The sequence below is a fragment of the Chelon labrosus genome (genome assembly GCF_963514085.1).
Source record: "Chelon labrosus genome assembly, chromosome: 12".
Taxonomy (NCBI): Eukaryota; Metazoa; Chordata; class Actinopteri; order Mugiliformes; family Mugilidae; genus Chelon; species Chelon labrosus.
In genome coordinates, this window is record NC_140345.1 from 11,341,331 (window position 1) to 11,408,717 (window position 67,387).

At 42.7% G+C, this 67,387-nt stretch overlaps 4 protein-coding genes across 4 annotated transcripts; 3 read left to right on the forward strand and 1 right to left on the reverse strand.

Moving 5' to 3' along the window:
* Positions 1 to 18,052: 18,052 nt before the first annotated feature.
* On the reverse strand, positions 18,053 to 21,267 carry sec61b (SEC61 translocon subunit beta). Its single transcript, XM_084557367.1, has 4 exons — positions 21,134 to 21,267; positions 20,511 to 20,608; positions 19,323 to 19,427; positions 18,053 to 18,579 (listed from the first exon to the last, which is right to left on the reverse strand). The coding sequence occupies exons 1-4, from the start codon at positions 21,134 to 21,136 to the stop codon at positions 18,492 to 18,494; spliced, it is 294 nt and encodes a 97-aa protein (XP_084413493.1). The 5' UTR covers positions 21,137 to 21,267; the 3' UTR covers positions 18,053 to 18,491.
* A 128-nt stretch (positions 21,268 to 21,395) lies between these two features.
* Positions 21,396 to 26,723, forward strand: alg2 (ALG2 alpha-1,3/1,6-mannosyltransferase). The gene is made up of 5 exons (XM_084557366.1): positions 21,396 to 21,723; positions 22,365 to 22,536; positions 22,646 to 22,783; positions 23,364 to 23,531; positions 24,839 to 26,723. Exons 2-5 carry the CDS (start codon positions 22,366 to 22,368, stop codon positions 25,577 to 25,579), a joined length of 1,218 nt encoding a protein of 405 aa, XP_084413492.1. The 5' UTR covers positions 21,396 to 21,723; position 22,365; the 3' UTR covers positions 25,580 to 26,723.
* A 17,982-nt stretch (positions 26,724 to 44,705) lies between these two features.
* On the forward strand, positions 44,706 to 47,427 carry frrs1l (ferric-chelate reductase 1-like). Its single transcript, XM_084556855.1, has 5 exons — positions 44,706 to 44,913; positions 45,272 to 45,356; positions 45,622 to 45,760; positions 46,854 to 47,100; positions 47,180 to 47,427. The coding sequence occupies exons 1-5, from the start codon at positions 44,709 to 44,711 to the stop codon at positions 47,350 to 47,352; spliced, it is 849 nt and encodes a 282-aa protein (XP_084412981.1). The 5' UTR covers positions 44,706 to 44,708; the 3' UTR covers positions 47,353 to 47,427.
* Positions 47,428 to 48,720: 1,293 nt separating this feature from the next.
* tmem245 (transmembrane protein 245) lies at positions 48,721 to 63,797 on the forward strand. Its single transcript, XM_084556854.1, has 17 exons — positions 48,721 to 49,547; positions 52,623 to 52,740; positions 53,269 to 53,364; positions 53,876 to 53,983; positions 55,624 to 55,812; positions 55,909 to 56,078; positions 59,641 to 59,745; positions 59,829 to 59,911; positions 59,998 to 60,088; positions 60,204 to 60,302; positions 60,413 to 60,544; positions 61,234 to 61,356; positions 61,446 to 61,591; positions 61,676 to 61,776; positions 61,884 to 62,058; positions 62,147 to 62,341; positions 62,426 to 63,797. Exons 1-17 carry the CDS (start codon positions 48,948 to 48,950, stop codon positions 62,472 to 62,474), a joined length of 2,580 nt encoding a protein of 859 aa, XP_084412980.1. The 5' UTR covers positions 48,721 to 48,947; the 3' UTR covers positions 62,475 to 63,797.
* Positions 63,798 to 67,387: the final 3,590 nt, after the last annotated feature.

Consider the following 67,387-nt stretch of genomic DNA (forward strand, 5'->3'; position numbering starts at 1 on the left):
ACCAAAAATATCTATTCATCAACTTAATGCTTAGATTAACAAATGTCGCCATAAACTGTTTCCATGAAATAGTATTACAAGTCAGAAGAAATAAAAGATAAAATAAAATAAAGACATATTTACACATTTAAATTGCAAAATTAATACATTACAACATCCCAGTGTTATCATTAATATGGAACTCTGGGGCCTTGTTAATCCTCTGTGAGAGCTCTCATTGGGCATCATCTGTGCTTTTCGGCAACGTGCACCCTTGAAACCTTTAGGGTGGCAGTGATTCAGTTGAGGCTGGGGTGGTTTTGGAGTAGAAGTAAATGGAGAAGGGAAGGGATCTTGGAGTTAGCGCTAATTAAGTGTCTTGGGTTATCAGTACAGTGTTTTTTAATTGGTAAAACACGGCAGAGTGAAGGGTTTGAATCTTAGTGAAGGAGCCATAAGTACTTATATGTGCTTGGTTTAAAACTTGATCAGTACCATGCAGTGTGAATGTATTTTCTAAACATTGTTTACAAGTGAAGGCGGGGGAAACTGCATTCTGTATAGTTGTCCTTCTCGGGCCTTCATCGGCATCTCCTTGTTAGTGCACCCTGGTTAGCCCTAGGATCCCCCTGTTATGGATTAAGAAATGGGGCTATATTTATAGGCGTTTTTTAATTGTAAAAGGTTCCACTCACATTTAAATAGACATATTACGCAGTGCGCCATTTCCTACAAAAGATTGGGCTCAACCCTAAACAATTGTGGAAGGCCACTGGGGAGATAGCAGCCAAGACCAGCTCCAGGTGGTTTTGGCTGACAAGGAACCACAGCTGGAACCCCTCTGCAGGTGAAGGCTAACTCAGCCTTCGCTGCCCCACTCAGGAGAGTTGTACAGGTTAAGGGGCGAAGCACATTGACCCTGAGATACCTGCTAAGGATGCGGAAGGGGTTCCCGCATGCATGCTGACTGCTCTTCTGGAGTTCCATCATGGGAGAGATCTTCATTTGCTAAGTTGCTCCTGCAGACTCTGCTGTAGCAAAGCATCTGTGATGTTTATTTCATCTCACCGTTGTACAGAGCTGGCTTCTCCTGAATAATGCAAATGGCTCTTTCTAGAGTTAATTCATTTTAGATCATCATGTTGTGAAAATATTTGTGTCTTTGACTGTTCAGATTTCGTTACTTCCATTATTCTTGTCCTGCAATGGTTCACTAAGATGAACAGAGAGATCTATCTCTCCTACTTGTGTCTTCAACATGCTGAATTGGCAGCAAAGCCACAGAAAGGGGTCTGACTAGACTCAACAGTGGAGGACACACCACACCCGCTCTACCACAAACCAGAGGGTTAGCCGTTCAATCTCTGGTACATGAACCACATGCCGAAGTCTCCTTGAGCAAGACACCGAACCGTAAATTACTCCCAGTGCTTGCCACTGGTGTGTGAATGTGTGTGTGATTCTGTGGATGAGTGGGTAGATGTGTCATTGTAACTATAAAGCGCTTTGTATACCAATTGGTAGAAAAGTGCTATGTAAAGACCATTTACCAAAAACTAGGGACACAGACGCTCACTGACAGCCTGACTCAGGAAGTTACGGGAAGTTACAGGATGTTGCTTTGGGACGTTTTGTGGAGTGCTGGTCGGGAGGATCATTCAGTAACAAGAGCAGAAATCCTCCTCAACTTGTGAGGAGTTTGACGGGTTTAATCTGGGTCCTGTAATTTGTCCGAAGTCATGTTTCTGTGCCAAGCAGTAGAAATGACAGGTGGTGTGTTTGATCAAGTTTGAAGCACATACATGTCTGTTTGTGTGTGCTTGCACACACATGGGTGTTATACAAGGCCATAATTACACTGTCAGGAGGAGGCTGAGTGGAATAATACATGAATACAGTATGGGAGTACACATACGTGCACACAAACACACACATATACACACACTTTACTTAAACGGCATCATGAGTTGGCATTGGGCTCCTTTTCCACCTCAGGTCAGGCTTAGTTCATGCACAAAGAGTGTGTGTGTGTGCGTGTGTGTGTGTGTGTGTGTGCGTAGTAATCCTGCTCCAGTTTTATTTTTAAAGCGAGCTTAGACAAAGGCCTCCAGTCAGACTGCTCTGAGAACAGGACCTTGGGAACATGACCAGTGGCTGTTGCGTCACATAGTGTGTGTGTGTGCGTGTGTTGGTCTGTGTTTGTGAGTGCAAGACAGAAAGTGAGAGAGAGTGTGTCTGACTTTTCTCTTGTAAAGAAGTCACTTGTTCAAGCTGAAAAGTAACAAAGAGGAAAAAGCTCTTGAAAATCCTTGCCAGATGTGCGAGAGCGCAACCACACACTGTTCCCTTAAAAAACGAGCTTAACGGACGTTTGAATGTCAAGGGACGTCACTGTGTGATGTCATAGGAAGAGTTTTATATGCGATAGGAGCAATTCACCTACACACAAACACACACACCAAAGTGTAAAAAGCACAGTGGGCACAGTGAGTAGAGTTTGCCTACACACAAAAAAAAAAACAACCCTCACCACACCCAGCAAAACACTTTCTCAATAGCTTTGAAGAGAGAGGAAAAGAGCGGGAATGAGGAGAGAAGAAAAGAAATAAAGAGGACAGGAGAGATGGGATGAGAAGTTTGAAGGGGAGAGAGGGGAAGATGAGAGGTGAGGGAGGAGCAGACGGCTGACACAATTACGTGAGAAGAGAGGATAAAAGAGAAGAGAGGGCAGTGGGAAAAGAAGGATGCAGAGAAGACATGAGACAAGAGGAGAGAAGATGAGAGAGGTGGGGACAAAAAAAAAAGTGAATGGGTAATCCATGAGGTGATAGAAGAGAGGATGAGAGGAGGGGGGAGGGGGGAAGAGGAGAGGATCACCTCCCCTTAAACACTTCTCTGTTTTCTTGTACTTTGGAAGCTTCCCAAACCTGCAGACACCAGAGGACCTGGGGAAGCCTGGCCTTAGCTACATTACATCACACACACACGCACGCACACACACCCACACACACACAGTTCGAGCGTAATCTGTCCCATAACCACAGCGTTGCCAGCCCCCGTCTTTCCTTTCGTCCTTCCTCCCTTTCTTCCCGTGTTTTCAAGTCTTTCTTTTTTTCCAGCGCTCATGACGCACTCCAGCATAATGAAACTGTTAAGAGGAGTCCGGCTGAGACCAAGAGGGGGTGGGTGGGGTGTAAAGTGACACCACGCCAGGGCACTATATTTACAACGCTCCTCTTTAACACACGGCCTATTTATAGCTGCCAGATCTTTTCTCAGCGTCTGCCGTACACTGTTGCACCGTCACAAGCACAGGCATCAGATGGCACCGGTGGATTGACACCGCACTGTGCTGCCAAAAGGGAACACGCCTTATCCTCTAGCATGTTCCCTTGCAAACCCAGCTTCACCCCGCTCAAACCGCCCACCCCTCAGCGCTCCACGCTTAGGACATTCCCTCCTCTTCGCTCAGTCAGCCTTTTCTTCCCTTGTCTCTCAGAGGCGAGATGAAGGGAGAGAAAAGGGACTTAACCCTGTTTATGTCATGGCTTGAATTATTGCTATTAGAAAAAAGGACAGGAAAACAAACATGCACACCTGGAAAGTGGCAGAGGAAGTATTGAGATAATTTACTGAAGAAACTAAATGTAGTGAATGTTTAAAGTGTCCTGTAAAGCACCATTGGTCACCATTTCATTACTGGGCATCATTGCTGTTTCAGCCGATACAGAGAAAGAAAAAACCTCAAAACTGGCCAGTCCTCTGACCAATTAGAGCCGTTTTGTTTTAGACAAATTCAACTCCATTCTGCTCAGATGACACGTATGACTACGTAGCTATTACTCTTCTGTCCATTCAAACTATTTGAGACATTTGCCAGAGCATAACTACCAACTTTCTGCCACAAAAAAAAGTGTGGTCGGGGAAGTTCGTCCAGGCTTATAAATCTACATAATCTAATGCAATCCAAAGCATATCCGCATATTTTTCATTTAATAAGCTTAAAAGGGTGATTTTATGTTGAAGGATTGTTAGAGGGGGACATTTTGCTAAACTGTAGATAGATAAATAGATAGGTGATAGATACATTTCTATTTAAATTAAAGAGGATTAGAAGCATGAAAACAGAGTTTGCACACACACCCACACCCACACCCACACACACACACCTGCACCTGCCTCTCATGTTTCGGATACATGAGAACAATCCATTCATGGTATTATGAGTACCCCCTCTGGACTGTTTCACTGTGTTCTGGGCACAGACATCCCCAGAACACAATCAGGAAAAATAAACCCACTTACGCATTTGATCACATTTATTCCTAAAATAAGGTGCCGCAGCCACATTCCCTGAATTTTTCTGAACACACGCATAAGCTGCACACTGGTGCCCTGAGACACATTTTAACATCGAAATGTGACGTCCCCAGCTCAGTGTTTTGATTAGCCTGTGCCTGTGGAGTTTCCTTGACATCATTACAAAATCCCACCATGCCTTCCATGTGACGATATTTAAAAATAATAATAAATAAATAAATAAAAATCTCCTCAAATGAAATTTTTGTTTGCCTCAATAAGCTGTTTTTAAATTCAGGCTTTTGTAATCTCCCTGCCTGCGGCCCACAGTAAAAGCACTGTTTTCCTGTGTGTGTGTGGGCGCATTTGTCAGAGGAAACAAACAAGGTTTATATAAAAAATTGACACAAAACAGAGTAAATTAGATTTGACAAGAGTGATTAGTGTAAAAAAAAAAAAAACACAACAAAACTGTAACAACTTGAAAACTTCGCAAAGTGAACAGAGTCTGATCTAGTCATTCATCCATCTATTATCTATTATCTATTACCGCTTGTCCTCTAGAGGGTCGCGGGGGGCAGGGTAAATCCTTGAGATTTTGGCAGTCTTTCACAGAAACACAGAAAGACTCACACAGTGATTCACACTCACAACTGCACATCTATGACCAATTCATAATCACCAATTAACCTGACATCTTTAGACTGTGCTAGGAAGCTGGAGCACCCAGTTTTATTTTCACATCATAGCAATATGTGTAGTTTAGATTTAAATTTATAGACAACAAATATTAAATATTAAAAGTTAAACGGCTAGAGGGTTTGATAGTATGTGTAATCCAGAAACAACTTGTTGTGTTACAGTCTAAAGTGCACCGGTTGAGGCTGAACTGAGCACACGTCAAACCCCCAGACTCATTTCTCGTTCACTGATCATCGAAAAATGAATTACTAATTCCTTATGCAAGTAAGATAAGTTGTAATTCTGCGCAGCTGGACAGTATCACACAGATCTGTCCAACATATGTTTCCATTAGTTACGTTTTATTATTGTTTCTCTTCCTATAGAGAGTTTTCATGGCAGACATCTTAACTTATAAAAAACACAGATGTTTGCTTTCAATTTCACAACTTCACTTCTCACTGAGACACTTAAAGGAATTAAGACATTATTATAACACCTGCGCTTTCCCTACTTTTAAATGTCTGTTGTGAAAAATGTCTACTTCCTCCTTTTGTTTATGTATTGTTTTATTTTTTTGTTTCCACTATATGCTTTCTCTTATTTGAATGGAATGCGTCCATCTCATCTCCGAAAAAGCACACACATACTGTATATGATTTTCCATACAATATTCCCAAAGAAAGTTGTGTTCAAATCAAATCTCATCAAATAAAATAAACACATATTAATACGAAACACGGGTACAGAACCAAGCCCCAGGACCCAAGACCACGTGGTATTTTTCCATCTGAGGAGCACTACAAATAATGAACCTGTTGCACGTAGACTTTTCCTATTAGAAATGACGTAGAAGTATCAGATACTGTATTTGCGTAAAAGGTTGCTGATGGTCGTGGGTTAAATAGGGGACAATCAGGAAATTCTTGACGTGTGGCCTCCAAACAGGTTAATCTGGTTACGGTTTGATCAACAATGGCTTTCTGAGTTTTCCATTTCTCTCTAATAAACATTTTAGCCATGAACTGGCATAGAGTGTGACACAGAGTTAAATTTTCTGTGTGTGTGACCTTTTTCTTTGCCTGTAGAGCATGACCACCAAGCTGTGATGAGCAGTCAAACCATAATACAGGTATCTACAGGTATGGCTCTATTTGTGGGAGCACTGTAGTGACGCCGCTCTGAACCCTGACCTGGCGCTGTTTGTTGGGCCTGACACCGTTCGCCAGACGGCTGTGGACACAGCCGAGGTGCCCATACGCATCTGAGTGTGCAGGGGCTGTCGTATGTCGCTGCACTGGTGTGAGTTAGGTTGCGTGTTTACTCAACAGGGTGTTAACGTCAGTCAAGGAAATCAATGTTTATCCTCACACGTGTCAAGAGAGGCGCATGTGAGTGTGTGTACACCACTTTGCTTTGCCATCATCTCTTCATTGTCCTCAAACACTCACAGACACACACATACAGAGACTAATGTGTCCTGACTCAGCCTTTACTGAGCCGGTGCCGGTGAATGTACCCACCAGCTGGCCAGTGCAACCGTAGCCCTCTAACTCTATGGTAGTTTTCCATGTGTGTCTTGGAGGGCAGAAGGGGTGTACAGTTGCTCAGTTGCTTGGGCTTTCCATTGTAATATCTATGGTGGGCGGTGTGAGAGCGTCACCACTGCTTCCTGTGCGCAATGCTACACACACACACACACGCACAGTCATACAGACACAAGATGATTTTAGTGACTACGCACAACAATGTGGCGCACAGAAAGAGAGAACAGCATCACAATGCGTCCACTAATAACATGCTGCAGGCGGGGTCGTCCCCTATCTGTATCTCTCTCTGAGTCCTTTGGGGGGAGGTTTGTGGCCGCTTTCTCAGCTCTCCCCCGGGAGTCTTTTCCAGCTGCTGCAGCGCCGCACGGTCCCAAACCTCAACCCGACTTCATTGGCCACGGCTGCAGCCTGTGTGCTGACATCAACGTCCGAGCATCAGCGCACAGGAAGCTTGGACCAGCACATGCACACTCCTGCAGAGACGTCACGGCCAAGACCAGTGACACACAGACACGCTGATGGCTCTCTGTGACAGTTGTAGTTCCCAGGGCCTCTCAGTTGTAGTTCACATGGGAAGGGCATTATGGGTACGAGTTGCTATGAAACACTGACATGTTTGTTGGGACACACAGGATGAACGCAGATCTTATGAAAGGGTCTTACGCTGCATTTGTCTCTTGTAACGTGTGCACTTCAGTGTTAATGATGACAGAGTGATGTGGCTGTTATATAATGCAAACATGGTCTCAGTGGAAGGGCAGCCACATTCAGAAGACATGGCCTTTGGGCCTTTAAGAACTCTGATGCCTGTTTCACATGTTGAAGTATATGAAAGGACTAATATTTATACTTTTCTGAGTATCAGCTGAGTATTGAAAACTTTCACTTACTGATAAGCATCAAATCATTTGTAATTTCCCCCTGTTATTTTAATATGTTGCATGTGTTGTTGAATTAAAGAGTAGTGAACATTTTAATCCTACTCAAACTAAAATGTTTTTGAAATCCGTGCCAAAACAATTCACAATTTCAGTGTGTGTGTGTGTGTGTGTGTGTGTGTGGTCTATGGGGTCCTTTATGTGCAGAGATCCAGGTTAAAACCTGCATATTTGATGGCCCTAGGAGGCACTGAGCAGCATGCACGGATAGTCCCTGTCAGTCTTGTTCCTGGTACACCATGCAGTCATGTTTTCCACGTGGAAGAAAACAAATGTGTATATTTGCGTGTTTGTGTGGGTGCAACTTCTGCATGCTGAGAGTGGGAGGTTTTTTGGAAAGAGCAATCAGGACTCACTGTACTATTCCTCATTGTTTTTGTTGTGCTTTTTTACATCTGAGTTTCACTGAGCAGCCGATGACATATTAGTTGGGTGCTGTAAAATGTTTAAGAATAGCAATTTTAGTGTGTTTACTTCTGGCCATTGTTCTGTATAATTTGATAAATTGTACAGACTCTACAGAAGTGTTGGTGGATACTTTACTTAGATTAAAAATACTAACACAAAACTGTAAAGTACTTAAAAGTATTAAAAATAAAATGATGCAATACTGAAAAATATCCCCTGTAGCTGTTATACTACTGTCTGGTATATTGTATTAGATTATTATTACTCATGCATTAATATAAAAGGTAGTACTAGTAACAAAGTAACTAAAACATAGATAAGTGTCAGTATAGTACTTGAGTACTGTTAGTTGGTTACATTCCACCATTACTAGACAGTGTCTTTAAAATGAATGACATAAAATATTCTGTATTTCATACAGAGAATCAGTTTGTACTTGATTGTACTTTGCCACAACTCACCTGTCTAAGCTATTACTATTCACAAGTTCTAGAAATCTAGATTTACTGCTCACCACTACTTGTAGTGTAGAGAATAATGAATGACTGACCAAGAGAATTCTGGGACACATAGCAAGTTCACACCTCTCTGGTCTTTGTTGGATGTCTGACACTAACCCACCCCTGCAACCCTACGTTCTTGCACCTTTTCCCTCTTTCTTCCACTATTTTGCCTCCGGCCTTAAAGCCCTGCCAGTCGAGGTGTCAGAGGAGCTGCTGTCTGTCTCTCACTGGCTGTCATCCCTTGCGGTGAAAACCCTCTGTTTTCATGTTCCCAACCCTCACAACTCAAGCTCAGCAGAAGCAGGAGAAGAGAACGGTGAAGGGAAAATAATCTTCTGAGAATTATCCAAGAGGCACAATGCAGGCATGTAGGGATGGAGGGGAAGAGCCGGAGGGGGATAAGTTGTCCTGTATCAGGCCTGGTTGAATCTCAGCATTGATCTCATGAATAATAGAGCTCCAGTGGCCATGTGATGATATTAAACGTGACATTCAATGACAACCTGGATCCTCCTCCAAGCCGTGCACAACAAGCACGCACGGTCTTGTGCACCATACACAAGTATGTCTGTATTTAACCTTGTAAATCTATGACTAATCCAGTCTGAACTAACTGTTAAAGCGTTTAAATGAAGGTATGCAAAAGGTCATGGATGATTTCCCAACGTGAAGTTATTTTTATTTGGCTACAAATCACTGACTCACAACAGAGTCATCAATATGAAACACCCTCATCAAAGAATAACAAGCTGCCTGCTTGACAAGACAAGCTCCTGTGTTTTCTTGTATTCCTCAGCTTCTTAATAATATATAAAGAAACAGCTAACGTCCAGTGCTTATAGCTTACACACACACATATGCTTCAACTGTCATGTTTAGTTGTCTGTCCCTGCGCATCAGTCATTCAGTGTCACAAATCTTGGTGAGAAGAATCTGCAAGTCTGCAGTTTTTCTCCCCCAGCAGATCCTGCCTGTGGGTTTATTTTACCTGTTCTTTCTTTCATCCATTTATTTATGTGAGCAACTGGTGAGCATCAAAGGCGAGCAGGAGCCCAAAGCAAAGGAGGTGGAAGGGAGAGGACAGAGAAATTAGACTACTAGATAGGTTTACTGAAGTACTGTACAAGTTTTGAGATGCTGTACTTGCTGAGTTTTATTAGTTTGCTCCCCCCAAAGGGACATCACCCCTCTAATCTTCTCACACTGACTGTATTTCTGTGCCATTCACGTAATAAATTCTAGTATCCAGTTTATTAATTCATGCATGCTGTTTCCTCTGGTGCCTGTTATCGTTACATCACAAACCGCCAATGAATGAATTAAAAACCGGGATTTGAGGAGAATTAGCATCTGTCGCACAAGGGAAGTCATGTCAACACAATCAACAACACATTTTGTTGCGGCTCACAGCCAATGCTTCTTTTATTTTTTAATGTTTGGTTATGTAGAAATGTTTCTGTTTCAGTGTAACCTGACCAGATCCATTGCACATGTTGGGACACTATGACATCCCACAGTCTGATTACCACAGAAGACCTTGAAGAGGTCAACATTTTTATCGTTGTTTTCCATCTAAAATGCCAGGCATTTTGAATTCAGTTCCAAGAGATATGCAATTACGTTTCTTCACTGCACCAGAAGTCAGTGGTTGTCAGAAACTGGAATAAGATGCATACATGGCACAGTGTCCTGCAGTTAGGTAGACAGCTTCACAAAGACAGAATAAATGCGTATCCAGGTTTCTGAAACAGGGATGTGTTGTGCAAACACAAAAACAGGATACTTCAACAACCTGATAACAGCTGAGGTGCTTCAGTCCATGTAATCACACAGAACAAATAAATACTTTAATTGCTGGTAATACATTCTGCTTGGGTTTCAGTGTTGTACTGAGATTCCCTGAAGTTAAAGATGTGAATCTACCAAAGAAGAAAGCGAAATACAGAAAAAGCTCATATCAACATTTTTTCCCCCAACACACCACCCCCTTAGAAACACACAACACCCCCTGAAGCTACTGGAGAATTATGACTGGACGACCGGGCTGTCATTATGTTATTACCCTCCTCTAACACCTGGGGCTTTGACATGCCTGTGCTCAAATGTCTGTATGCTCCCCAAATACATACTTTACAGTTGTCCATTATCAGGGAACTCCCTGCTCAGATCCACAGCAGGCAGGCAGATCAGAGAAATACAGATCTGATAATGATGACATCTGAGGAGTGTAGTACAGCATGTGTATTCAAAACATGGACAAACGTGCAATTTTCTTGGACCTCTTAAGCAGAGAGAGAGACGCTTATGTAATCCACAGAGTACAAGTCAGGGCAGTATGTTAAGACTGAGGCTGCTGCCTGCCGGGTCACAGCAAGGCATGGGCTGAGAGGTCAGAGGAGTGCTGACATTAGGAATTATGAAGAAAAGCTACTTTGAAAAGGGGTCACGCAAACATCCCGGTGGGTCGGCTCATACCTGCCACTATCACGCAGACACACCTTGCACATGCAATAACCTGCTCTAGCATATATGTTAAGAAGGAATGAATACGAGTACAGAGCTTATATGCAAATCAGGCAGGCTGTCTGACAGAACACATATACTGTAAGCAGCATGTTTGAACAGCACGATCACTGAGTATTCTTAGTATAGCAAATAATTTGAAGCTTATAGAGTCACTAGGCTCAGATGATGTTAAAGTAAGATTACATTTAAAGTTGTACTGATCAGTGTTAATTGACCAATTACAGTTGATCAAATTATTACTCTTGATAAGCCCACATAGAATGGGACGCTAATCATTCTCAGCAAGCAGCAACAGAAAGCTCTTATAATCCCATTAAAGGCCTCCTGCACAGCTCTAAATTAAGATAGATTACATTAGTGAATAGCTAGTGCATGTTGTGGTGCATTTAGCCGTGGTGAAGATCAAACAGCTAAAAGAATTTGTTTAGCAGATCAATGCAAGCAGAGGCACAACAAATCAGCAAGCAAGGCAGGCAACTACTGGGGAATCCAGGACAATAGCTGGCCCCCGATGGTCGACAAACTTTAAACTACAGCAGTGCCAAGTTTTCAGTGACTGCAGGAGACTAGTCTTTGAAAAGTAGTTTAGTATGTCAGCAGCACCTAATTCAAAATGAAAGAAGTTTTCGCTCTGGGAGTAAAAAAAGAAAGAAAAAAAAGTGAAAAAAGAAACCAAGACAGTGGTAGATGAAGCAGATAATATCACTTAGTCTAGACGGAAGTATGGGGGTAAGTCATTTGAATAAAATAACGAAAATAACCACCAGCATCACCTTATTTAGTCTCTGACGTTTAACGTAAAGTGTATTAGCTAGCAAAGCAGCGTGTCCAGCTCTGTTGTCTGTGACCAGGTCTCCCCAAAAGACTGTTGGATTATCTCTGAGCGCGAATACGCTTCATTGTCTGCAGGATGCGTAAACTGCCAACTTTTTGCTAAAAACAACTTTACATGTCACTAATATATATGTCGCTGTTATGTTTATATCGTGTTTCTGCTGCCCCCAAGTGGCCAAAGCAATTATAATTTCAACTTTAAATCAAAACCAAACTGTTTTCTTTTTCTAACAAAGCAGGAAAACATTTAGCTGAACGGCGAGCACTTTGCAGTAGCTGAGATAGATGATGTTAAATCATCCATAATGTAATGCGGCAGTCAGTGGCAAGTTATGTTATTCATTACTTTATATGAAAGTGTCATGTTCCTTGTCTGTCCAGCAGACATGTGACTGAAGGCTGCTGTCACTGTATGTGACTGCCTTCATCATTCGTGAGCACCTCAGCGCTGCTGTGCTGCTGCATCATGTGGAAAGCTCACGAAAACATGAAACTGTTGACTCATTAATGAAGCATTGTAAACAAATCACAATACACCACATGTATATCATGTATCCATACCTACACACCCATGAATATGTGATCATTTGGACTCTTTTTTGCTGCTACTGTGGGCTTAGATGTACAAAAATATTTGATTCACTAAACGCAAGAAAGCCGAGCATTGTTTTAGGCTCTAACGCTAAAGGAATGCAACAAATATTGCAACTATTCGCTGTGAATAAACCCTCAGCATGCTCTGAATGTCTGCATATTTTAATGAGGAACATTATTATATAAGAGCCAGGTGTTCCCCAGATTCACCATACACTGGTGCCCCCTGCCCTCCTTAACCTCTCCCCTCTGCTTCTCCCCCGGAGCGCTGCACAAGGAGTGGAAAATACAGTCACCTAAAAATACACTGCACATAAACAACACATGCACAAACACATGGGTACACACACCCTTGCCCACACAGGCCAAGTGTCTTTAATATTAGAAAGCACAAGGCTGACACCTGAGACACTCAGCGCAGCGGTTTAACCCCCCTCCCTCACGCACACACTCCTCCCTAAATTAGTCCAGCCTTGGCCAGTGTGTCCCTGAGGGTCCAGTCTGATCCGCTCTGCTGCAGGCTGGCACTGAGTGAGGGAGGAGGCTCCTGGGGGAGCCAGGGGGCACATGTTTATGACATCACACCCCAGTTGGCTCTGCATGCCTGCGGCAGTCACACGGGGCATCACCAGGCCTGACGTGGCCTCACTGCTGACGGGAGGGGATGTGTGTGTGAAAAGGTTGCAGAGACCAGCGTGGCCACTGTGACGGGATTCTCCTTATCGTAACACCTAATGGCACGTAGACAAACGCAAAAAAGAACTTCGGCAGTATGGTTTTCCATATACTGCGCTTTTTGTGATCTATTTTAATTGCTGATCTGTCGCCCCGTGTATGCAAAAGGAGGTTTGGTTTCCTCTCCTGCTCCTTTAACGTTTTATTCATCTCTCATCTCTGTGTTAGTTGAGCCTCCACATTGTTCCATCCTGTTAAATTCTTTACATATATCTTAACAGACCTGTTAAATTTCTTTTGGTTTTCTCCCACTTGTCTTCACTTGTTTCCATCTTCCTGTAGTTATTCGTGTCTCTCTCCAGCGCCCTCTTCTTCTTGTCTCTTTGGTTTACCTCTTGTTTCTGCTCTTACTCTATTTCTTTCAACTCCCCGTATATTTGTTTTCTTTCCTTTGTGCTTTTAACTTCGACGGTTAGAGATATTGTCTCAATTTCCCTTTCTATCTGACTTGTCTTTCTATTTTTAGTCGTTTTATCTGTTCTTTCCTTTACACCGCTTATGTTTGCTCTGATTTATGTATTCTTTCCTTGGTAAATCTGTGCTGTTTTAACTGAATTTATCCCAAACTGGAGCACACTGGAACACATTCATTTACAACTGTCCATTTTTTGTGCCACCTTGTCTCCTCTGTCCTCCATCCTCCTGGCTGTGACCCGGAAATTAATCTCAGTGGGTCATCCTGAAGGATGTGTCTAAACCTAACATGCATCTTGAGGTGAGGGAATCGATGAGAGGGGATTCTTGACGCAGGAACTTTGAAATTCGGTCTCTGCATTTAACCCATCCAAAGAGCACACCTGAAGCAGTGGGCAGCCGCCTGAGTGCGACATGTAGGGGGATTTAAACCAGTGACCCTATGGTCCCAAGTCCACTTCTAGTCCACAAGCTTCCCCCAAGATGATGCAGCTGTTCCACAGGCCTTATTTAATAGATGTGGCTTTAAAATGTTAAGTGCCTGTTGGTCTGTCTCTTCTCACCTTGTGTCCCTTCCTCACTTCCTCTCATCTCAGGTAGAAGGAACTCAGACATGAGGAGATGAATCAACGATGTACAAACTGAGAAAGACCAATGAGTCACGACTCCGAAAACATGTGAAATATGTGGACATGGGGTGAGCCTGATGTGCTAGAAGCTATTCCAAGATGACATGATTATTTTGCCAAACTGTTGAAACCATTTTTACATTAAAAACTAGATAGGGAAGTCATGCTTGTCAGATAATTTGTTTATTCAATTTTTATTTTTAATGTGGAACTTTTTTTCTCTTTGGGGAAAAAATAAGTCAGGAGACGGTGCTGCTTATTAAAGACTGCTTAATATGTAACAGTGAGTCATCTGTCTGGATCGGTTCAAGTAGTGGAATTTGCTGAAAATATCGAGGACAATGGCACGGAAAAAAATAACTTTTAAGAGCTATCGTTTTCCTTATTACAAATGTTCAATGATGTACAATGTCGGGATATAGTAATTAACAGTTAATGAAATTAAAAAGAAATATAGCGTATGCCTTCACACCTCATGCGTGGAGCACGAGGTGAGCTGGTGTCACATAGAGGATCAGAGGGAGAGGTGAAGAGCTGATAGATGCACACTCAGTCCGTCTCTCTTATTTCTGTTTGAAAGGGGATCCAAGTAAAGAAAAATCGGGACGCGTCCAGCTGGCACACACACACAGATTCACAAATTCTCCCTGCTGACCCACATACACTACACATGACAGTGACTGTGTGGCCTGGATGGCAGAATATGGAGTCAGATTATTTTACAGTGAACAAGTTCTCACCTCTCAGCAGATCATGCTGTGCCACAGATCTCTGGCTATTAACAGAGTGCTGCACCAATTGGCCGCTAGACAACTAACTAATTACCGGATGGTCACAAATCATTTTTGAGGTATTATAATTTGGAAACATTTTGAGGTAGATATTTCCTGGAGTGAGATCAGAAAAAGAAAGAAAGAAAAAAAAAAAGAATCAGTAACAGCCATAATAAAAGAACAAAAGTGAAAAGTAAGCAAATCTATTAGTTGTTAAGAAAAGCTGTTATGTTAAAATCAGTTCTTACAAGCACATTTTTCGATAGCAGGAAACCATAATGTCATGAAATATGACAAATCTCCTTTACAGAACAACATCTAACAACTAAATTAGGAAAGTAGTTGTGTATCTACTTTATATCTGTTTGACCGTTTCTGACATTGTCTTGTTTTATTGCTAATTTCACTCTAGTAAAGGAGCTTGAATACCTATTTCACCACTTCCACTACTTGTATACTGAACCATACATAACACAGTTGGGAATGTCCCAACATCACCTCCAAAAGGCCTCAATTTTTGGCACATCGCTCAGGACTCACTTGGTCAGTGAGCGTGGATCGATTCCAGCCGCCTGTCCACCCATTCCACGCTTTACCGACCATGTGATCTGTTCAAAAAATACGCTCACATACTTGACATGCAACACTGGGCACATGCACACATCTAAAGAAGGAATACTCCGCGCATGCTTTGGAAGGAAAGGCGAGTTTCAAATCACCAGCCCTCTGCTGCACCTGATATCCTGAACGCCGTGTTTATCTGCAGGGAGGGACAGATGCACACAAACTTGTGCGTGATGGACGAGCGACACGCAGAGCGAGGGAGAGGGAGAGAGAGGGGGACAGTCTCGTTTTAACAGTTTCAAGCTAAACCGCAGAGCAGCCTGTGTCATGAAGAGCAGAAAACACATGCGACCTATTTACAAGTCTCCTGAAGCTTGTGTGTGTGTTCACCTCTCTCTGTACTGGGGACCATCCCTTGTAAACGCGTGTGGTTTCTTCACAGGATATGGGTTTCTGGTGAAAAAGACACCGAGAGGAAGTGCTCTAAAGAAAGCTCCTTTCTTTCTCTGTCCTCCTATCGTTCACTCTTCTCTTTCTTTCCACAAAACGTCATGTCACATGTTCAGAGGATGATTTATGTAGAGATATAGGCTTAACTTAGAATGAATGTTGCTGCATGATCGACTCTGACACAGCTTTGATTTAGTGGAAATGTATCCTTCGATTATATCTCATCTGCAAAGTAAAGAAGTAACTCACTTGTACATTTTGTTAAACCTGGAATAGACCCTCTGACGCTGTGTTGTGCACGATGCCACTATCTTTGTATAAAGTTTGAGTGAGTGCTGAAGAACAGAGTTAATTTTGCTAAAGTAAAATGATATAAGAACGTTTCACAGTCAGATTCAGACATATAATTCAACTTTCTTGTCTACAGTCACAGTGTACCTACCAGGATTTCAACACACCGCTTTCAATACTTGAAAATACTTCATTGTCCTATGACCATCTATCCAAACACCAACAATGTGCATTCTAGTGCTCTCCGTGTTTTAAGACCATTATTGATCTGTCTGTTCAAAACAAACTGAGCACTTGAGTTGCAACAATGACAAAGAAAATACCTCCTTCACCACCTTTTTTTTTTTACCCTTGAATGAAACACTGAGCTGACTTGTATAGACGGTGTCAAGAGGAGTTTAGAACTACAGGTTGCGGCAGCGTGGACAGCCACAGCGCTCCACATGCTGCCTGGGCCTGTTTGGCTCCTGAACACTGAGGGACAGGTTTACCACAGCTCCTTCATATTTAATCGTAGTGCTGAATTATTCTGGCTCGCTGCCGTGTTGTGCCGCCGCGACTTGGGCCTTGGAGTTTGCGAGCGTGTCTCTCTCTGCGTGTGTGTGTGTTTTGTGTAAGGACAGGGACGAGATGTGGCAGCAGTGCCCGAGTTTCCCACGAAACACTGGAAGCCTTTCGGAAAGCCAGAGCCATAGCAACAAGATGAATTAATGAACAGGACATGAATGCTACGTTTAACGCAAGGTACAAGACCGCAAACACACACACACACACACACACACACACACACAAGCCACGCCAGCTGGTGGTTCCATATTCAACACAGATAACCTGGTGATGCAGATTGGGTTAGAACTACTCCTCCAGCTCCAAAACATCCAGCCAGCAGCTCTCAGTCACGGCCATAACACTCTAACAGCAATCAAATTTAACAAAACAAACTTTTTAATGTTGCACACAATAAATCAAGCCACTCATCTCAGAGTGACTCTCAGAAGTCTGGTTTCAGATCTCTCAACTATCAAACACACTGAAGGATTATGCCAGAGCAGCTCACTGTGGTTATAAGTTAGAGTTTTTAAATGATTAGGCAGGGTTAATAAAATTACTCGGAACACGTGTTCGTGCCCCTCTCTGAGTGAGGACAGCTTAGCGTGTTACCGGAGCAAATGACATTCAGACAATAGTCTGCAGCGCCCCCCTCAGGAGAAGAAGGAACAACACCTGGGCAAATTTCAAGTGATCATTGCGGAAAAATATATGATCATTCATCTATCTGAGCAGAATTAGCTGTAGATTAACATTAACCAAAGGTTGCCCACATTCAAGGATTTTTTTTTCTATGAGCTCTGTTCTTGAGGCCCTCTGCATTGAAAAGGGTCAGGAGGAAAAATGGAAAGATAACTTCATGTTGTTTCTCAGACATTATGGAGAACTGGTACTTTAACCTGCAATTACAGAAAGAGGAAGAAGAAAGCAAGTTTCAGTACGGGCGGTAAGAACGAACCCTTGGGCCGTCTATGTTAAAGAGCGTTGCCTCTAAACCTCTACAGAGGTATGCGCTCTGAAAACTTTCATCATGTTAAACTTCGATCTGAGACAGGTGGCAGTATGTCAGGACACGTCTGTGCTTTTCTACTGATGAAGATACAACCCACATGTAGAGTCATAGATATAATCAGTGTAATAAGGGAGGAGTGTAAATGTTATTTTAAGCAGTTATAGCCAAGATCTCAAGTGAAATAAAATGCAGGTAGGTTAAAAGGTTAAGAATTAAGTTAATTATCACATGTATTGTAACTCATTTGTTTTATTATTCCTGACTTTGTCTGTGTAAAAACATTTATAAATGTCTTTTGGAAAAAATGCACAGTTCAATTTCAAAAGTCACACGTCATTTTTATTTTATTTTTTTACTTTTTATTGTACAATATTACAATCATATTTTGTACAAATGCTGTTAACAAAAAAATTTAATTCAGGCTACAAGGAGAAATGTTTGATGGGGGCCTGAAAACAACAACGTCCTGAAGGCAGCAGAAGAGAGAGACGCACTGCCACTTGGAGGGAGGGCGACAAAACAGAAAGCACATCTTAGGTGGGTCTGCATGGCTTCTTCCTCCCGTTCAGCCCATCACATGTAAAACACGGAGTGATGGGAAGAAAGCAACAAGGCGGTTACCAAAGTCGCGTACTGACATGGCCACTAAAATCCAATTGGTGTGTTGTTGTGATAGAGGGGAAACTGCTTGTTGTTCATGTGCTGTTTGGTCCAGGTCCAAAGAGTTAAGAAGCCGAGGTGCAGGGTCACAGGTCATCAGGTTTAAGAGCGGGTGTACTTCCCCCAGATGTGAAGCATGAAGACGGATGCGATGAACAGCAGACTCATCACCAGCACTGGCACCGGCCCACTGTCATAACAACGACACAGTGATTAACGCACAAAACACAACACAAAAATCCCATCATTTGCCGTAACCCCCCCAAAAAAAGAGGTAGAGCCTGATTTTATTGATGAGCTTTAGAAACAAGGAGGGGCTCTCATCTCTGAAGGAGGCTCTGAGTGGGGGGGCTCGGGTGGAGGAGCGCATCGCTAAGTAGAAGCATTGCCATGCCAACCATCTCCTCCGCTACCCCCCCCCTCCCCCTGTCAGAAAGCTGTAATTGAGTTGACCTTTCAGAGTGGATCCTTTAATGAAGCTTTGAGGCTGGTGTCTAACGCAGGAAACAAACACGCACTCGATATACAGCACTGTACGGCGAGTCTGCCCTCCTTCGACTGCTGGAGAGACGCACTCAATAACCACCACAGCACCATTGATCAACTATCTATGGCCAGGAGACAGGGTGCCTTCTCTCATATTAGAGGCGAGGATGTAGCAGAATATAAGTTGGAATCAAAGAGTCTTCTAAGCCTGGACTTTCCTTGAACATATAATTGTGTGGGGATATATAGACACACACACGCATAAATCAAACGGTTATACCGTAGATAAATTATTACTTTGACCACATAGTCACGTCTGCCTAATTTCCTACCAATAGACGTACCAAGTGTTGGACATCCTGAGGATTAGTACGAATTAAAAAGTCAAAGGATTATTTGTTTAGGTAGAAATGCTTTACTGTAGCTGCTTTTCTAAAGTGTACTTACACTTTGAGGCCTGGTGAGTCTTCGGTGTAGAAGCGCCACATACCACCAGTACCCGCTGAGCTTGCTGTCCGGCCGCTGCTGCGTGTACCGCTGCTGGTGGCTTTTCTGTGGAGCACACACGTGAAACATACAGTTAGACTTATTAGTCATCAAAATTCATAATAATAATAATAAGTTATAAAATGAGAAGAAACCCACAACAAAGTTGCTAACCAATTGTGTAAAATTGTCATCTTAATTATAATAAAAGCAAACGTTATCAAACTTTACAAGTTCAAGCCTTCAAACAGACTCAAAACTGACCTGTGACCATTAAATTTGAGACCATCACAGTCTGTGCTATAACACATTATATTCTGAATGTAATTCTAACTACAGTAGCTGGTACGGACAGAGCAGATTGATTCATGGCTGCGTCTCTCATGCAACGAGATTAAACAGAGGTTAATGAGGTAATGAAGAGTGTGGTAGTAATGGGTAATAATGAGAGAGAGAGAGAGCAAACAGTGAGCCTATGATTACACACTGATTAAGTCCACAGCACAACATCTATCAGCTATGATCAAAGGATGGCCCACGACACAAAAAAAAAAAAAACAGGGGAGGGCTGTCTGAAAATCACTCTTTACAGTACGCTGACATGAGCAGGCAGGGTCAACGCTGAGGGCAGGAGGGTATTATGGGAAATAATAGCTGGGATAAAGGTCTTTACAGTAACAAACTAATGGATGACAAAGGAAAAATAAATACAGCATGTCTTAGTAAGCTGCTGGGCCATCACATTTATCATTCTTAGAAAAGATAGAACTTCATTTGATGTTTTGGTGATGGTGGACAGGAGCTGTGTTTAACAAATAAGTCCAAAATCTCCCATTGGTGCCGACCGGGATCAACATGTACTGACTGTGAATGCCACATTGTATGACTTTGATGATGCTTTGTGGTTTTTTTATTTGTTATCCATATATGGGTCAAAGGTGTGTATGTGACGGTGAATGCTCGTTTGACTTTTTGTGTTAGCCTGGCCAGAGTGTACCCTGCCTCTTGTCCATGACCCTCTAGAGGATTGGTTACAGATAATGAATGAATGTGTGCCGTGGAAAGTTTACCCACTTTATTTGTCTGCTTGAATGAGTGCAGTTTATAGGAATAAAAGTTTAGTGGTCAGGTTAGGAACGTGTGTTGTACCTCTGTCTGACTGTGTTACTTGGTGCACGGGAAGCCACCGTCCTACTGGGGGAACGGCTAGACGCCCCAACATTGGTTGCACTTGCTGCTGGTCCAGGCTGAAAGTAAAAAAACAACAGATTTGAAACAACATTCAACTCAATTACACCATGTAGTCTAATCTCTGTCACACACAGCTAAAACTAATTTATAACATTATAACAACGCTCAGATAGGAAGATTTAACAGTAATTTTCTCAGTATATATACATATACTGAGAAAATTACTGTTAAATATACATATATAAACACATACTACAAATCAGTATATTGTGTGAGTCTGATGCTGATGGCAAAGGCCTTTCCTAACTGCTTATAGTGTTGCTTTTAACGTCTAGCAATTACTCTCCACCAAATGTGTTCACATACATATGCATATGCAAATAATTATGTACTGGACAATCTTAAAATATGTATTTCGGGACTGTAATAGTTGAAGTAAAATAGCCACGTCCACAGATGATGGGCTAATGTTAGCAACCTAGCTAACAGAGAGCAAAACGTTAGCTCTGGTCTAAATGAATGACGTGAAGCCGGATAGCGTAACCAGTGGTAACAGTTTCACACGGAGCTGAGAATCTTACCATTTTGTTGTAATTGTCCCGATGCGAGATGAAACCTTGAGCCCCTCTTCAAGCTGATGTCCACGTCTAAAGAACAGCAGACAGCCGATGTGTGAATTGGTCAAAACTTGAGAAGAGAGCCCCTAAAGATGACGCCTGTCTAAAAAGGACACGACTGCGAAACGAAAGACCAGCGAAGGCGACCGACTAGAAGCCCGACCGGCTGCTCGCATTCAAATGGCAAAAACGTGCATGAAAACTCATTTTAGGAGCTCATATTTTAGTCATATTAATAAGTTCCGTTTCTAAAAATAACACGTATTTTTTATATGGTTAATTTATGCATAGACGTGTACATTAATCCATAGGCACATAATTGAACCGCCTCGACTCTGAAGGAGACGTGTCTCACAGGAAGCGCGTCTGTCACATCAGAGGAAACTGGCGCCATTGTGGTTCATACACGAAGCACGATTAGCTTTGATCGCAGCGGTTGACTCGATCCAAAATGGCATCCAAACGACAGAGTTTCATGACAGTTATTCTCCGCTACATATAGCTAGACGAGCACAGGTTTCCGAACTTGGAAAGAGTGGTGAAGAGATCTAAAGGTAAACATTGCTATATTATTGTTAAATTGTAGATATGTTTGTGGTGGCAAGTTGCAGACACAACGTTGCCCAAATTTATCTATCAAAAACGGTTCATAATTTTATTATCCTTATAGGCTAGCATTAATAATCATATTGAGCTTAAGCTTTAGATATATCATCTAATGCAAACAGCTATCTGAATCAAACAAGCAGTTTGCTAGGTAGAGGTTATCCTTGTATTAAATGGCCTAGTACTTGAAGATGTTGTTTCAGCCAGTGTGGTTTGAAGTAGGTATGTTCAGTCACAGAAGCAAAAGTTTTGAATTAAATTATATTACAGACCCACAAGGGTAAATTCTTAAAGTTTGTCAACAATGCAGCTCTGAAACGTTTCTGTCATGGCTTCAGATTCATTAATGTCCAGTTGCTTCCTCTGGAGAGAGTATTTGTTGTTTTCCTCATCATCAAGTTTTAGATTCTTTGAATACCACAGAAAATGTGTTTTCTCTTAGATGTATCTGACAGTTTAAGGCAGTCCTTCCTATCAGCTTAAGATGCTGCACATCCAGCACAAGCCATGTCCCTTATGTTGGCTGTCTGTGCTCAATAATCGGACCAAAAATGTATTGAACTGCAACTGCATCTGTTCTTGTGTGCAGGATGGCGCGGGTGGTGTTTCTCCATCCAGACCTTGGTATTGGGGGAGCGGAGCGACTGGTGGTCGATGCCGCTGTTGCTCTAAAGTCTCAAGGATGTAGCGTTCAGATCTGGACGGCCCATCACGACCCAACGCACTGCTTCTCTGAGACCCTGGACCCAGACCTGCATGTGGTGCGTTAACAGACCACCTTATTACTTAAAACTAAAACAATACATTCTGTAAGAAACTTTTACACACACACACATATGAGAAGATTGTCACCATTAATCCTTCTATCAGGTTTGTGTGGGTGACTGGCTGCCCACCAGTGTGTTTGGCTACCTGCATGCACTGTGTGCCTACCTGAGGATGATCTATGTGGCCCTCTACCTGGTCTTCTTCAGTGGGGTGGAGTATGACGTCATCTTCTGTGATCAGGTGAATTGTGTCTGACAGTACCTTCCCTGTTTGAATACTTCTGAGCCACCTCTGTCTCATAACTGCCTTTGCTCAATAACTAACAGTCAGTCAGAAAATAGCTTTGTTTGTTAACAGGGCTCCATCTTGTACCTCTCCCTGTCTGTTTAATAAGAAGTGGGAATTCCTTCACACAAATGCACACAAGTACCGTCTTTCTCTGTCTTTCTCTGTTGTGCATAATTACACAGAAAACACATTATACAAATCACCTTACAATTATTGAATTAAACACAAATGTGTTACTGTTATTTAGCCTAGCCCTCTAAAATTGGTTTGTTGGATTTTTTACATTTGTCAGCACAATTCAATAGTACTACAAACTACAGACTCAGAAATGAAAACACAGTTGAATCAACACCTATCTCAGTTATTTTACACAAATGCTGAATACTATAACCTTCACGAAGCTAAGATTTAATGCCGGACTGTTGTATGAGCATACATTAGTCTCAATTAGTGTTCCTAATTAACTGGCAAGTGAGTTAGTTAGCTAGAGGAGAGGTTGTCCTGTAACTGTTTGTGTGTCATTTGACCTCAGGTGTCGGCGTGTATCCCTGTGCTGCGACTGTCCCGTCACAGGAAGAAGGTTCTGTTCTACTGTCACTTCCCAGATCAGCTGCTGACCCAGAGGAGGTCGACCCTGAAGAGGCTGTACCGGGCTCCCATCGACTGGCTAGAGGAACGCACCACTGGCATGGCTGATATGGTACGTAAAGGCTCAGTGTCATGTGATATGATCTTATCCAGGTTGTGTTGTTTTATTTTATTTAGATAAAAAAAGTTAAAGAATATTAAGCAGGCCAGGCAGTGAAGCAATGAAAATATGAATAATGCAGTGTTTTTGCACCCTTATTACAAGTGCCTTTAAAATGCTTAGGTGAAGCATATAGTAAATTCTCTCTGGTCTTTTGTAAAGATTTGACCAGAGGATCTTGCCTGAGGATTTCAGGCTGACTCTGTGGGAGAGCCAAGGGCCAAACCTGAGCAGTTTTGTAGGAAATCAGTAAAATATGATAATGGATTAAAATAATATGATTTTGTTATTTTGTGTTAAATTTTGGATAGCTTCTTGGCAAGAAGCAAGTGTTACAAGATACATTTTTTTTTGTCAATTAATGGGGTGAAAGCCAGAGACACAAACATTCATGATGAGGCAGAAGCAAGAGAAAGAACCTAAATACGCAGAAGAACTGCGGCAGGTTCTCCAAGATGCTATGAATAACCTACCTGTTGAGTAGCTTTAAAGACTGTGGACAACTGGTGCTGTTTTAAAAGCTGGTTGATAGATATAGAAATAGATACTTTATTAGTCCCTAACAGAAACTGAAGTGCTACAACTATAACTTCACCTAAATTGCAGTAAACAAAGGTTAGATTATAAATGAAAATGAAAAATAATCTCACACGCAAAAGGAAGTAATGTGTGTTTATTACAATGCATAGTAAACATCAGCAACTGTTTTTAGCAAATGAAGCTCACCATATAAAATGTTCAAGTTCAGATGCAGAACTACTTGCATACTAATGTATTTTTAAATTAATGGGAAATATAAGACACGTACGTGCAGGCTCCTTCAATCAACAGGGTAGACATGTCGTTGCAGTTCATACGAACTGGTTATTAACAGCGTTGAAATACCTGTCAAATTAAAATAAAGCACTAATAGATTTTAAAGTATTTGATCTCTGTAGTTTATAGAGGTTAAGTGTCTGTTCCCTGGGTTGATAACTAGTAAAACTATAGTGTAATAACGTAAATTGATGTACAAGCTGTATTATTTTGACTTGCTTGAATAAACCATACTGGTTATTTAAAATATGGTACAGCCTGAGCTTCACAGGCTCTCTGCTGCAGAAGCTCAGGGCCCTGATAGAAATGTAATGACATTTTGATTTTGGTCTAGACTTTAGAATAATCAAAGACCTCTGGCTGCTGTCTGCCTTATAGGGAATTAAAACACCTGTGATATATATGAGATCCTCACGAACTAATCTCTCTGTACTTCCTCTTAGATTCTGGTAAACAGCCAGTTCACCGCAGGCATCTTCAGGGAGACCTTTCATAGTTTAAGCGGCGTCCAGACAGATGTCCTCTATCCCTCCCTCAACACGCGTACATTTGACCAGTCGTCCGCTGAAGCTCAAGGCCTGGAAGGCCTCCTCCCTGAGGGAACCTCCTGCCTGTTCCTCTCTCTGAACCGATACGAGAGAAAGAAGAATTTGGGCCTGGCTCTTGAGGCTCTGGCAGCCTTGCAGGGCAGCCTTCCTCCAGGCCAGAGAGCAGGCATTCACCTTGTGGTGGCGGGGGGCTACGACGACCGCGTTGCTGAGAACGTTCAACATTACAATGAACTGAAAGAGCTAGCAGCGCAGCTCCGTTTGGAAAACTGTGTGACTTTTCTGCGCTCCCCCTCTGATTCACTGAAGGTGGCGCTGCTGCGGGGCAGCACCGCGGTGCTCTACACCCCCAGCAGAGAGCATTTTGGGATAGTTCCTGTAGAGGCTATGTACTGCTGCTGCCCTGTTATCGCTGTGAACTCTGGGGGCCCCCTGGAGAGCGTGGCAGACGGGAAGACGGGCTTCCTGTGCGAACCCACAGCTGAGGCCTTCTCTAAGGCCATGGAGAGGCTCGTCAGGGAGCCACACCTCCGCAGGGACATGGGACAAGCTGGGAGGAAGAGGGTACAAGATAAGTTCTCTCTTCAGGCCTTCTCAGACCAGCTGTATGGGTACATTTTGAGGCTGAGCAAGTGATGTGCAGGCTGGAGGAGAGTCAAGAGAAAACCTGTGGGAATGTGAAGAAATGATCCTCTACTGAACTCTGAAAGTGACTGAATGGCCACGACCAGCAGGGCGTTGATGTGTATGTCTACTAACAGAGGATGTAAGTGTATATGTGCATGAAGGTGTGTGTGTGGGGGGGTATTATGAGGACTTAGAGGACAATTAATCAGCATTCCCCTGGAGGGGTTGCTGAGAGGGAATAAGGGATGGAATCTTTGTACCAATTAAGAAAAGAGTAACGAGTTTACCTATCCTATCTCTGAAAAAATAACACCCCTGCAAGTGTGTACGTGCGCGTGGAATTGTGCATGTGCAGCAGCGCGACAACCAAGAGCCTAACGAACGAGTCTACCAGCAGGATTGATTGTTAGAGTGAAATGTTTTGCACATTGTGTGTGTGTCCGTGTTGTCTTGCTTTTCTACAGTAGTCTTTGTCTTTGTGTGTTTGGGGGATAAAGAAGAAGAATGTAGTTATCACCATGTGCCATCAGGCAGTGCACAGTCTCAGATCAATAAACGGGATGCTTTCCACTACTTCCTGTCCACCCAGAGCTTTGTTCCCCTCTTCACATTCAGAGGACGCTGGCCTGTATATGACTCCAGCTGCTGCGTGGAGGTTATTAGTAGATGATAGAGAGTGTTTTGCTTTATTAGAGGTCTGGCTGATGGGCAGTGTGTCTGTGTCTGGGTCATTATCAAGGAGAATAGCAGAAGGTCATTGTGTCTGCGTGCTGGCCTCTTCAGCCTTCCTACTGTATAGAAATGCTCTTATTGACATTCCTGAAGTTTTAATAAACAAGTCGACACATAGTTTCCCAAGTCCTGTGGTGCTTTCTTTGTTGGTAAGTTTTTTGGCCTTTAATAGAGTTGGCCAAGAATTTTGTGGCGGAGCGGGGACATTGTTAATGCTGAAACAAACATCCGATTCTGTCATAAGTTGTTCAATGAAACTTTCTCAGACAAAGCAATAAGCAAAGAAGTTTTATTTTGCTTATCATAACAAAGGCAGTGTGACAGATGCACAAAGATTTTAAGTTTCTGTCTCAGTTGTATCTGTATGGGCTTCATTCTTCCTTTTAAAGGAAATCTGAAAATGAAGAGATAATCAGAATAAAAAGATAGGGGTGAAACTAAAGATTATTTTCAGCTAATTAGCAGAATAGATTAAAATGTGTAAAAACCTCGTCACATGTCAAGATAGCACAAGATAAAATAACTCAAAATAACTCGGAGCATCTGACTAAAATAAAAGCAATGAATGAATAAACATAGTTGCCGATTCATATTTTTTTTTTACATTGATCTACTAATCTACAATAAATTATTGAACCCTCCACCCACCTGGTTACACATGGTGTGGCCGTATGGAACAAATGTGGCAAAATGTTCACTGTTGAAGTTCACCAGGTCGTATTTCAACTCTGCTGCAGGAACGTCTCGCAGCGATGCCTCATCGCCTCCTGTGGAGACGGAACCAGGTTGTGTTTGTTGTTGTTGACCCTGATTCGAGTTCCTGGAGGCACTTTGATCTCTCTAATGTGCCGTCTGCAGATTCTGGTCCTCCTCAGAACATGACTGCTGTTTGACTTTGGAATCGTGAGCTGAATGACGGTGCGACACGCTTTCTGTGTCATGTTTTCGTCTAAAAGGGAAAATTAAGACAAATAACTCGGCTAAATTAAGAGTGCACGGCAGAGAATATGTGTAAAATCTAATTTTTTTTTACCTCCCACCCCAAAGTGGATAACGCGACCATCCCCGACATAAATGGCCCAAAGAGATAATCCTGACCAAGGGTTCACAAACTCAATCAACTGCTGTGGACATATTCTGATCAGTCAAGAGGAGGAAGAGGAAAAGAGCGGTGCACAGTATCCATGCGCCCTAGGTGCAGGTGAGAAGAAATTCATAATGAAAACCTGGGAAATGGAAACAGGATGGACATAAAATCATTGACTTTAAAGGGGAACTCCTGTTTTTTACAACTTGGACCTTATTTCTGGCATAAAATACGATCGTTAATCACCCATATAACTTTGGCGTCATTTTTTGTCATTCGGAAGATATTTACATGCGCATATATCCATTTAGTGGGAGTGACTGGGGCACCGAAACGCAGCTTCTAAATAACACATTATCTGCCGCGAAACTCATTAATTTCACCAATATTTTGTTATGATATGCTAGTGCTATTCCCCGTTGAGTCCAGATTTACCTGTTATCATCATCCGGGGTCTGTAGATTGACTTACTACCTTCTGACCTGGATGATGTCATCTCTGAACGCCGCACACACCCCACGCGGCTTGTTTACCTGTAATTTGCTACTGCTAGTTTTTTGCAACAAGGCTGAATATTTTTCCGATTCTGAGGTTGTGGACGACGACTTTGTTTATGATTGACGTCCTTACCGTTTTGAACCAGAGTATACCAATTAGGAGCTCATTGAAAGGAGGATGAGGAGGCAGAGAGAGGAACAGCTGGCCAAAGAACAACAAACCGCTGCACGTCCCCGAATAGATAACAGATAACTCTGGACTCAACGGGGAATAGCACTAGCGTATCATAACAAAATATTGGTGAAATGAACGAGTTTCGCGGCAGATAATGCGTTATTTAGAGGCTGCGTTGCGGTGCCCCATTCACTCCCACTATATACAGTGGTATGAAAAAGTTTGGGCACCCCTGATCATTTTCAGGATTTTCCTTTATAAATCATTGGTTGTTCGGATCAGCAATTTCAGTTAAATATATCATATAGCAGACAAACACGGTGATATTTGAGAAGTGAAATGAAGTTTATAGGCTTAACAGAAAGTGTGCAATAATTACTTAAACAAAAGTAGGCAGTTGCATAAATTTGGGCACCCTTGTTGTTTTATTGATTTGAGTACCTTTAGCACTAATTATTGGAACACAAAGTTTGTTTGGTAAGCTCACTGACCCTTGACCTACATACACAGGTGAAGCCAATCGTGAGAAAGGGTATTTCAGGTGGCCAGTAGCAAGTTGTTCTCCCTTTTGCATCTTCTCTGAGGAGTGGCACCATGGGAGCCTCAAAACAACTCTCAAATGACCTGAAAACAAAGATTGTCCAACATCATGGTTTAGGGGAAGGATACAAAAAGCTGGCTCAGAGATTTAAGCTGTCAGTTTCCACTGTGAGGAACATAGTGAGGAAATGGAAGACCACAGGCACAGTCCTAGTTAAGGCCCGGAGTGGCAGGCCAAGAAAAATCTCAGAGAAGCAGAGGCGAAGGATGGTGAGAACAGTCAAACTCAACCCACAGACCAGCTCCAAAGACCTACAACATGATCTTGCTGCAGAAGGTGTCACTGTGCATCGTTCAACTATTCAGCGCACTTTGCACAAGGAGATGCTGTATGGGAGAGTAATGCGGCGGAAGCCTTTTCTACGCACATGCCACAAACAGAGTCGCTTGAGGTATGCTAAAGCACATTTGGACAAGCCAGCTTCCTTTTGGAATAAGGTTCTGTGGACTGATGAATGTAAAATTGAGTTATTTGGACATAACAAGGGGCGGTATGCATGGCGGAAGAAGAACACAGCATTCCAAGACAAACACTTGCTACCCACAGTAAAATTTGGTGGCGGTTCCATCATGCTGTGGGGCTGTGTGGCCAGTGCAGGTACTGGCAATCTTGTAAGAGTTGAAGGTCGCATGGATTCCAGTCAGTATCAGCAGATTCTTGCCAACAATGTTCAAGAATCAGTGACAAAGTTGAAGTTGCGCCGGGGCTGGATACTTCAACAAGACAACGACCCCAAACACTGCTCAAACTCTACAAAGGCATTCATGCAGAGGAACAACTACAACGTTCTGGAATGGCCATCTCAGTCCCCAGACCTGAACATTATTGAAAATCTGTGGTGTTATTTAAAGTGGGCTGTCCATACTCGAAAGCCATCAAACCTGACTGAACTGGAGATGTTTTGTAAAGAAGAATGGTCAAAAATACCTTCAACCACACTCCAGACCCTCATTGGAAGCTATAGGAAGCGTTTAGAGGCTGTTATTTCTGCAAAAGGAGGATCTACGAAATATTGATGTATTTTTTCTGTTGTGGTGCCCAAATTTATGCAACTGCCTACTTTTGTTTAAGTAATTATTGCACACTTTCTGTTAAGCCTATAAACTTCATTTCACTTCTCAAATATCACCGTGTTTGTCTGCTATATGATATATTTAACTGAAATTGCTGATCCGAACAACCAATGATTTATAAAGGAAAATCCTGAAAATGATCAGGGGTGCCCAAACTTTTTCATACCACTGTAGATATACGCGGATCTAAATATCATCTGAATGACTCCAAATGACACCAAAGTTATATGGGTGAGTAAACGATCGATTTTATGCCAGAAATAAGGTCCAGGTTGTAAAAAACAGTAGTTCCCCTTTAAAGTCAATGATTTTATGTGCATCCTGTTTCCATTTCCTGGGTTTTCATTATGAATTTCTTCTCATCTGTAGTTCCCCTTTAACTGGTAAACTGTAACAATCTGGAGAACTGAAAGCAGAAGGTGTAGGACAATGCGAACTAAAATATTAATATAATTATTAATATAATTAAATTAGAATAATATTCTATTTCATATAAAATCACTCTTACTGGAATTAAATTAGAACTGTATGAACATTTTAGCTTCCAAAATTACACTATAATTAACAAATACAGTCAACAAACCCAAACTCAGACACTGACAATAGTGTAGGTGATTCATTTCTGGGATATATCCAATGACGCTCACCTGTCACCAGGTCTTTTGGGAGAAATGAGCTGAGATCAACTGACGGACACAAATCCATTTGCCAATTATTAAGACACTGTAATCAGGTTATGTAATATTTGAAGCGCCTTCAGTAGTTCACAATAGATTTGACTGTAAGTGTTACAAAATGTTAGGGAGTATAATATGTTCATCAAGTTCAGACAGGACTGTGACACATAAAATATCTCCACCATATTTCATATTCAGAAAACATTTTCCTGTGGTTTCTACCAGTTTGTTCAACTCGTGTAGTTCACCTGCACCGCGTCTCCTATTTCCCACATCCCGTATTGATTCAGACATTTCTACAGAGTCAATTTCAGAAGCAGAGGATCCAACAGCGACACCACTTACTTTTCAGAAGTACAAATTATTTGTCCCTATAGGTCCAATTAGTGCCGTTGGCCGTGATTTAATTTAAAATAGATATGTGGAATATCGCTGAGGTGCCCCTCAAGTCAATTTATGTATGTGAGCCTGACATGTTTGATATTTGCTGGTAAAAATATATATTCTAATTTGATCCTCAGGATCGGTTTGCTTCAAGAAATTGCAGTTTTACACTCATTTCATTTGTTGTTTATCTGTCACTGGTTGAAAATCAGTCAAATAAATTAAACATTATCTTTGTATTTACCAATCTGCTGTGTGAGATCGTATTTAAACAAAGAAGCAAACCTCAGCACCACACTAAGCATAAAACATGATAAAAACATAAAACAGATATTGTGGAACAGCAAAAAGAATTGGCATAAAACATTTTCTAAACAGTTTCTCATTACTAACTGAGCTGCAATATCATGATTTAGAAGAAATTGGTCAAATGGGGTCTTTCCTTTATGACCTAATGGCGTCCACAGTTCTATTGTTTAAACTAACGGGCCCAGTAAACCCTTTAAGAATTACTATTGAATAAAAAAAAAAACTATAGCTCTTTTCGACTCAACAAACACAATAGGCATTTCTTAAATAACTGCATTCATTAAGGAGGAGAAATCCCAGAAATTAACTCAACTAACCACAGTTTTAAGAATGCAAAATGCTGCAGAAGTGTGTGTGCGTGTGTGTGTTTCTGCAGTGTTTCCATGCTGAGCTGAGGTATTAAGAGCAGATGATGAGGGGGGTGTTGCTGCAGTGATTTAGAAGCCCTGCTAGGCCACATGATAAAGAGGTCCTGTGGAGCCTGTAAGGGAGGAAGAGACGCACAAACAAAAACACACAGCAGTAAACACTCAGCAGTGTAAATATGTGCCACATTACTGCCTACACAAAGAGAGGGGTTTCTCTTCTGTCTCCTGCCGGTTTCCGGTTTGCTTTTTGAACAAACTGTCTTTACCTCAAAGTTGTGAAAGAAGAATCGATGTCCCTTCTCTCCCCTCCATCCTCGCCTCCCCCCCCCCCCACTCTCTCTCTCACTCTCTCTGCCCTGTGGTGGGCTGGTTATTGAGATCACGGTGTGTCTGAGTGGCAGTGATAACCGGTACTCAGGTGCCACTGGCACATGGTGTTTAATTAATTAATGAGACCGCGGGGTTGGTTTTCTAATTCCACCTAGCCAGCACCGGGGCGCGGGGGGGTGTGTGTTTTCAGGCGAGGAAAGGGGAGATGTATGTGCGAGTGTGTGTGCTGCGTGCATTGGGTGTATATCTATTTTGTTGGCAGTTTGGGAGCTGCTTTCCTTGTTAGTGGACTATTAAATATATATGGAATATTTTTACTCTGACTTTTAATCACGCCCTGTGATTCGGAGTTAATCATGGGATAAATCAGGCTGATGATGAGAGTGTTAGCGCTAATACATCTACCTGAACTCTTCCTCCTGTATGCTAACCAGGTCACGCACCCACTGCCCTGAAAACAGAGAAACTTGCTCGAGACATAAACACTATGCAAATACAGGATGGTGTTGTAGAGCCGTGTAAGAAGGCAGGTTTGTTAAAAAGGGTTTCATGAAAAAAATAATTTCACTCAAAATCTTACCACAGAAGCCAGGGAGGGGGAATAAGAAGTAGAAAGCGCATTTTAGTTTATCTTTACAAAACACATTAAAGATTTAGAAAAAAATAATGTGATGCAAAATATGCAACAATACATCACACTTTCTCTGTTTACTTAATCTAATACAATACATATAATATGTGTCATTCCTTAGTTGATAGAGGATCAGAGACTACATGAAGCTAACTGAGCTATAGATGCAAAACCTGTGCAGCAGAAGTAGAAATCTGTTCTATAACTCGGATAAGACCCAGTAAGAATTTGATGTATGTCTTTGTGTAATAGACAAATGTACAATATTTTAACCGAAAGGTGAGATGAGCTGTTCCATTCCAGTCCAGTCCTGCTGCTATAGATGTGCGGCAGCAGTGAAAACAGTTTAGTGTCTGTCGTTTGCTTGATCAATATGATAAAAGAAAACCTATTGATTGATGTTATACTCATGCAGCCATGCAGAGAGACTCACAGCAAAACCAAAACCAACAGCATGATTTATCCCTCGGTTTTCTGTCGAACATGAAGGTTGCGTTGCGCGTCGTCTTCCTCCTCCTCGCTCCGAGTACTGTTGCATTTTGTACCAGCTGCAGGAGAAGTTTTACTGTTGAGGCAGCTGCAGCGAGGAGAAAGAGCTCTCCCCGTCACGGATGATATAATCTGCTCAAACAATAGAAAACCCACATTTGTATTCACGGCTCATCTTTAAGAGCTGTTTTACACGGTACATGTTAGCCAATTATTTATTTCACACTTTACTGCTCCCATAAACTACTCAAATATATTAGCTTACACGTCATAAATGTTAACACAGTGCAACTCTTAACACTCACACTGGCAGACAGTCTTAGAAGCTGATGCCACAGATGAAAGGGATGATTTACTAAAGCTCCATAAAACTCTTCTCTCTGCGGGAGATCACAATAAAATCTTCTATAATCTCCGCCGGTGGAATATTATAGATAGGCTCTATAAAAATAGCTTTATGGCCCAGGAAAGGCATTATGACTGTATACCGTGGTTTGGAACATCTTATAACTTAAAGACAAATGAGTCCATAGATTTCAGACATCAAGCGTCGTCGAATTCAGGGTAGGCTGAACAGTAAAAATGTTAGGAGTCTTGTTTCAGATGAAAGTTATGAGAGAGCCAGCGCTGATGATGTCCTCTTGTATGAGAAACAACACAACAGGATTAAAAGAAGAAGAGAATATATAATTTAACGATGAGAACGAGTAGTTACCAAAGTTTCCACAGAGCGGTTGGGCGCTTCCAGTCGATGTCGTCAAACCTGTGTGTTACCGCTCTACATGTCATCTCTGAAACAAGCAGTTTCCTGTGAAGTTACAACAGTTATTATTGCACAGTTTGACGCTTTAACACATCAGGAATGTTTGCATACTCCCACAGCTCAAAGTAACCGTATAACTTATAAATCTACTTTACAATTAGTCCTACAAACCCTCCCTGCTGTTTAGTAATGAAGATAATTTCTGCAGTGGCATAGGCCAAACCACTTACATACTGTCTACACTCCTTACCCGCTATAAACTTTTGGCTATATAAGAAAATGCTCGGTAAGTAGTTTATGGAGCTATTATCTCCTTTACAGCTTTAGAAGCTAAATGGACATTGGAGGGGGAAAACTATTATAAGTTGGCAAATAACAGCGGGGACCTGTGACTTCATGGGGTCTTGATGAGGTTGCCAGGTAACCAGGTGAGATGCTTCAAAGACGGACTGACAATCAAGAAATGTTGCATCATGTAACACTTGCTAAAACTATGATTGATCTTTTAAACATTGCTGTTAACGATAACACAGCACAACACAGAAATTGGAAAACATGAGAAAAATTATTTCACTTTCGATAGAGACCTGTTAGTTGTTTCTAGCATCCAGTCTTCATGTTAAACCAGCTTGTTTCCAGGCGTCTGAATTGCTACCCACATCTCGGATTAGTTCAGCATTTCAAGTACGTCTGGTGGTGAATTGTTCCACTCACGCGGTCAGGGAGCTCCCTAATTGATGAATATGTCATATTACCAGCAGCAGCCGAGTCAGAAACATACTTCGCATCAGCCTTGAAGCTCTAATTCAGCGTTGGTGATGTCGGAAATTTCTCACACCATCGGTATTTACCACCAGGTCTTTATTGCAACTTCTCTCTTTCCTCCTCATTTCCTGTCTGTATCTTTAATTATCCAGAAACTATCCAGAGTCAGAGTAACTGGAGTTGTCCCAGCTCTGACTCTGTTGACACTGTGTCAACACCACATAAGAATGAGAGTGTTGTTGTTGCTGCTATACACCAATCAGCCACAACATTAAAACCACCGACAGATGAAGTGAATAGCATTGACCATCTTATGACAATTCAATGTTCTGCTGGGAAACCTTTGGACCTGGCATTCACATGGATGTTACTTAGACATGTACCACCCACCTAGACCAGACCAGGCACCCCCACCCCATAGCAATGACACTCCTGCCTCTCCATACTCCATACATAATCTGTGTATGCTTATAAAAGTTGTGAATAGAACAGATGAGAACGATGCCGTTTAAGAAGTTGTTAAAAGTCCAATATGCATCTCTTAAACTGACAATTCACATTTTCCACTGTGGAAAACCTGAAATCTGCTGCTTCCAAATCAACTTCCATGTGAACCGAAAATAACTTTGGCAAGACAGATACTGCACGTCACTGACTACGTCACTGACATCACGACTGATCAGGACAAAACAAAACAAAACCCCTAAAAGGAAACTGAAGGGCCGACGTGAAATGGCACTTGAAATGCTCTGATTATCTGGCCAAGTCTAATCTGGTCTACGGCTTCATAATTAACTCACCAATATGAAAGTAGAATTGATTTTTTTCACTCAGAAAGAAAGCAAATAATTTTATTTCCCAACGTGCTGAACTATTCCTTTAAGACAAGTCAACATGCTGAATATTGCTCATCAATAACTGCAGTGGTCGATCAGGCGTATCTAGCTTTAACTCATCTTCAGTGTTGAATTTCTGTGTGGGATGCGTGTATGTCTGAGCACACACAAACACACATAGAGATATCCTGGCTCCTAGGTTGCTCTTCCTGGAGCAGCAGGGTGATCCAGGAAGATGAGAAGCGGAGACTGAGAAGAGGGGAGGGAAGAGAAAGGAAGAGGCAACAGGAGAAGAGACCTCCCATTGAACTTGGCTTGCTTCCAGCACTCATTCACCCATTAATCAGCTGTGAGTCAGTCATCCTGGCTTTAAACAAACACATTAACATTTGAGAGCACATTACACGAGCACGCACACAGACATATGCTGTCATCACAGTATAAACACACACACCAGCCTCCATTTGGGTGTCTCTGCTGCACTTTTACCTGCTACAATTTTCAGATTTTCACTTGGATAGAGTGTTTTTTCTTCTTTGTAAAGCCTCAGGGGTCAGTTTGGTGTAGTTTTGGTGTGAGCTAGCTTGAGGGCGACAACAAGAAGGGGTCTTTAATGACGACTTAATGGCTAGCGGAGGGCTTTTTTTTTTTGGGTTGTGTGTTCAGGCAGATGTGCAGAGAGATGCTGGCTTGGTACACCCTGATCAAAGGGCACCATCGCCCACCTATGGCCCAGAAGGAACTCTCAGCCTGCGGGTACGACGCCTCAGCTCTGCACAGGAGAAGCCGAGCGGAGCCCCACGCAGCTGGGGACGATAACCTCCGGTGATTACACTCACAGGGGTGAATGTCAATCACTCTGGCTGCCTGAATGTGTGTGTGTGTGTCTGTGTGTGTGAGACAATGCCCCTCGATTGTTGATGCAAGTGTGCTTTATGTACAACTATGCATCCTTAATGTGTGTGCGTGTGTGTGTGTGCCCGGTGCCCAGTGATGGCCTGTTAGATTGAGCTGTCAGTAGGCAGGCAGCAGATGAAGATTAATGGAGCAAGCAAACAATAAGAGGCTGGCAATGATCATAAATATGCTAATGGCCATTATCAATACACACTCACCGAGATGCATAAGAGAGAGAGAGAGTGTGTGTGTACAGTATTCATGTGGCAGAGATTTGGGATAGGAGGTGATTCAGGTTACTGAGTTGAAATCATTCTCCCTCCCCTTGGGATACACACCAAAAAGCCTCTCTCTCACACACACACACATATTTTTAGACTGGCAGTGTGTTGGCTGACTGATGGACGGGAGAGCCGAGCCTCCCATGTGTTATGTTTGGGCTGTGGGCTACAAAAGGGAGGGGAGGAGGGCTCATTGAGTAGATGACATGATTGGTGTCACATTAAAATGTGTTTATTTAGTGTTTGGGCGCGTGTGAGAAGGGCAGCTGATAGCGGTGGTGTCTGTGCCAAGCCTCTGATTAAGACTACAGGTTCGGCTAATGGCACAATGAGAGGCTGATTAAGAGCGGAAGAGATGGTGAAAAAAGAAAGCAGAGGGAGATAAAAGGGATAGATAGACAGATCTATTCACTAAACTGATGATGGGGCTCTTTGTTGTCTCATCCCATTCTGTGGTTCTCTTGGGTCCTTCCCATGTCTGCAGCATTTTTTAAATGAAAACCCTCTTTCTTTATCTCTCTCTCTCTCTCTCTCTCCCTTTGCCTCCCCCTCCTTCCTCTTTGTCTCCCTCACCACCCATCTGGGTCACAAAGCACAAGATAGCGGCACGGGGTCCTGAACTGAAACCTGGCCATCCACTTCATCACCTGAAAACACACTTCTTAACCTCCTTCTACCTACTTTTCACCCCCGGTTGTCTCCCCTCCCACCCACTTCTCTCCGCTCTAGTATGGTCTTCAGAGTCCACAGGGAGATGTCGGGGGCTCAAGGGGCTCTCCGACCTTCCTTGTCCTTTAAATACACACATGCACTCACACACTAGCCATCAGATTCTGATGGAGAGTGTAATTTGTGTGTGGCGGGGTGGCGATGGATGGAGTGTGTAAAGGAGACATAGGGAAGTGGTTATGATTGGGGCTAATGAGCTCACAGGGGACGCCGGGATACAGGAGGCTGGCCAATGGCAGACCTGGCTCAGATACACCTCCCAGGAGGGTCTCTGCTTTGCTTAGCTTAGACCCTTGTGACCCCATGGGAGTTTGTTTGTGTATGAGTGTGTGTGTAGTTCCTGTTTGAAAACCCACCAGTCCCTTTGGTCATTATACACTCGTTGTGCTGAGCTGGTTATTACTGCGCTCCATGTACAGGGGTAGTTAAGCATTTAGATGTCAAATCACATCGGTCATTAAGTCAAGGTCACTGCTAGCTGCTAAGACCTGCTTGCTTTTGGAGTGTTATTCATCATAATACGCTTCTCTGGGAAACTGGGCAGAACATACTCATAGAAACTCAGTGATGATCGCTAACACTGCATCACTGCAAGTGTGGGTGTGTGCGAACAGGTGTGTGTGACAGTGTGTCATTTCTGTGTGTGTCTCATTACCATGCATCGTGTGTCAGAGTTGTCCAGGAGGCTGAGCCTCCACGCATTGCTCCAGGGGAGAGTTATAGATTACTGGCTGGAGCAGGCAGGGGCCAGGGGAGCCGCTGGAGCCCAGACCCAAGAACTGTAGGCTGGGCACGGCTCTCAGCTCATCAGCCAGTCTCTTGAGGCTGCGGAGCTTAACCTGGAGCAAGGCTCTGATTAACCAGACTAATGACAGTACAGCCTCCAGCTCCCACTGCCCAACACCATAATCACTACTTAAGGCCCCGGCCAGTCGGCATGTCTATATGGAGAGAGAGTGGTGTTACAGCTTAATGGATAAGTCTACTGACAACAAGCATTTTAAATAGCTGTCAATACAAGCTCTGAGAGACACTCATTTAGAAGCAGAGGAACAACGTACGAGAGGCTGGAAGGAGCACATTCAAACACATTCGGAGCTACAATAATTTCAGTTTGTCAGCTGTACCTGTGCATGTGGCCAGGCACGTGAATATTAATGCACGCCACTGTGTTTGTGTACATGCTTGTGTCACCACAGTTGGAGGTGTTTAATGAGTGCTGATCGATGCCTCATCTGTGCCTCCTAATCTCTAAAGTAAACATTTCATCAGCACAATGGAACCGTTCAGCCTTTGGTACACACAGAGACCCCAACAGACAAACAGCACAAAACCAAACGATGTAAGCAAACAATACAAAGACAGACATGCTTTTGTTCATATCCCACTGTCACAGAGAAGTACCCGGTAAGTGCAACAAACATACGCGGATGGTGATGGGCGTCTTTTTAGTGTGTTTGTGGGTGTGAAGGTGGGAAGGGTGGGTGGAGATGCATTTGCTCTGCAGACACAGGGACATGCCAATAGTGCTTATTGTCCCCTGTCGGTAAAGTGATTTCTGACAACTTCTAAATGAACCCCTGGGGGTGGGGAGGCCTGCGGCTAGATCACAGACCTGCTTTATGACTGTTTGTGTGTGTGAGAGAGAGAGTTAGAGACGGAGGTAATGGCTTGGCGTTGAGTCGATAAGTGATCTAGCTACTGTCCGATAGAGGATAGCTAAGACAAAACTACAGGTTTTCTTCTGCCGGTTTTATATGAGGGAATAAAATGACACCCACAGCATAAACTGTTGCAATAGAGCAGAAATAATTAGGAGAGGTGAGGTTTTAACAGCAGGAGACAGGCGGCAAAGAGGATGGAGACCTGCAGGAAAGGGCTAGTTTATTTTATATTTTCTCATACAGGGCCGATCACGAGGACAACACTTGTCTTCTAATTTTCTCAACCTGTCTGTAAGGACACGTCCCAAAGTTTAGCTGATGCTCTAGGAGACATAACTGTTTACAAAGCGTCGACGAATAGAGTGAATCATGTTCATTCAAATCAAGTTTTTACAAAACTTACCATAACTGAGGTAAATAGTGAATTTGTTGTGACCTATTTTTAGTCGAGGATGAATACGCATGATGTGCTCCAGTGAGTGGGAGTATGTGGGATCTGAGTCACACAGGGACAAGCCATCTTTGACAGACCCAGAGAGGAGATTAACGAATCCTACTGCTGTTTTCAATGTATTTCCAGAATATTTCCAGACTCATCTAATCATCTGGTTGAAAAAAAATACTCTGTCCACTGCTAAAAGAAAAAAAACAAAAAACAAAAAACATTTCTTCTAGCTGTGTCTGTATTTTCTATCCGGGCTGAGAATGACAAATTGATATGTGTGACACGAAAAGAATGTGAACAGAATTTTGTAACTAAAAAGAGTATTTAAGGACTCCTGAACGATGTGCCAGTGAGCGTTTTAAAATGACCTTCTGACTCTATAAATGAGAGGCAACAATGGAGGCATTACTGCTGGGACTTATAAACAGACCACAGGTCCTATGTTCGTCCTGATAAAGAATTACACCGCTATTAAAAATTAAATTTCTGCATTTTTATGAGCCCTAGAGCCGTATTAGGCTTTGGCTTTGCACTCGTTAGTCTGATCAGTTACTTTTTGGTTTCATTCATAAGATTTGTGCTTTAAGGTGAGAGAGTGACGAGAACTAACAGAGCAGGTATGAGTATTCAGGACTTATATTGGTGGTTATTGACTGACAGCCCTGACTAAGCCATCCATATTGCCACTGATCCCCCATAACATCCAGGGCTTACCATGTGTGTCCACACACACGCTCTGCGCGGCTGGCTGTGTACCGGGCATATATTTTGTCTATTAGTGGGTGTGAGTATGTGTTTAGCGGTGCCTTTACAAGCGCTGGTTGATGGCTAAGCAGAAGACAGATCCAGGCATGCACTCATAGCAGCTGTGTTTCTGAATGGATCCAGCAGCCATTGTTCTGCTGTCACTAACTCGTCTCTCAGGCCCAGGAGACACACCGCTGACATTTACCAGACCGGACCCCTCCCCCTCCCCCCTCCCCACACACATCCCCTTCCTCTCTCCTGTCTCATTCTCTCGTTCTCTCTCCCACTGCTTCCATCAAGTCCCTCGCTCATTCTCTCTTTCTGTCACTCCATCTCTCTCTGTGGCATGATATACGGGGACAGATGTGTGTGGATATGTGTGTGTGTGTGTGTGTGTGTGTGAAGGAGTAAGTGTTTGTGTTAATGAGTGGCCCTTTAAGGCTATTAAGCTAAGATTGGTACGCCCAGAGTCCCTCATTACCCAGCTAGCATTGCCCCCTACACAGAATGGTAATTGGGAAGGAAAGAGAGAGAGAGAGAGAGAGAGAGACAGAGAGTGAGTGAGAGAGAGAGAGAGAGAGGGAGAGAAGGGGGTGGGGGGGTGGAGGTGGAAATAATAGGAGGATAAACAAGGGATAATTGGGCAGTTCGAAACCAAGAGAAGCAATTGATCAGGTTGATTTGCATCTGCACAGAGAGATGACGTGAAGAGCGGAAAGGTTAAAGGTCACACACTCTCGTATGTACACACACGTATGATGTCTTACACACATGAGTAGTGCTCTTCAGACCTGGACCTACTGAAAAGTAGGTAAGTACACATGCGCCACAACATCCTGGAGCATGCAGTGCAATTAATATGTTTATTTTATTTTATTTTTTAATCTCGGGTGTTTATATTACATATCAAACTGATCAAACTGCATGTGTTGAATTATTATTTGCACTGTGTGGCTGTGTGTTTGTGTAAGTGTGTGCTCATGGATGTCAGTCAGACTTTCATTCATTCATTCATCTTCTGTACCCGCTTGTTACTGTTAAGGGTCGCGGGGGTCTGCTGGAGCCTATCCCAGCTGTCATCGGGCGAGAGGCGGGGGTACACCCTGGACAGGGCGCCAGTCTATCGCAGGGTCAACACAGAGAGACAGACAACCATTCACACTCACACGCACACCTACGGCCAATTTAGAATCACCAGTTAACCTAATGAGCATGTCTTTGGATGGTGGGAGGAAGCTGGAGTACCTGGAGAAAACCCACGCCGACACAGGGAGAACATGAACACAGAAAGACCCAGTCGGCCCATGGATTCGAACGTGAGGCATCAGTGCTAACCACCTCGCCACTGTGCCGCCCCAGTCAGACTTTAATATCTTTATTTACACCTTTAGTTGGTTTCACAGAGTGTAACATCAGCGCCACCTACAGGTTACAGATATGAACAGCAACATTTTACTTATCTGTGTGACCCTCACCTGCTTACCAGTCTAAATATCTGAAACTCCCAGGATTTTCCGCACCTTGCTTACTTTTTGTCCAAATATTGAACAAAAGTAAACAACAAAAGTCAATTGTTGCATTATACATCAAATCATTTTGAGTGATTTTCTTAATTTAACTGAAAACCGCCTTCCTGACATGTTTTATTTGCTGAGGGTAAATGATAATACACTCTTTCAAAACCAGTTTATTTAAATCTGTTACTTTTACTTCTAATTCAGATTCAATAATTCTGAAGTATTTAAAAAGAAGTTTTGAATAAAAAAAGTTTTTCTTTTTTTAATGAGTGAGTTTCTTTTCTTTAAATCTCAACAAAGTGTGTTGTAACAATTTATTAAATATCCACTCTCCAGATATCTTCTTAAGTTCAGTGCTCTGGAGATAAAGTTATATTTTGATGTTATTCCTAAAAAGGTACAAGCCTGCCGGAGTGTGGAAGGTAAAAGTGTGGCAAAAAATAAAAATAAAAAGTTGATGAGACATTCAATCACTTGGTGTCATTGTTTTTGGGATAAAATGGAATTAAAAGTGAAATAGGAGCCTAAACAGAGAGCTCAGAGCTGCCGAGATGTGAGTCAAACTGTGGATTTATGTCGCCATCAAGTGGCAGGGCTGGGAACTACAACAGAGAAAGACAGGATGAAGTTCAGTTCAAGAATATGAATGAGAATAGATGATGTTTTCTTCAAATTTGAAATTTTGTTGTAATAAGTTGCCTACCTTTCCATTTACGTACATCTATACAATCATTTACAGACTCACCAACACACCTGCCTGTGATCACTTGTGCTGAGACTAAAATCAGATATTAAATGTTAAACATATATTGCACATAGGTTGGAGTTAAACATTCATATAGACAACCAGCTGTGTCCTGAACATTCATTCATTCATTCATCTTTTGTACCCGCTTATTCCTGTTAAGGGTCGCGGGGGTCTGCTGGAGCCTATCCCAGCTGTCATCGGGCGAGAGGCGGGGTACACCTGGACAGGTCGCCAGTCTATCGCAGGCAGGGCCGCCCCTGGCCAAACTGGGGCCCTAAGCAGAAATGTCTTTTGGGGCCCCCCCACCAGACACGCGCACACACACGCGCACACACACACACGTGTAAAGAAATGACGAGCACAAAATGCCATTTAGGTTTACAACCTTCATTTGGGGTAACAAAACAAAGAATTTTCAACTATGTACATGTATTTACAAGCATTTACAAGTTAACCCGTCTGCATTTTTTTGAAGCAAAGTCATCAATGAGGTCATCGTTGATTGATCGGATGCTGCTGCCAAGTGCCAATCATTGCGGCGAAGTGTGTCACATTACACCTTTTTTTTCTTCCTGCCTCGGGCTGACTCTTTATGGTACTCACGGTTGCCAGATTGGGCGGTTTTTCCACAAAATTGGGCTACTTGGTTTATGTCCGGCGGGGGAGTGTGACAGGTTTCCATAGGTGGCAACTTCGTGGTTTGGGCTGTTTTTATTGGATTGGGAGGACCAGCGGAGCGCTCGCGCTGGTCTCTCCGCCGCCGGAGCGCTGCGCGTCCTTTGCGCATTTTTAGAAAATGCGTCATCTTGTGCGACATGGGGCCCCCCATGGATCGCGGGGCCCCACGCGCTGCGCGTGTTGTGCGTATAGGGCGGGGCGGCTCTGATCGCAGGGCTAACACAGAGAGACAGACAACCATTCACACTCACACGCACACCTACGGCCATTTTAGAATCACCAATTAATGTAACAAGCATGTCTTTGGACAGTGGGAGGAAGCCGGAGTACCCGGAGAGAACCCACGCAGACACAGGGAGAACATGCAAACTCCACACAGAAAGGCCCAGTCGGCCCATGGATTCGAACCCGGGACTTTCTAGCTGTGCTGAACATAGTTCTCCATATAGTTGGTTCTGTACGTGTTACAGGAGACTTCCACTAGAGGGCAGTCCAGAAAACTCAGACCATATTGTTTTGTTTCTTTTAATGGACTGGTGATCAAGACCATAATCAAGAAACCGTAGCACGTCTCTAGCACGATTTTTTTTTACTCGACTTCTAAAATGATATCTCTCGCCAGTAATTTTGACATATTTGATATTCTGATAATTTTTATCACTCTGGCTTGGCAATTGCACATTGTGCGGATCCGGGTAATTGAGGACTTGGTCCATAAGCAATTAAGTCTCGAAGGTGTCCTCAATTTACGTCCTCATACTCCCCCTACTGTTGATGCCTTGTATTGCAGTTAATTTCTGTGTAAGAGACGTGTATTTATGGAGTTAGAGAAAGCAAGAAAAGCAGCATACGCCTCTTCAGATTTTTTATTTACATCAACAACCGGATCCTCCTAAAAATATACACATACTACCAGGTAGTTTCATACAAGTTCCACATTTTCCACAAACCTGCTACCCCTGAAGACAATAAGGCCATATCCTCAGTGTCATTTACTGGAGTATTTTTAGACTCAGGACTATAACATTTAAATTTTTCCTGACCTGACAAATAAATAAATAAATAAATAAATACATTAAAAAATTAAATCAAAGTATTGTGTTTCAGTTATATATTTAGAGACTTTATAGTTAGGTGCCTGGGGTGGTGGGGGATTGTTTGGAAGACTGAAATCCTGGCTACGGCCCTGGCAATCACAACAACCATACTCTAATAAAGTCTACTATATTTATTGTATATTGTTTTTTTTGTTTTTTTTTTGTCTAAATTTCTGACAGACTGTGTGTTGACCCTTAACACCATTGTGTTATTTCCAATTGATCGATCGTGATGAGAGCACGTAGCGGCTGCTGATTGGATGTCTCTGACTGAGGACGGAGAGGAGGGGGCGACCGGGCGAAACCATTCACGACCACTGCAAAATATGTAAAGATTTATTACTATTTGCATCGAGATTCTGGTTTCAGAGAGTATTATGGGCGTGTAGCTGAATTAGATGGTGAGATTACGAATCGAGGTAATTTAGAGTCGGATTAGCCTTCTAATCGCGGCATCCCCTCTCATCCTTGCGGATAAACAGGCAGAGGATGCGGAGATGATTTTATGACGCTGCGATGGATACCTGCAAAGAAATCCAAACACTGATGGCAATCCGGCTTCATTGTTGGTCTGTTTAGTCTTACTTTTAATCGCAGGTTGTCTTAGTATTATTGGCCATGGTTTTCCTGCGAAGGCTCGTACAGCTGTCGGTGCTGCTGATCCAGACTGGATGGCGGGGTGTCGCGTCGAGCCCCACCGACGAGGGAGCACTCCGGACCGGACACGGGGAGCACGGAGAGCCGGGCCACCAGGAGCCTCACAAGGACTCCTACAGCACCTTTGCCTCCGAGTTCCTGGAGTCCAGATATCTGTCTGATGACGGTAAGGATGTACTCCAGTTCATTAAACGATTCACAGCTAGTGGGCTTTGTTTACATTTTTGTTTACATGCAGACAAACATACAGATATACGATATATAAAAATGAACAAGGACTCCAGGCAGAAAGAAACATGCGCAGTTTATTTTGTTTTGCATCCAACCTGTCTCCTCTGCATGGGGCCTTTCAGCACCCAGGCCAGCACCCTGATGGTATCTGCCCACCCTCTCTTCCTCACACACACACACTCACCCACACACACACACACACTGCAGATGGCCTCTCCTTAGTTGGACCTTTTGACTGAAAACAGACTTGTTTTGTGAAGAACCAACAGAACTGCTGATTGTGCATTTTGCAGGTTATCCATTCCCCACCGCCCCACCAGTGGATCCCTTTGCCAAGATAAAAGTCATCGACTGCGGCGTGACCAAAGGCTGCATAAGGTTAGAGAACAATGCACCCACATTACTGTCCCAAAACTCAAGTACAGCTGTATTCCCTCTTGCTTCTCTATCCTAGATGCTCCGGCCTGTCCACAGAGACTTGAAACTAAACATAGGAGCTCGTCACTGTCTCATCTTTATCCTCTGAAACCAGGATGAAATTTATTCAAATACTGCCCTAGTTTGTCGGGCCCTTAGACGACACGTCTATAGGGCCTCTAAAGGGAGTAACTGCGAGTGCTTATATTTATTTATCCACGTCCAGGTATGGGAAGCCAGGGTGTGACGCAGAGACATGTGACTACTTTCTGAGTTATCGTCGCATCGGGACAGATGTGGAGTATGAGATGAGTGCAGACACAGACGGCTGGGTGGCTGTAGGTTTCTCCTCCGACAAGAAAATGGTGAGCAGCTGCACAAACTACTGAGACTGTTAAGATACACATGTGCATGTTTCTGTCTAAAAAAAAATCCTACTTTTATTTGTTGCATTATAAAAAGTTACTGGGAAACTAACAGTCCAAACAGGGGTGGGTTACAACTAGACCGCAGTTCATGAGAAAACCTAACAACCAACAAGGCTTCCAGAAAGAAATGGTAGTTTGCTACAGTTGTTTGAAGGATTTTAGACACTTTATACAGTATTCGAAATTATTAAATGACTGGTTAAAATGAAGAAATACAGACTCTGTGTACTCTATATACTGGGTGTTGTTTTAAGAGATTGATTTACAAGCAGATAATGAGATAAGTTAAGTCATGAAACAACATAGATTTCTAACGTACACCTCTAAATGCTACAAATAAAGATGTCTGAGGAGGACAAAGTCTTATTCTTAAAATGAACCTCTTATTTTGCATACCCACTCTGACAATATAACCTGCTATGATGAGTCCAACAATATAAAGACACTTACATGTTAGCACGATTGCTAATGTTAGCTGTCCGACCTCTTCGTTATCTCTAGACTCTATTATTATAGGTTTACAGTGTTTTTCTGTGAGAAGTGATTCCCACATTGCTGTTGTCTGTCTAACCTAGAAAACGTAGACATAGATAGTCTGTCCTACACAAAGGGTAGGAGCCCTCTGGGTTGGCGGTCAGCAGACCAATCAGAAGGAGAACACAGTTATCAACCTTTCTCTCAAGAATAAAACCAGACATATCTGCAACCTGAAAATTAGTTTAATATGTAGTTTATATGCAATTTTCAGTTGATATGATGATAAATCAGTCATAAAAGATGGTCTGCGGTTATGTTTTATTACATTCCTACTGAACAAAACATCTAATACTCACATGCATTATAAACATCTCAATGTATGCCCTAGTCATAGATGGTGTGACATGTATGGCAGAAAACACTGGAGGACATAACAGTTGTAGTTTGTTTCTCATAAATATTGTATTTATAACTTGGATGTACAGTAGGAAATTCATTTGTAGACTTTTTGTAGTAATATCTAATCTTTCCTTATTCCCTTCTTTTGCTTCAGGGAGGAGATGATGTCATGGGCTGCGTGCACGATGATAACGGACGTGTCCGGATTCATCACTTTTACAACGTTGGTCAGTGGGCCAAAGAGATCAAGAGGAACCCGGCTAGAGATGAAGAGGGCATTTTTGAGAATAATCGGGTGACCTGCCGTTTCAAGCGGCCGTTATACGTCCCCAGAGAAGAGACTCTTGTGGACTTACACCTTTCATGGTATTACCTGTTTGCATGGGGGCCTGCCATTCAAGGTGAGTAATCAGACTTTAGCATCAGGCTGGCTGTCTTTGGTTGGTTGACATCTCACTATTATCTTACCCTTTCCAACAGGTTCCATCACGAGACACGACATTGACAACCCTCCAGTCAGCGACCACATGATCAGTATTTACAAGTATGAGGACATTTTCATGCCCTCCACTGCCTATCAGACCTTTAATTCTCCCCTCTGCTTACTGCTCATTGTAGCTCTCACTTTCTATCTGCTGATGGGAACACCATAAACAAAACAGAGAGCAGAGTGGAGATAAAAAGGGAAGAGGAGATGAAGCAGCAATAAAAAATAAAAAATGCCATATTCAAGTGTGCAATTTGCACAAAGAGAGACTGTATTAGATTTATTAAACATGATAGAGTATAGTCATTACTGCTGACAAATTATTAAAACTGTAAAGGTGCCATGTACTGGTCTGGGTGCAATACAAGACGTCCAACAAAATAGCAGTATTAGTTTTAAAAAGTCCAGTTATTTCCAGTATTTATAATAGCTTCCATTTATTAAAAAAAATAAAAATACACATGCCAATAAAATAAATGAATCAGATCTCGGAAGACTTTGAGAAGCTGCATGCACCGAAAAATCTGGGAATGATTTCAGAAACTCACTGTTCGCTTGTGATTCATGTTGAACCTGGCTAAAACGCAAAGGTTTTCTGAGGATCAGTGAAAGTAAAATAGCTCTCACGTCCTGTCCCTTTACCCTGCTGTCTTTGGTTGGATATCAGCCTCTGCAAAGACACCTGAAGGTCTGCTATCCTTGTGTCCAAGGCTTTAGAAACTACAGTATGCGTTTATCACATTTAAGTTAAGTTAACCTTCTAAAAGTTCATGTTTTGGCTCATGTCTCCTTTTTCTGTCTTCCTCAACTACAGGGATTGTTTGTTTCAATACTGTGGCACTGTGATTGTGTATAATAATTCTATAACAGAGAAAGACACTTGAGTTACTGAGTTACTGCTGCCTCTGCAAGCAATAACACACTGAACAGAGGCAAACTGTGGACTGAAAACATTTTGCTTGCATATGGACTTGTTTTTTTCTCCCCAAGCTGTTATTGTAGCCTTTGATCTGTATTAAAAATGGCTGAATATGTTAAGATGTCTCTCACTTAAACAATTTACTATGAACAAACCTTTGAAGACATAATATGGTATATTACAGAATACAGAGATCACTGTGAATTAACTGACTGCAATGTACACAGTTTAAAATCTAAATGCATGAACTTTAATAGAATTAAAATGATTATATTTAGGGCTGTAGCTACCATGGAGGACGCTGAAATTATTTTGATATTGTAACCTGTTATAACTTTAACATACTGTAAATTAAACAGGAAATCAGGGTTGGAAATGCAGAGGTCTTTGTGGTCTATTTACATTTGAAAAATAAATAGATTAGTCAGAAAATAAAAATGTTGGACTTACCTCCAATAGTTTCTTTTTGTGTTGTTGAAAGACAAAGATTACAGATGCCATGTATTATTAAAAAACACATTTCTTGTTGCAAAAATTGTCATTTAAAAAAACTGCACAGTTAATAAAACTAGAATAAAAAAAATATAAAAATAAAATATTTAAAATACACAATAAATAGATATTTTATACAAACGTCTGTCTGAAAGCTGGACATGTCTTCAAACAATAAAACAAATAACCAAATAAAATTGAGAAAATAAACGAAAGAGAATATAATTTTCTTTTGTTTGCACTACATTACCCATGATGCCTTTAGGCATTGCGCTAGTGCTACGTCATATGTTTTCCTCCCTCACGCGGTGGATCCGTTGGGTTGACTACCGGGAGCGGAGGCGGTGAACATGGCAGACGAGGAGGACTCGGCGCCGGAGCCCGCCGCGGTCTCCTCCCCGGAGAGCCCTCACATTGAGCGGCCTCACTCTGTTTCTTTCTCGGAGAGCGTCCAGCCGGCCGTCGGGATGATGAGCCAGCTGCTAAGCCAGCCGTCGTCCCTCAAGTTTGACAAAAACATAAAGCAGGCCTTCTACAACACCGGGGCGATGATCTTCGTGGCTATCTGCTGCGGAGCATCTGTCCTGGTCTACTTCATCCTGGAGGCCTTCCTCCGCCCGCTGCTCTGGGCAGTCCTCTGCGGCACCTTCCTGCACCCCTTCAAATACTCCCTGGCTCGCCTCGGCCGCTCATGGCTCAACGGTCTGCAGGACACCGGGACGCCCATCGTCGTGGGGACCCTGCTGGTGCCGGTGTGGTGCGTCAACTACGGGGTGGAGACCATGGGCAGGCTGGTGCTGGAGAAGCTCACGGTGTTGCTGGTGATCGGGACCGGGGCGCCGCTGGTTTATTTCCTGTACCTGTTCTGGAGCGCTATCGGTATGCAGGTGATCCTCGGGCACGTCTGCGGGGTCATCGGGGCCGCGCTGGACTGTTTCCACGCTGCGTGGGTGAGTGAATGGACAGGGGCAACTGCGCATCACCGTGTCAGTGAGTGTGGGTGGGCGAGGTCAGCTGTGTCCACTGGGTCACTGAACAGACTCAGAGTGGAGCGCAGCCATGTGGTTTAAACCAGTTTAACGAGAATATGAACATTTTTCACAAATATTTTCAAAGTTGCTTCGTGGGAAGGGAAGACCTTTGCTCAAGTGTGTCTGTCATCTTCAATCATAGGTGAACTTAAAGAATTTAAACTACTAATTGATCGGTTGATCAACAGGAAACTGAAACTTTGAACCTAGTTTTTTTAAAAGTAGAACTACATTTTTTACTATTCTGACATTTTATTGAGAATATGATCAGTGGAGTAAATTATATTACAATATTGTCTAATTACAGCCCAACATAAACACATTTTCTATGTTTAATTAAAACAACAAACAATAAAAACATGTAAACTGTTGAGCCACTGTGATCTTGTAATTAAGACACAGCTCCATAAACATTAGTGAGGACGATTATTCTGGTTTAAACTCACGGCTGATTCATTTAAAGCTTCAGACTGTATCGAATTATCCCGGACGTCTCTAATCTCGATTTATTCAATCAGCATCGATTCAGAAAGTATGTTTTCGTGGAATATGTGCCTAAACTTGGACGTCCATTAATCTAATTTCCTGCGTCTCCAGGAGTTTGATCAATCAGTATCTTATTCCAGAGCAGCTCCGGGGGCCCTGAACCCCGTCGGGGCTGCGGTTAAATCTAAATTACGTTAAATGTTCTTCTTCAGACAGCATGTGCTTCCTCTAAATGTAGAGGTGGACCCAGATAGGGCGTGTGTTTATAAATAGGAAGGGGGCATGCTGTATTGGATTACATTGAAAGATGTCTTTGTGTGGAGTGAAAGCAGCTGAGATCTTTGTGACAAGCTGATTACAGACGAGGGCACCGTATCACGCCTTGTGGCTAAGCGGCAGCAGACAGTTTAATGCTGTCTGTTGGAAGTCTACAAAGCTCATTTGATCACTTCATGGGTTTTTTAATGGCTTTTAAAATATAAACCCTATTAGGGTCTTTCGTTATAGGCATCATATATTTTATGTTTAAATTTCAAGATTCAATAAGTTTATTGTTATGTACAGTGAAATTTTTTTGCGAGTTCCCTTCACACGGCTAAAATAATCCACATAAGCTAAACTAAAATAAAGGAACTTTACTCTAAGTGTAGAAAATAAATACATAAAATAAGCGAGTACTACGTAGGGCGGCACGGTGGTGTCCAGGGTGTACCCCCCACCCCGCCCGATGACAGCTGGGATAGTTTCCAGCCCCCCTGCGGCAACCCTTCACAGGACAAGATCAAGATGAATGATGTACGTTTAAATGTTCAAAACTGCAATCAGTCAGTGATTCAGTAGCCTGATGGCCAGTGGATAGGAACAGTGTTTAGTCTGGTTGTCTTTGCTATCGCACTCCTGTAGCGTCTGCCAGACGGCAGGAGTGTCAACAGAGTGTGCTGTGGGTGGCAGCGGTCCTTGTGTGCCCTCTTTGTGACCCGGGTGTTATAAGTGTCCTGTAGTGGCGGGAACGCTTCTCCACCGATGAATCGATGCGTTTCAATGACACCCTGGAGAGCCTTCCTGTCCTGAACGGTGCAGTTCCCATACCACCACACTGTGTGTCAGTAAAAGTTGCTGAGGAGTTTGGAGGATAATTCAGATTTCCTCAGCTTCGTTAGGAAGAAGAGTCTCTGTTGAGCCTCCTTGGTGATCAACCGCGTCTATACACTGCCTGGCCAAAAAAAAAGTCTGGAGTTAACTAAGCAAATAGGTACGAGCCTCCTATTGGATAATTACTGCATGGGTGATTATCTTTCAGCTGGAAACAAGTTATGTAACCCCAACTGATGCAATGAGCAGCTTCTCATTTCTTAAACAACCATGTCTAAAGACACATCCTGTGGTCGTGGAAGAGATGTTAGTCTGTTTGAGAAGGGTCAAATCACTGGCACGCATCAAGCAGAGAAAACATCTAAGGAGATTGTAGAAACTACTAAAATTGGGTTAAGAACTGTCCAACGCATTATTAAAAACTGGAAGGATAGTGGAGAACCATCGTCTTAGAGGAAGAAATGTGGTCGGAAAAAAATCCTGATTGATCGTGATCAGTGATTACTTGAACATTTAGTGAAATCAAATCAAAGAAAAACAACAGTAGAACTCAGGACTATGTTTAATAGTGAAAGTATGAGCATTTCCACACGTACAATGTGAAGGGAACTCAATGGATTGGGACTGAACAGCTGTGTAGCCTTAAGAAAACCACTAATCAGTGAGGCTAACTGAAAAAAAAGGCTTCAATTTGATGAGTCCAGATTTACCCTGTTCCAGAGTGATGGGGGCATCAGGGTAAGAAGAGAGGCAGATGAAGTGATGCACCCATCATGCCTAGTGCCTACTGTACAAGCCTGTGGGGACAGTGATATGATCTGGGGTTGCTGCAGTTGCTCAGGTCTAGGTTCAGCAACATTATGTTGCCCAAAGAATGAGGTCAGCTGACTACCTGAATATACTGAATGACCAGGTTATAGTTAAATTGTGAAAGAGTGGTTCAGGGAGCATGAGACATCATTTTCACCCATGCGTTGTCCACCACAGAGTCCAGACCTTAACCCCATTGAGAATCTTTGGGATGTGCTGGAGAAGGCTTTGTTCAGTGGTCAGACTCTCCCATCATCAATACAAGATGTTGGTGAAAAATTAATGCAACACTGGATGGAAATAAATCTTGTGACATTGCAGAAGCTTATCAAAACAATGTCACAGTGAATGAGTGCTGTAATCAAAGCTAAAGGTGATCCAACAACCTTTTTTTTTTTTGGTGGCGACTTGATGATCGTCACACTTTATTAAAGCTTATAAGTACCGTCTACAAATTTCTTATTTCATCCGAGTAATTTGATGATGGTCCAAAACCTAAAATATTAAAAGAGGCATTAATTGAGTCTTATCGTTTGCCCTTATCTTATAGTATAACCCATAACACCCCCATCATTGTGCCACTCTGCCTCTTTGGTTTCCTCTCAGGTGTGTACGGTTGTTTTTGGCTACTTGCTGGCGGTTTGCTTCAAGTGGAGTCCCCAGACTGAGCGGTACCTGAAGTCTTTTGCTCTCCTGGTCTGGGCCGTCCTGCTGTTCTACATCGGTGAGTGTGCAGGTGTAGGAAACATGCTCAGTCGTGTTGGCTGCTGCTTAATACTTTCATGCAAAATACCTCGTTGCCCCTGGGGTGATGGCTTCTGATTCTGCTTGACTTGAGTGCTGAAAAATTCAGTGGAAGGAAGCAAAGTTTTCTACTTGACAGAAGTTGCTGTCTGTACAAGTCCACAAGCCCTTTAGACAGAGAACATGCAGCCACGTAGTAAGTTGAGGAAGTCACCAGTATTTTTAGCACGACTGAGATGCACTGAACGGAGGTGTTGACCTTCTGGTGTGAAATGTTAAAAGTGACTGAGAGCTGTTAAGAAGAACAAGTTCTACTCAAGAGAATCTTTAATTCAGAAGTGGATTCTCTTTTTATGTCAAAATATATTTGGAAATATGTTTCACCTTGGCATACACGACAAAGTAGTGCACCCGAGGTCACCTTTTCTTAAGATACTATATAAATATGAAGAACAGGTTTCTCTATAACTGTAGGAACATACAAAGTAAATCCTGAATCTGTCCTTAGTGGCTCTGACTGGCTCGTGGAGAGTGCCCTTGTTCGTGGTTGTGGTTATTCTCCTCATCGTGGGCTCCCAAGAGAAACCACCTGACCCTGGCAAAGGTGAGGATTTATGGACACTCACACATTTACATTTACCACAGTAAATAAACCTTGTACTTCCCATTGTCCACAAATGTGGCGAAGGGCGTGGGTATATGTTTTTGAATCGGTTAAACTATAAAGAACTTCTCTTGCAGACACGAGAGGAGTATCAGTCATTTAACGCTCCACAGTAACCATGTTTATCGATTCCTGTAAAAGTCAAGAGGATCAAATTAGCTTGTTGTTAACATTAAAGAAGTGCTGGAGGAAAGAATCGTGTTGCCTATCAGCCTTGTAACAGAGGAAAAGTACACCTCCATAAGAGCCTCTGTTGTAATTTGACTTTCCCATTTCTCAAGTTCTGCCAGCGCTTAGATTAAGTTATAACTATCCCAGCCTTATAAGTGAGTTGAGCTGGACACTTTATCAGACTATGTGGACACGCAGACACACACTCACTCACAAAGATATGTTCAGTTCTTTGCTCTTTCCAACCTCTGCTTACACTTGTTCCTCTTCACCTCCTCAGGAGAGCTGCCAGGGCAGATGTTGTCGTTCGCTGCTAACACTATTTACATGGCAATCTCCTGTAGCAACCTTCAGCCAAAACCTGGGCCCGGTGAACACTCCGTCACAGGTGAGATAGTTTGTCTTTGTTCAACTATTATAGATGATATAATTATATTATTTTATGACATGGAGGAAATGAGTGCTGCTGATATGTGATTCCAAAACCTGTAATTCAATCAGTGTTTGTTGTTTTATTGGACATTAATGTGAAAATAATAACAGAGAGTTACAGAAGAAGAATTAAGACACAAAATATCTTTACTCTGTATTTTAAATAAGGAACTAAAGCTTTATTTTTACCATTTTTGGACTCGAGCCTCCTTAAAGAAACCGCAACTAAAAACACTTCTGCTTTGGTTTCACCAAGTGCCATAGAGAGAGAGAGAGTTGCGACACTCTTTGATGTCGCCGCTGTGGCTGTCACGTGGTTCATGTAAACCCAGTTAGTTCCTAAACATGCGCTGGCTGTCATGTTCTTCTATGGGACAGACAGCAGCGATTGCATTATTGAACGGTAAATATAAAATAAAACACACACCCAAGTACTTTTTCAGCTGTTATTACATTATTGCATTTTTGTTAATGTCAGTTTTGCAATTGGAGAGGCAGGGTGACAACGAAAAACTTATACTTAGATAAGTTTTAGGCTACATGGAGGGAAAAGCTTAGTGTTCATGTTCGCATGGGTAGTAGCACTGGCTTTAGAGGCTCTAACTTAACTTTTCCATATCATTCATCTGATGGTAGACGTCTCATGATATTCATTTGAGCACAACTGGGCTGTATTAGGCTATTGATTCACGTGATTTTGCTTATAAATTCCGATTCCGCTATTAGCCTACCTTCGTGATAACGCAAAGATGTCTGCCTTGGCGTTCCGTTCAGAATTCGCCTGGAAGCTAGCTCACTTCTTCTGATGAGTGGCCACCCCCAGGACCACAACGCCAAACTCGCCAGTCCTAAAATTCCCATCATTCCTAATTAAATAACCCTCTCTCAAATCACGAGTCACGACAATGCCTTGACATACGGGATCGCAATCTATCAGCATCTCATCAAGCATCAGCAAGTAGCGCTGGGCAAATTGTACACTAGCCAAGTGAACATGGAACAGGAACAGTACAACAAATTAAGTACAGCCAACACGTCACATAATTAAAAGTTAGTATATCCCAAAATTCAATTAAATAAAAGTTGCTATAAAGGTGGTAGCGATTCATTACCGAACTACCTTCACAGCAGGGCTTGAAGTCGCGCTGGCTAATTAGCTAGCAGGCAATGCTAGAAAATTGGTTGAAACAACCAAGATAAAATATAAATAATTACGCTGTGCATATACAAATGAAGACCAGTATAAGCATCGCAAAGGGCCTCTGATACAATACAGACAGATGACAATTCAAAAGAGGTCGCTATTTCAGCAGCTTAGCTCTGGACCAACTCGATGCGCAGCAATGTAAATGAATGAGGTCCAACGCCTAAATGACAGTGTTTGGAACTAATCCGATTTTCAAATCCCGGAAGTAGGCGGTTAAAAGCGCCGCCATTTTTTACAACGGAGGTCTGTGGGAGTGTCGCAACTCTCTCTCTCTCTATGGCACTGGTTTCACCATTTACCAATGGTGGATAGCACTTGTTACAACATAACACTGTCTTTCTCTTCCTCTTGCTCGCTCCTTCTGTCTGGTCTACCTTGTCCCCTCTAAGATGGCATACCTCCTTCCACCCCTGGCTTTCCTCGGGGCTCTCGCTCTTTACCGGGCGGTCTGTTCCAGAAGGAGAAGAGCTCCCACAGAGCCAGTGATATCTACTTTATTCTACTTGTCTGGGCCATTGTGCTGGTTCAACTGTGGCTCAACCTCTGGATCCTACAACTGCTGCCTATCCCCGTGGCTGGTAACACTCGCAACACACACACACACACGTGTGCAACGCTTCCTTTCATCCTTTTAGAACTACTGCACTCATGTGCATGTTTCCTCCATCATTTAGTGTGGGTGCTGAAGAAGCTGGTGGTCCACTTTGGCGTGAAGAGCTTCGCAGAGCGGACTCTTGCCTCGTGGTGGACGGTGTTGGAGAAGTTTGGACGTGAGCGTGAAGAGGCCTTGCTGCCTGGACCAATCAAAGGCCTGGCTCAGTTCCTGCTGCGTGTCGACACTAAGGTAACGCATCTTACACATTCTCATCGAAACACACGGTTTCTTGTTGCGCTGGTACATCTTTGTGTTGGTGCTGTACAAGTATATTATAAGTAAAGTCAAAAATGTAAGTGAAGATGAAAGTAAGTATTAAAATCGCTCCTCAAAGTCCATACTAGCTGATCTAAATCTGTGTGTAAGGGTGTTGGTCCCTCATAGTGTTTGAAGCTTGCAAGGGATTCTTTCTTAGTCATTTGGTTCAAAACATGGGTGCAGACGGGCAACTTCATATCCTACTTCTGAAGCTGATCTAAGCAGGTATGCCGTAGCCCGCCGTTCACCTCTCAAGAAATATGACAACACGTCACGGCTGAAAAACCTTTCGTCATCCACGTCTCTCAGACAAGCACAGACACTTCACCCTCTGCCTTCTGCCTGCTACACACCACCTACTCAGGCGTCTTCTCTCTTTTGTTTGTCGCAGCGATTTCAGTAAACGTAGCTCTTGTTCGGCATTATTTACCTCCGACTGAGCCGCTTAAGTTCCAGTCACAGTACACAAAGCACTATAGCAGTTTGAAGTGCACAAAACGATAATGTTGCTCCACATCAGCAGGACGCGTAGGAGGACAGTTACTGTGATTGCTGTATCTTATTGAATACATTGTTTTCACAGGTTGTTTCACAGCTCTCCGAGGCCAAAATCACATAACGTTGACTTTTAAATCACTTTGAATAGCAGCAGCAATGGGCCAAAATAGAGGTGCATATAAGAAAATATGATACGTTTTATTGCAACGTTCTGTGGATTACATGTATCAGGTTGTATAAAATGTTGTCAACTCTCTTCTTGCAAAACACTTTGGCTCTCTGTCAAAGGAGAAAGATCTGAAGCTTATGGCATCTACTTATGATGTGTCTTTGTAATCACACTGATATGGCGTGTCCACACTCCTCCTAAGGCCTGTAGTTGAATCCTGCCTGCCACTGTCGGATCCCTCTCTGTCTGTACCCAAGCAGAGGTTGTGTTCTTGTCGCACGGGTACATGTGATGACTGCTGCACAGATCTTTCCAATAATAATCTTCCCAATGTCTCTTTGTCTCCTCCCCAAGCTCTGGCATTGGCTTAACAAGCAGGTAATGATCTGGAGAAGCAGAGTGCTGAGAGAGAGAGAGAGAGAGAGAGAGAGACTGACGGTGAAGTGTGTTTGTGTATGAAAGAAAGCGAGAAAACAGAGATAAGGAAATAACCTGTGTGGGCGTGTGTGAAGGCGTGAGCACACCTTGTAGTAGCTTGGACTGGCGTTTTTACCCATCCACCGTCATCACCCTCTCATGCTGTCTTAACGTCTGTCCTCTCGCTGCTTCCCCGCTGCCTGCTTTTATTTTTACAGGAAGCTACAGTCGGGGGGCGGGACTCATTGATCCCTCAGCCTCGTCTGTATCTTCCCCGCCGTGATCTAACTGGCAGGTTTGTCGTGAGAGTGTATGAGCTGCATGGAGAGATGGCTGATGTAGACGGGGCAGAGCAGATTAGGAAGAAAAGGGCAGCGATGGTTGATGAATCTGTTGTAAACTGTGTTTTTTAATAGAATAATGAGATTATACTTGAAAAGCTTTTACATGGGGGGTAAGGGACTGGGCATGGACAAAACAATGGAAACACAAAGTAGTTACATGTTTTCTAAGCACAATCAACACCTGAGCCACCAGAAGACAGAAGACACTCATCTCTGTGCTTCTAGATGATATTTTCTCAAGAAGCTGCACAGTTTAGAAACATTGGATGCAGTTTTGCACTTTAGACATCAGCTTTTCTTAAATATTATTCTGACTTACTCACTGTTAGTCTTCATAATCAACAAATCCCAAGAAATATACTACATCATTGTATTTGTCTTCAGAAGAAAATTGTCCCACACAGATGTCTGGCTAATGTCCTGTAATGTGTCCAGATGTGTTGTGAAATAGTGTCAGTAAAAATTAAAACTAGACATTTAAGATCTGTAGAAGTATTTCTCCAGCAGTGGGAGAGGAAGCTCTCAGATATTTTCATTAAATAAAACCAGCAATATCACAATTTTGAAATAATTTTGAAAAAATTAACAAAAAGTATGTCATTTGCAAAAAGTATTTCAGTGGTGGGTGTTTATTTGTTTTTCTATTGGATTTGTAGCGCTGATGCATTAACATGTAATCAGAATTATCTGACTGAGATAGAGGTGATTAGGCTACTGTATAACAGTTTTATTTGATATCATTCATAGTATCATGTTAGGTTTGAATATGCTGTAAAATAACTACAGGTGAACAGTTTAGTGCAGTAAAAATATGAAGAATATTTGTCTCTAAAATATATTGGAGTCAAAGTTGAAAGTAGTATGTAATTAAAGTAAATTAGAGTTGTATTTAAATGCAGTACTTGAGTAAATACTTGCTTTCCATTCACCGGAAAGAGAATGGTAACTCTACTGCAGTTCTCGGGTCCAGTCATTAAAGATGGCTGCTCGTGTTGTTAAGGCACTGGAGTATAGAGGGATATCCTTCCTTACAGGAAGCAGAAATTAATCTAAATGCATGAAAACACTGAGCAATGACTGATCTGATCATACACACTATTGGTTTTTGTTCATACATAATCAAAATTATTCAAGCACATATCTGGTCTGCTTTAGCTGGGAGTGTTACTGGTGTTAATACAGTTCAGTCATTTCTGATCATTTTAGTAAAGTGTAAATGTCACTCTCTGGAATATTTAAAATCCATTTTATGTCGCCTGAACCGGTGAATACTGCCAGAGCCTCTCTTAAAGCAGACACTTGTCGCACACTACATCAAATTTCCCGAATGATTTTCCAAATTAAAAACAGTTCTTGTGGTTGACGTTTCCATTTTTTTGTTAGTCTAGACATAATTGTTCTCCTTTAAGATAAGACTACGTTATTTTACATGGTAAAGATGAATCAGTTTAGTCTGAGGATGCACTCATTTTAAAGATTACACAAGACTTTGAAAGACGGTGTCGCTCTGTAAGGCTGTAATATAGTGGGACCTGTACTGACTGCCATATCACCATCCACACAATGTTCCTCATGACAAATAGAGCTTTGTTGTTGGCTCCAGTAACATAACTTGACGAGACGAACGGAGACTAAAGCTGGTGATTAACAGTTTTGGAGCATTGAGAAACCTGAGTTAAGAATTGATGCAGTTTTGAATGGCCCAAGGCCCCGATGGTGACTCATCTGAACTAAAACGTACTGACGCATAAATAAAGTCACACATACAGCGGCACACATTCTGAGTTTAACACTTGCATGACTTAAATGCAGAAGTGCAAGGAAGTGTGCATGTATGTGTAGAGACATGCTGGCCTTTGGCTCATAATTGACCACCTTATTGTCCTCAGGCAGGGTCCTTTTAGACACAAGATGACTTCTTTTCATGGGAAGGACACAGGTTTCTCCATGAGTCTGATCACTGTAATGTTCTTAGCTCCTTCAGGATTGTACTGACTACTCTTCCGCCTCTGTTATTTCCACCCTGTCGCCCCTTTCTTCTCGTCTTTCTCCTCTGCATGTGCAGATGATTGTGTGGTTGGAACGATCGCTGGACAAAATCATCAGCATCTTCATCATCTTCCTCCTGGTCACAGGGACGCTGCTCATGGCTCTTCTGCTGACTGCTATGGTGAGTTTTTGTCCTTTAAAATCACTTTATTTTGTTTGCACTAAACATCGACCTGGATTAGAAAGTAGCTCTGATCTTCTCAGGTTCACCATGAAAGTGTTCACATCATCGAAGTCACCAGTAACCTCATCAACGAGACGGTCTCTAACCATCCAGAGTGGGCCAAGTAGGACGGTTTAGCTCTTCTTATTTCTATATTTTCATTTGCATTTAGAGTTATTATTTCTCACATGAGTGCCTCCCCTCCTCTAGTTGGCTCCCAGAAGCTCGTGTGGTGCAGAAGGCTCTGAATTCAGCTGCTACTAATGTTTATCAGCATGGGAGAGAATGGATAACACAGAAGGTTTGAACTGCAATTATCTGCAGTTATTTCTCTTAAACACGAAGAAAATGTAATCAAAAAGCAGAATATGCCGACAACCAAGGATGCAGCAAATGTTTTATTTCTTTGTGTGCAGCTTCATAAGATGTTAGGAGACAAGGTGAACCACACAGCAGTCATTGAGAAGCAGGTTTTGGAGCTTTGGGACCGACTGTACCACTCCTGGTTTGTGAAGGTAGCGTGAGAGGGTGAACTCTAATGCATCCTAAAAAAAAAAGTTCAGTTTCACATAAAATGTCACATATACATATACATATACATATATATATATACACATATTTGCAGAACGTGACCCACTCTGGACGCCACCGTGGGCAGAAGATGATGGCTCAGAGACAGAACAGCTGGCTAGTGGACATCCTGGACTGGAAGGACATCGCCTCCTTTCTGCAGGAGAACATAGAGACTCTGCTGTCTGTAAGTCTGGTTATATTTAACGCTGACTACGTTTAGAATATACCTTCAACCGGACTGAAATAAACTTGATTAGAGGCTGCTTCTGAACTGTTGGAATCCAACCATTTTATTGAACGTGGAGGCTAAATGTGGGGCAGTAGTGGCTGGAAAAGCAGCCCACTGTGAGCAAATTGAGAAGTTAAATATAGTGAAAGAATATGTTGTTTGAATGTGCAGTAAATATGACAGAGGAAGAACCTTCACAGAACTTTCTAGACATCACACTGAATCCATCATCTATCCAGATCTGTGTTTTGAATGGCCCTGATTCAAATTCCATCGATTTCTGTTGTGTTTGTGTCTGTGTTTATCTTTTCACTTGCGACGCTTCAGTGTCATGTTTCTGTCCCTCCCAGACACTTGTCACATGAGCTGATGTTTACCCTTTGTGGGGCAAACACGCATTGAAGGATTATATTTATTCCACCAATGGAACAAACATTCGGGTCAAGATAATATTTCCCCACTGATCCGAAGCTTACACCACCCCTGAGTCAATCTGAGGGAAAATCAAATTCTGATCGGGCCGTTCTGTTCTGATTAAGGTCGTTAGATGATGCATTGTTATTCCGACTGTGCTGTCTGAGGCAGGTGATTCTTCTTTCATATATCTCTCCATCTGTTTAGTGTCGCATGTGTTTTTGTTTTAGATCGTGGAGTCTCTGTGGGTGGTGATGAGCAGAAACGTCGGCCTCCTCATCTCCACCACGACCACTCTCTTCACCGTCTTGTTCCACAGCGGGACGGCTCTGCTCAACTTTGCACTGAGTTTGGTATGAGACGTTCGTCACTCGTATAGCACAAAAGCCAGATCTGGTCTAGGTGAATCCTCACCTCTGTTCTGTTTCCCGTGTGCATGCAGGTGATTTTCCTGACCACTCTCTTCTACCTGCTGAGCTCCAGTGGTGAATACTACAAACCTGTTAAATGGGTGATCAGCCTCACTCCTCTCTCCCAGCCTGGACCTTCCTCTAACATCATAGGCCAGTCTGTAGAAGAGGCCATCAGGTAGCCGCGTGCGCGACACCTCCACAATCTATAAATACACCTCCAGGAGATCACTTCTGACCGTATGTGTGTTTGTTTTTGAAGAGGAGTGTTCGACGCCTCTCTGAAAATGGCCGGTTTCTACGGCCTCTACACTTGGCTCACTCACACCATCTTTGGCATCAACATCGTCTTCATTCCTTCCGGTGAGTCGACGTGTTCGCAGCAGATTGTGCTGTCTTCGTACCTGCGCCTGCCAAGCCGCGCTCGGTGTTTTCTTATCCTCTGAATCCCTCTCTTTCCTGGCCTGAAGCCCTGGCTGCCATCCTGGGTGCGGTGCCGTTCCTGGGCACCTACTGGGCAGCGGTGCCGGCTGTGTGCGACTTGTGGTTGGCGCAGGGTGAGGGCGTCAAGGCCGTGCTGCTGCTCATCTGCCATCTGCTTCCGACATATTTTGTAGACACAGCCATCTACTCGGATATATCAGGGTATGTATGTTGTTGCGCAAATTTCACCAAACCACTTGTGTTTGTAAGGCGTTCTTCTGTATCCAACCGTTTTCTTTTGTCTCTTCAGAGGTGGTCACCCGTACCTCACGGGTCTGGCAGTAGCAGGCGGAGCGTACTATCTGGGTCTGGAGGGGGCCATCATTGGGCCCATCCTCCTCTGCATCCTGGTGGTGGCAGCCAACATCTACAGTGCCATGCTGATGAGCCCCAGCTCTGCATTGCCAACACCGGTGCAGACGACCTGGCCTCTCCACACCATGAGGTGAACGCGACACCTGAAACACGCGACGCCACTGTGAGCGAACCGCTGCTGCATCAGTCCATTGATTGTGTTTGTCGTTCCTAGGCCCTTCGCAGACTCTACTCCCTCCGTCCTGAAGAAGATCAGTGAGTGAAAGCGACTGGGTGTGTCTCAGCTGGCTCCCTATTGGCTGATTCCTCAGGGGAAGCGCGCCCCCTCCCTGAAGCTCCACCCGCCTCGACCAAGAAGAGCTGGCGGCGTAGCAGCTGGTCACCCATGACGCTGTCTGCTGCTTACCGGAGCAGTTTCTCTGAGCAATACGGCACCAGCTCCTTTCAGTCAGCGCCCTACGAAAAATATAAACATACCCCCTCATCCCAAACCTGGACCAATGACCTCACATTGGGTTTATTATTAATGTATAGCAGAGACGTTGATACTAATCTCATCATCTCTCTGAACTCAGTGCCTACATATATTTTGTAATATTGAGAAATGTCTAAAATGATAGCGTGGTGATCTATTTTATGTACAAGATTCCCGCCCTGCTCTCTTCTGGCCGTGTCCATGCTACAGTATGTGGTCGTGCAGTATTTGTACTCCCTACCTCTCTCCTCGTGGAGTAGGCGGAGATGAACCGAAGACGCCGCAAAGAAGGAGCCGTCAACTGTTTAACCTAATGTGTGATTCACGTTTCAGCAACGGTAGCTGTGAGTTTGCAACATTAGAGCTCGGCTTTAACAGAGACGTACCCTCCTTCTCCCCTGGACCAGGCTTTTCTTGTTTGTTTTTGCCGCTGTTTCACTTTAGTCTGGTTAATAGCAAGTGTCACTGCTGAGCTTTTATACTGATGCAGGTTAAGCCTGAGGACGATTAGGTTAATGGTTCAGAACAGGTGTTCTACATCCGTGGAGTTTAGTCTGAGCTCCACGCCGAAGGATTTCTAAGGAACTACATTTTTAATTTATTTGTCATTTTAACACGCTGTGAGCGCACACACACAGACACACACTGTATACGCAACCGTTTCGTTTTTAACACGCACTGTATCACGTTTACACTCAGAGCACTTTGGGTATTTTTGCGAGCACTTTTAGTTTTTTTTTTTTTTAAGCTGCCATCTCCATCGCATGTCTTTGTCTTTTTAGAAATGTCTTCATGTTCTCACCTCATCCACGCTCCGTACGTCTTACTGTAACTAGAGTCACTTTGTGAAAGGAGAGTATGAAGCTGTTTACATCACTTGAAGCTTTAATGAACGAGTTGTGCAGATGAATGCGTGGCTGTGGTGTTAGCTAGCTGAGGGTGGGTGGGAGGAGGGTGACGGTGTTCTGGGTTAAAACGTGTGGGTGTTTGCCTGACATATTGTAGTTCTCCTTTGATATGTGTGTTTTTCTAAATATGGACTGACCCAATAAACATGCGTTTAAACTGCAGTGGCTTTCTGACTGTATTAATAATGATTATTGTTGATTCAGTGTATTAAATGATGTAGTGTTGGGAATAGTATTAATCAAGCAACTGTACAAATTTACAAAAGTGCAGTCTGAATGTTGTAGTACCTTATTTTAGCAGATTTGCATCATTTACTATCTAAAATTATTAGTGTATTTAATCATCTGATGACATGTTACCAGAGTAATATCTGACTTTAGATGGTTCTCTTACCAGTTTGTTGGAAAAATATTTACCTTTTCACTGTCACTGACTTTAAAACCAGTCAGTCCATGCAAACACTGAACAGGTTTGTCTGGTCAGTAGAAGGAAGAAGGACATTGACAGATTAAACGGTGCATAATATTCTCTCCTCTGAGTTTTGTTCCGTGTCACGCTATCTGAAGACCCACAGCATGAGCGCTGACTCTGCGATCGAACCTTCCCTGGATGAGCAGAAACTGGACCTTCCCTCTGTGTTTGTGTGAGCTGAGTCAGACGCTGTCATCTGGTCCGTGAAGGCTTTACAGATTGTCGGCGTGTCAGCGACGCTCCGGACAGATGGACAGAATAAATATCAGACCCACACAACTCTGCAGCGTGGCTGCTGGTGAAGCCAGGAATCTGTCCATTATGGTTTCGAATAAACTGACAGAGTGGAAAGTAACTACTACTGTACTTCAGTAAAATACAATATAGGTATTTTTTTACTTGAGAATTTCTATTTTATTGTTTATATTTCCAATCCACCGCATTTTAGAAAGAAAGTTTAATTTTAGTCATAAGTTACCTTTACATCTGGATGATACAAACTTTTAAAATACAACATCACAGATTAAACAAGTGGCTTTTGTTGTCTTACAGAAAGCTGTAGTCGTTCCAGCTCCATCAAATCGTGATTTTCATTTGAATAAATGTTCAAATGATCCAGAAATCAACCGTTTCTTTCTTCTTAATTTAATCGTCTCACAACCCCTCAGATTTACCATCCACCTCTGTTTATAAAACTGTATACAGAGAACAAACTAGCCTGCAGAAACAGTCACATGCTGCTCACACATGGAAGCTAACAGTGATAACTATCTATCACTGTGCTATATAATAATAATAAGAAGAAGAAGAAGAAGAAGAAGAATTATTTCTAAGAATTCTGCTGCTGGCAATATTGGAGTAAATTAAATTATTAATTAATGATGTTTTATACATCAACAATAGTTTATTTATGATCAGATGTCTTTTAGATCTATAAACAATGCTCAGTGTCAAATATATATATACATGCACAAACTTTCACATAGTCTCAGTGAAACAATCAACTCACTGTGATTGTTTCACTGAGACTACGTGTCTCAGCATGCAGTCTGTTTGTAGGACGCGGTTATATCTGTAACCACAGAAAACAGGATGGTCCCACCTGAGGCCACGGCCTCCCTGGAGACTTTGCTCTCTGTTAATGTGTAAAAACCAAAGAATTTATCAGGAGAGGATCGTCAGGCCAAAGTCAGAGACGTCAGTCATTCAGAGACAAGAAGATATGGACCATAAAATAATATGAATAATGATATGAAGGCACTTTTTATCTTCAAAATGTTCTACACATTGATGGATATCATCGGCTTTCTGAATTAACATTTTGATTAACACGGTAAATGATTCAGATTTTGAAATAAATCATGAAAAATTAAAGGTGATTATAGGGAGACTTTTCTTATAAACTATTTAAAACCCAAAGGTATTTAATATTGATATCTGGATATCGGGGATGCAGCGTCATAAACGCTAATAAGATCATTTACTCAAGAGTACATAAATGCAACAGATGTCTTATTATCATAAATAAACTCTATATATTAGTGAATGTTTCAGTATATTTAAGAGGAGGTCATTTTAATTACTTTTTACATGTTGCTGGATGCTAGCATCCTTCTTTTAAAATAATAATACATCATAATTTAACTGATTACATTTTCTATTATGAATCCAAATGTGTAAAGTAACTCATAACTAATTTAATGACTACTAAGTAATTGATCATAATGATGTATTTACTCCACCGTGGGAAAATATTCAACATGTACCGTGTGTCTAAACCTACAGCAGCCCATCTGAGCCCCTCCACTGCATCAAAGATGGCGTGGGGTGTGTTAATAATACACCACACGGCAGGTTTTCACAAACAAGCATCAATAAAAGAATAAAACAAAGACATTGGATGGACACACTTGTGAGTTTCCGCGTTCGCTCGGTTCCTCTGAAGGCAGCTTCCCTCTGGGCCTGCGGCCTGGTTCAGCTTTGATCCGTTCCTTCAGATCAAAGACTCCACGCGGCTCTTCTGAAGTCTGCGGCACATAAAGCAGAGCGAAGTCTTCCTGAGCTCACACGGCCCCAAATCTGCTCACCGGAAGAATCGTTCATTTCATTTTCACAGAGGCGAGGTGTCTGCTTGAAGACTTGGTTTTACGGGGGGGGGGGAGATTAAATTTCACAGAGGGCCTGAAGGAAGCGCAGAAACAGGATCGGGTTCTCCACGGAACAGTTACACTTAGACGTCTGAGTTCTCTGCTCTCCTGACCAGTGAAGAGATTCATACTGGAGAGTGGAGCTGATAGTAATAGGAGCCTGTGTTAGTATGAATCCATACCGGTGCCTTATTTACTGTACAGATGCAGCAGCACACCCTTTATTAAACATGGTGTATGCAAACCGCTGTTGTCTAATATACACTCCTGATGGCTCTCTGTGGGCCTGATCTCGCCAGATGAATAATTCATCAGATCAAGTGCAGTCTGAATAATCCACTCTCCACAAAGCACATGCTCTGCAGCTCAACTCCACGTCATGTTCATTAAAAGGACGGAGAGCGGTCCCACTTCCTCATAAGACTCAGCTTGTTCCAGCTCAGACTCTCCTCCTCTCCCGCTGCAGTGTGAGCGATAAGAGGCGTTTATCTCCTCAGCATATCTGAGAGCCTCATGCAGCAGTGGTCACAGTTCACTCTCAGTCACCACATGGCTTCTCCCTCCGTCTGCTAAAAACAGAACTCAGCCATAACATAATGACCACCTGCCTAATATTGCGTAGGTCCCCGCTTTTTATTCCGGCTGTGGCTCAGTAGGTGGAGCGGGTTGTCCACAAACCAGAGGGTTGGCGGTTCGATCCCCGGGATGTGCCACACGCTGAAGTGTCCTTGAGCAAGACACTGAACCCTCCCAGTGTGTGGCACTGGTGTGTGAATGTGTGTGTGCTTGTGTGAGCGAATGGGTAGATGCGTCTGTGACTGTAAAGCGCTTTGAGTGCCAATAGGTAGAAAAGCGCTAGGCCATTCACCATTTACCATTCCCTGACTCCACAAGGCGCTGGCTGATTCTCTAAGTCCTACGAGTCGTGAGGTGGGACCTCCTTGGATCAGGCTCGTTTGTCCAGCACATCCCATAGATGCTCGACTGAACTGAGATCTGGAGAATTTGAAGGCCAAGTCAACATCTTGAGCTCATCGAGTTCCTCAAACCACCCCTGAAACATTTGCGCTCTGTTTGGATCACACCACGAGAGCTTCAGTTTTAGAGGTGCTCTCTTATCTTGTCATCATCATGTCAAAGTTGCTCATATCCTTCCACTTTTCCCAGTTTTCTT

Coding starts and splice junctions, on each gene's coding strand:
- tmem245 (XM_084556854.1), top strand. CDS start 48,948: ATGGCAGACGAGGAGGACTCGGCGCCGGAGCCCGCCGCGGTCTCCTCC. Junction 49,548..52,622: donor ACTGTTTCCACGCTGCGTGG/GTGAGTGAATGG, acceptor GTTTCCTCTCAG/GTGTGTACGGTTGTTTTTGG. Junction 53,365..53,875: donor ACCACCTGACCCTGGCAAAG/GTGAGGATTTAT, acceptor TCACCTCCTCAG/GAGAGCTGCCAGGGCAGATG.
- sec61b (XM_084557367.1), bottom strand. Junction 19,428..20,510: donor AGTAACACAGTCAGACAGAG/GTACAACACACG, acceptor TGTGCTCCACAG/AAAAGCCACCAGCAGCGGTA. Junction 18,580..19,322: donor GACTCACCAGGCCTCAAAGT/GTAAGTACACTT, acceptor TTGTTATGACAG/TGGGCCGGTGCCAGTGCTGG.
- alg2 (XM_084557366.1), top strand. CDS start 22,366: ATGGCGCGGGTGGTGTTTCTCCATCCAGACCTTGGTATTGGGGGAGCG. Junction 22,537..22,645: donor TGGACCCAGACCTGCATGTG/GTGCGTTAACAG, acceptor TCCTTCTATCAG/GTTTGTGTGGGTGACTGGCT. Junction 22,784..23,363: donor ACGTCATCTTCTGTGATCAG/GTGAATTGTGTC, acceptor ATTTGACCTCAG/GTGTCGGCGTGTATCCCTGT.
- frrs1l (XM_084556855.1), top strand. CDS start 44,709: ATGGTTTTCCTGCGAAGGCTCGTACAGCTGTCGGTGCTGCTGATCCAG. Junction 44,914..45,271: donor CAGATATCTGTCTGATGACG/GTAAGGATGTAC, acceptor TGCATTTTGCAG/GTTATCCATTCCCCACCGCC. Junction 45,357..45,621: donor GTGACCAAAGGCTGCATAAG/GTTAGAGAACAA, acceptor ATCCACGTCCAG/GTATGGGAAGCCAGGGTGTG.